Source organism: Dipteris shenzhenensis, chromosome 12, assembly GCF_047967505.1.
Source record: "Dipteris shenzhenensis isolate YYH24624 ecotype China chromosome 12, Dip_SZ_1.0, whole genome shotgun sequence".
Lineage (NCBI taxonomy): Eukaryota > Viridiplantae > Streptophyta > Polypodiopsida > Gleicheniales > Dipteridaceae > Dipteris > Dipteris shenzhenensis.
In genome coordinates this window covers 11,495,404-11,567,492 of record NC_141607.1, presented here as the reverse complement: position 1 = coordinate 11,567,492, position 72,089 = coordinate 11,495,404, and the positions used below count along the sequence as shown (strand labels likewise).

The following is a 72,089-nucleotide window of genomic DNA, read 5'->3' as shown; positions in this document are numbered from 1 at the left end:
AAATAGTGAAAAGTGAAAGTAAAGGGGGAAAGGGATAGGAAGTGTGTGTGTGTGTGTGTGTGTGTGTGTGTGTGTGTGTGTGTGTGTAGTAGACATTTACAACACCCCTTTCCATAGTGAAGAGTAAACAAATTTAGAGTAGGAAAGATAAATCTTTAATAGATAAACTTTGCAATAAACATCATAAAAAATGAAGTAGCATCATTAAAGGATGAACAATATTTTTCCCAAAAGAGAAAATGAGAGCAGTAAAGCTTTGATATTACATCCAGCCATTGTTGAGAGCCTCATCTGAGCAAGAGGGAATTTGTACAACTTTGTTTTTTGCCAGTCTAGCTTGTTGCATTAAAAATTTTTAGGGAGCCAAAGGAGGATACGATGGAGAGGCTGAAGACCATGCACATTGCCAGGACTTAGATTATGGCCCCTCTAGCAAGTCAAGAGTACTCTGCTCTAAAAATATTGAGGCCTTCGTCGACATCTAGGGGGAACCCATACAGCACAGCCATAAAGAGGCCCTCTATGAGCATGTTATCTAAGGTGATGACATTCAGATGTGTGGGGAGTCGCCTGTGGGAACGAAGGGTCTCCACTAGTGCTAGCATTTCTACTCCACGTGAGTGCAACGCAATCACCTTATATGAGAAGGGAGATATTATTGGGATCACAGAGCATCGAGGGGGGAACCAACTAGGCATGTTGAAGATGAGTGGGTGAGTAAAAGATGAGTGGGTGAGCAGAAGATGAGCAGGGGAGCAGATGCAGGACGAGAATTGGAGGAGGGAGCGTGGAGCAAAGTAGAGTAGGGGCGAAAAAGAGCTAGAGGAGGGGTGTGGAGCAAAGTAGCAGAGCATGAGCGGATCAGAGCAACGTAGTAACATGCCAAATGCCATGGATCTTATATATTTTTTAAAGTTTAAACCACCGCGGTGGTTGGAACCTTGGGTTCCATCCATAATAATTGCAAGCCATCGAGGTGGAATCCCCCAGACGGGTTGGTAATCATGAATAAGATGCCATGTGGTGCCACTTCAGTGGCTGGTAATTAACTTAGCCACGACAGACGTGGCTAATGAGAGCCACCACCACCGAGAAGTAATTCTCATTACCATGTCTAATCACTCATTACCATGCACTCTAGTCCTCTACTGAGCATGCGAGCCCGATGACTGGTAATTTTTACTGCACTCATAGTGATCATGCATGCTAAAGCACGGTGGTGGGTGAGCGGTGGCATGGTGGAATCGTAGCCACGATAGACGCTGATGATAAACAACCACGACCATCGGGCAGTAATTCTCACAAAAGTAAATCATGAAGCCTAATCACCTCTAATCCCTCATTACCATAATTTACTGCACTCGTAGTAATCATGCATGCAAGCCCGATGGTGGTAATTGGAAGTTGAGTAATTGTGAACCACAACGGTGGCTGGTAATTAACTGATAGCCCGGTGGATCTTAGCCGCCACCACAGACATGGCTGGGAAACTTAGATTCCACCACCTCATATCATTCATTACCATGCAAGTCAGTATTGCCGCCTTGAATTATTCAAAATTCGGGCCAACCACCGTGGTGGCTCTCACCTTGACAGTAGTCAAGCTACAACCACCACAGTGGCTCTCACCTTGATAGTGTAGTCAGGCTACAACCTAATATTCCATTCCCTTAATTGTTTCCTCTTATATCCCTCTCGAATGTTTCATTCTCCCTTGCAATCTCAAGCCTCCACTATTCCATTTCCTTCACTACTTCATCTTCTATCCCTCTCGACCATTTCTTTCTTCCTTGCACTCTTCCTGCAACTTCTATCCCCTCTCGTAATGGACCCTGCACAGTCTAGGAGCTCCTCACACAATATTTCCTCCCCCTCTATAGCACAGTGCGAGAGCCCCTCCTCCCCTGATCTTGAAATCGTGACATATGGGAGCTCCTCTCTTGCTATTCAAAAGCCCAATTTGGATGCTCTCCAAAATTTCACCAAGATGGTGCAGGAGGTGAACATGAAGGAGGGGCAACTAGTCTGTCAAGGTCAGAAGATTACCATCAATGAAAGCGTGATTGAAAATGGAGGCAGTACGCAAGCACACTTTTTTGAGAAGCACTGGAAGAGACATGATATTTTAGATCTATAACCCAATGCTCAGATTAGTAAAGATGCTGGAGTCAATATTTCGAGCTTGCCAACAGACCTCCAAGATGTACTGAAGAAGACAATTCACTTCTTTCCTGATACGAGGGGAACCTGCAAGTTCTGGCACGTTCAAGCTAGCAGTAGAGCTACCAAAAGGACGTGATATATCTTTCTCAAGGGCGATCTCCAAGAGCGTGTTAACCAACCTGAAGAATTGCATGGATGGCAAATCCTAATTGTCATCTCAGTCCGCTGGAGTTTCAATGCACCGTCGGATGGCATCTACCCTCAAAGGGATTTTTGAGCAATACCAGAAGCAGATGTCTCAGAAAGTGACTTTTCTACCAGAGAAAGCCACCAATGCAGCAAAGGCAGCACAACTTGAGAAAAGTCTCAGGGAAGGTGCAGAAGCCAAGGTAGAGGAGGCACAAGCGAGGGCCTTGCAGGCACAAGAGCAAGCTGAGGCTACTACAAATTTGGTCGACATGGAAAGCATAGAAGAGAAGAAGTCGAGAAGCACATGAAGGAGCTTCGAGATAGGCTCGAAGAAGTGATGACAGGGACATGGCGGACAAGGAGCTAGAAAAGATGCCAAAGGACCTTGAAGATCAGAGAGCCGAAAAGGAGGGTCTTTACAAACGGCTCTGCAACATGCAATATGCATTGAACATTGAAAAAGACCAGATGATGGAGGAGCTAAAAAGGGAGAATACAGAAACCAAAAAGGTGATGCAGGAACTGCGAGAGAGCTTCAAGGCTAGGAAGGATGGGGCAGAGAGCAGCTGGGGTGGAGAAGACAATGAGGCAGCTCCCCAAGCCAGGAAGGATACAGAGAGCAGCCACGATGGAGCAAGTTCCGGCCACCATGGTGGAGCAAGTTGCAGCAACCACGGTGAGGGTTGTTTTTTTGAAACATTGTTGGAAGTCCAAAGAGCAAGCTACAATACCCTACAAGAAGGTCACGATAAATGTTTGCACAAGCTTGCCGTGGCTTTCGACAGTTATGAAAAGCATTCCGTCATCCTGCAAGATTCCAAACTAGAGTGGAAGTCTTGGAAACTGCCCATGAAGATGTTTTTCAGGAATTTATGAAAGTTCAACAGATGCTGAGGGATTTAGATGAAGCTGTTGCACAGAGTGAGCAAAAAGTGGAGGAGATGAAGGAGAACATCCGTAGCCTTAGGATGAGGGAGGAAGGAATCAAGAAGCAACTTCATCATGTACACAGCAAGACTGTGGTATTGATGGTAAATCGGATGCCTATCCTGCTATGCAACAGGGTCCCAAATGCATGGTCTGCCATACCCCCATCATAGATGATTGTTGTATCCGATGGCCTACATGCTACCACCCTGTGCATGTTTTTGCTTTGGAGTCCATTGTCCATGTCATGGATAGATCAAATGTGCCTGCCTGCTATAGGTATCCTACAACGAGAAAGTAGATGCAGCTGAATTTGCCATTTGGGCAAAAGATCTTAAAGACAAGGAGCTCAAATTGAAGAAGGCAAAGACTGAACCTGATTGCAAGGAAAAGGAGCCTGAAGGGAGGAACTAGCCTCCTTTAGGAAGGGAGCAAGAAGGGCCAAGCCTACAACCGAGAAGCTCAAATCAAGGAAAGAGGAAGCGGCATGAAGGGAGGGACCGGGCCAAAATATGAAGGAACCAGCCCCATTCTAGAAAGGAGCAAGGAGGGCCGAGCCTGCAATCAGGGAGCTCAACAAGGAGTCCTTGATATGTAATCTGAAGTAAAGGAGTCTTTGAGATTGTAATCTATGTAATTTGTGTGTAATCTATTGAATTGTTAATCTTCTCCAGAGTTTACTTGGGCAATGTTTTCTCAACTAAGTGACTAGATAGTGTCCTTTGATCCATGCTAGCGCGGTGATAATAATGAGACAAAAGATGTCGATTTGATATGTAATGTGAGACAAAAGATTTCGATTAGATCACTAATGGGAGAGTAAAAAATTTCGATTAGTGAACTATTGTACCACGAAGGATTTCGATTAGACAACTAATGTGAGATGAAAGATTTAGATTAGATAACTAATATGAGACTGAACAATGAAAAGGTCGAGCTCAATGAATTCTCTCCCTATTTAAGTGCAGTGCAAATACAACTAAGAGCCCATTACGAAATCCAGCCCCAAAACTTTGTACACCAGTCCAAACTCTGTACACCGATCCACCTATTGTGAATCTATGGCATACCCAAAAGACTTTGGAATGCTTTTGTTATAGCTGAAAACGATGTTGGATGGCATCCTCACAGAAATAGACCCAGAGAAGGAGGAAAATAGCTGCAAGGAGGACATGCTTCGGTGGTGGGTGTATCACTTGGAGTCGGCATAGACGGTGATTATTAATTTCCCTGGCTTTTTTTTTTCTGCTCCTTTAAGGTACTTATCAAGCTCATGATGTAGGTTTCTTTTGGCAGGACATGAAAGAGGTTCAAAGATGTATAGAGCGCAAAGAGCAAGATGAAAAGGACCCCCAGCAAAAGGAGGAGTTACTATGGGCATATAAGTCGATAGAGTCAAGCAAGCAGTGTGTGATCTGAGTGTGTGAAGAGGTCTACCATAGTGCAGCAGACTGGCCTCCAGAGCTAGGAGATGCTTGCTATAGAGAGGTAAGAAAACATGCATGCGTAGAGATCTATTAAGCGCTCTAAGGTGGATGGAACCTATGTGGAAACATGATGAAGAGAATGCTCATGACATGTACCTCAAGTAAATTAGGTTCCAAGATAGATTAGCTTGGACTCATAAATAGAATCTTGAGTGAATGTGCATTTCTCTCTTGTACTCAACAATACATGATAGGCCTCTTATATAGATAGTACCCTTTGCATAGTCAACATTTGTGGGATCCTCTGATCCACGTCTCTCCTTGTGGATATCCTCAATCCACATCTCCACATCTTGTAGTCCACATCCTAGGGTGGCTACTTTGATTCTTTCCTATACCATACCTTAGCCTCTAATTATGTGCTCATGGCACCACAACTCTCAACACCTCCCCTTGGTGCCATAACCCTTTGGCTACTGCAAGGTGGTCATATGTGAGTTACATTCCATCACTTTCTCTTAGTGCATGCATTGCTACTTAAGGTGGTCAAGTGTGGGTATTACAAGATCAAATCTTCCCTTAGATGCTTACATGGGTATTCTCAGGTGGTCAGGTTTGATTTACAAACATATGGGCTGAAGGTGGCAAGGATGTTGCTTCTCAATACATGTTGTTGATGGTGTTCTCTTCTTTGCTTGATGTATCTTGATGCATGATGCTTTGTTCTTCCATGTGCCTTAATGCTTTATGTGTGGATGCCATGTTTCGGGCTATGGTCATGAACTTGTGCTTTTGGCATGCTTATGACAACGATGTGTGCATTCATCGTTGATTTGTCATGTGTTGCAAAGGTCTTACCAATTGATTTCTTTTAATATTGGTGGTGTCTAATTGCATATAGTGGTTTTGATCTCACAAGCGCATAGAGCTCAGAAAGTGATCACTTTTTCTTTTTGGAGCATGTCCAAATTCCTCCTGGATTGCACGTTATGGCTTGTCGAAGTTTCTATGAAGAAGAGGCCTTTGATGATGTGGCTTGGTTATTCACATGCTGCTTGCAGGACTGTGCTTGGCAGGGGTTATGTGCTTAGGTGGCACTATTGACTGTGCATTTTTAACTAACCCTAAGCCTAACCATGGTTATTTTTTACCTTACCAAAGTCAGGTTTTATCTACCACGTGGCACTCTGCTAACCAAAGACCAATAAACCCAACCTGGAGTTAACCAACCTAAACCACAGTCTAGTTCATCTACCACGTGGCTTTTCCAAGGACTTTACAGAAAATGAAGTTTGCAGCAGGGAGCTCGGGGCGATGCACGATTGCGCAATTTCATTGAAGGCGATCGGAGGAACCACTGCGCTTGTAGCTGTTCATCATATCCTAGTGCAATCGCACTGGCAATAATTTATCCTGCACTACTATTGTGCTATCCCTACACTATTGTCGTGCTATCCTAAAATTTGTTGCACAGTGCTATACTAAAACAGTGCCCTTTAGACTGTTTATCGTTTCGTTAACCATCAAATTTCATCCCATGCTTGCTTTTAGTATATCCCAACAACCACCGCACTGGTTTACAATAACAAATCCATTCATCTTGTAATAATAGAAGCAAACCACCGAGCTGGTGGCTGTTCATATTCTAGTGCAACCAACCATTGCGCTGGCGATAACTTATCTTGCACTACTACCGTGCTATCCCTACACTACTGTTGTGCTATCCTAAAATTTGTTGCAGAGTGCTAGTGCCCTTTAGACTGGGTATAGTTAACTATCATATTTCAACCACCGGGCTACTTAAAACATTTAAGTACTAACATGAAAGCAAGTCGATACAAAATCAGGTATTACAAGCACTATGAGAATATCCACAAGTTCAAGAAATGTCTACAAGATTTTTATTATTTCAAAACAAGACGATAATATTTTTTTGCAAAATCTACGACAAATACAATAGTGTCACAGAGAAAATTGGCAAGGCACATCCTAAACTGCTTATCCTGCCAGCTGGCCGTGAAATTGTGAAGCACATATTTTGGAATGGATTGAACCACGTGACCTACAAGCTCCCTTGGCTAGGTGCTCTTATATGACAGTAGCCATCTCTTTTTATCGGATCCTTCAACATTGACATTTTCAAATCTCCTCCATTTTAGAGCAACATGGTTGTCTTCCCTCATTTCATTTGGGCAGACATTGAATGTCTTCTTCTTTAGCTTCAAACTGCAATGCTTGCATGTGCCGCGAATGCATTCAATCCTGTGCCACTCATGGTCTCCCTTTGGACAAACCACTAGCTCCCACAGAGACCTCAGGCTACAAAACTTGTCCTCCCTTACAACACATGATGAGGATCCAAGTGGCCTATAGACTGTGCATTCATTGGGGAGCCATGGGCATCGATCTCGATGGAGCAATGCTTCAACACGACCAAATCTCAAGTCATTCATAGCTTGCTAGGCCAGGTCAAAGTCTATGTGTGTTTTGCAACAACAAACATTCTTGTCTTTGAGTTTCCTGATGTACTAGGGCTTACAATGCTAAAAGCTCCTCTGCCTAATTGAAATGTCGGGACTCTGATCCACAAACTTGAGATACAACTCCGTCTGCTAACCCAACATGTGGGAACAACAGAACAACGAGCCCCCTTTTTGCCACCACTAAAAGAATACAAAACACAGTCTAATTAACGTATATAATGAAGCAAAACAATTTTCAACCACCGCGCTGGTTTAGGACAGTCACAATTTCAATCATCGGGCTGGTTTAGGACACATTTAGGACACTTGCAATTTCAACCACCGGGATGGTTTAGGACACTGTCATAGTTTCAACCACCACGATGGTTTAGCCCAGTCTCAACTTCTCATATTAGACAATAACAAGTATATTGCTTTTCATTTCTGAATTTCACCATTAGAAAATAATAATATATTGCTTTCAGTTCTGAATTCCACAATTTAATAGTAGTATATGACCTGAATAGCAAGAAATTAAATTTAACGAATTTAAATACTAAGAAACATAATAATCTCAACCACTAGGCTAGTCAATAACTAATGTCTATTCAACCACACTAGTTCAAGACAATCACATAACTGGTGATTGAGCTGAAGCAACCATGGTTGCATGATGTTCCAACCACCAGGCTGGTTTAGTAAAATAACAATATATTGCTATTAATTTTTGCTCAACCATGCCACCGGGCTGGATAACAACTAATGTCTATTCAACCACGTTGGTTTAGGATAATCACATCACTAGCGATTGAGCTGAACTAGCCTACGGTTGCATGATGTTCCAACCACCGGGCTAGTTTAGGACAATCACATTTAGTCCAAGCCTACTTTAAGAAAAGAAATAAGTAAACTATCCCAAAGCTCAATCACAAACAACCACAGGGCTGGTTTAGGCACCACTAGCCTGCGTTGTATCTAGCATGTGTATGATGTGCTCCTCAAACACCTTTTGTCCCGTCCACTTCTTACAGATGTCATTATTTAGAGAAACTCTCGTATTTTTGTGCTGTATTTTTGTGCCAAAACTTTGTCACTATTGTGGGGGTTAAAGGTCACTGTGCCTTAACCCTGGTTATGTACAATACTCAAACACATATATAAATGAATGAAAAAAAGAAGATTAGTGTGGTTCTGCGCCCACCAAACTTGTGTGGCTCTCTGTCTCTCTCTCCTTCTTCCATTCTTGCTTCTGTTGAGAGCACTCGCAACTGGTATCAGAGCCCTTGATTGTATACCTGTGGGAGTACTTGGTTGTACCATTTCTTGCACATTTGGTTTTAGAAGGAGTGAAATTGATCACTGCCTCTACACTAAAAGGGCTAAGGATAATAGCCTGATAATCCTGGCACTATATGTGGATGATATGCTATTGACTAGCAAGAATACTTATGAGCTAGATGCCTTAAAGGCCAAGTTGCATGAGGCCTTTGATATGAAGGATTTGGGATTTGCAGGTCATATTCTTGGTATGCGCATCACGCGTGATCGGAGTAACAAACTCCTTTGGCTTTCACAAAAAGAGTATGTTACAAAAGTATTGCAGCGTTTCAATATGGAGGGGGGGAAGGCAGTGAGTACTCCATTGCCTCCATATGTGAAACTGAGTCATACAGATAGTCCCAAATCAGAAGAGGAGAGGGCCATGATGGCCAAGGTTCCTTATGCATCAGCAGTTGGGAGTCTTATGTATGCTATGATAGCTACTAGACCAGACATTGCATTTGCAGTGGGAGTTGTTAGCCGGTATATGGCTAATCCAGGAAAGAGGCATTGGGAGGCAGTTAAGTGCATCATGAGGTACATGAAGGGTACCAAGGAGATGTGCATTTGCTTTGGTAAAGGAGACATGCGTGTACTTGGGTACACAGATTCAGACTATGCAAGGCATGTGGATAGTAGGAGATCCACTTCTGGTTATGTGTTCACCTTTGCAGGTGGTGTAGTGTCGTGGATGTCTCACGCACAGAAGTGTGTTGCTTTGTCTACCACAGAGGCTGAGTATGTTGCAGCCACAGAGGGTTGCAAGGAGGCTATATGGCTTGATCGGCTAGTGGGAGATTTGGGGATTCATACAGGTGTACCGACATTGCATAGTGATTCCATGAGTGCTATTCAGTTAGCACGGAATCCGGTCTTTCATGCAAAGACCAAACACATTGAGGTCAGGTACCATTTCATCAGGGAGGTACTTGAGGACAAGCGCATAGAGCTTGTCAAGGTTCATACAGATGATAACCCTGCAGATATGCTGACGAAGAGTCTACCTAGTCAGCGGTTTGAGTATTGTCATGTATTGATGGGCATTGGATACTATGCTCACTAGTTATTCTCCCTTAAAGGCACATTGTCCTTTAAGTGGGAGGTTGTGGGGGTTAAAGGTCACTGTGCCTTAACCCCGGTTATGTACAATACTCAAACACATATATAAATGAATGAAAAAAAGAAGATTAGGGTGGTTCTGCACCCACCAAACTTGTGTGGCTCTCTGTCTCTCTCTCCTTCTTCCATTCTTGCTTCCGTTGAGAGCACAGTCAACTATAGCAATGACTTTCACACTTAGGCTGTCTCTCCTTTTCTTGTGTTCTGTTGAAGCCCACAGACTTCTTGGATCGAGATGATTGTGCATTGCTTCTACTCTACGTTCAACCGTTGGAACCACGTTGGTCCTTCTGATTGACAACATCTTTGACATTGTGCACCCAAGCCGTTTCTCCTTTGTTTCAGGGGACACCAACATAGCTAATGTTGCCCTCTTTGCAGCTAGTTGATCTAAGATGTGCACCCCTTTCACTTTCTATAGGCCATTTCTCAAGTTAGAGAGCATCGCCTCTTGGGCGTGCATCTCCCGAGGTGTTGGTAGGGTTGTTACTCTACGAACTTTAAGATGCAGACTAAAGCTTGTGAAGACTCGAGACTAGTAATCATCTGAATGGCCTGATGTTGCTGCCTCGAATGCTCCCACCAATCGTGACACCATAGCTCGTGTTCTTTGCTCCGATGGCAATGATCGAATGCGTGCATCTGCAACCGCTTCTTGCTGCTACTCTATAAGGAGTCTTCTTTATTCTCATTGTTTCTCCCTTCGTAGATGTTGCAAAAGTGTCTTCCATTACTGATTCGATACCATGCCAGTGCTTTCCTTGACCCGCACTCTGTTCCTTGTGCCTTGACTTGGCTTTTCGACTTTCTTATCTCGCAGCCTGTGTCTACTTCTCTTGCAAGCCATGTCGAACTGCATGTCATCATTGACGCCATGGCCACAATCAGTCCAGAGTACACCCAGAGAAGCTAGTTGGTAAGGTAAGCAAAGAATAGAAGACAACTTACCCGAAAGAAGACAATGGCAAACCAAAGTCTGCACAAGGTCACGTCGAGGTGTGTGCAGGTTGTAGGGCATTTGCAGGGTGGGGGTAGGTTGCAGGTACTTAAATCTTCCAAGATTTGATGGGCAGAAGGTGTGAAAATTTGAAATTCGTGGGGGTAGCAAAATTTCAGCCGTCGGTTTTTCCCCCTCCGATGATACACTTCAGCAGAATTGGATATCCCAAACAAGTGCAATGTGGCCTAAAATGCTTCAAAACACAAATAGGCCAAAGGGCATGCTATCGGGTTTGATGCTATGTATTATTAAATGCAATGACCTTTGGCATGCTTATGAGCCATATAGCAAGCAAGTGCATGGAAAAAGAAACAATTCAAAATTGTAAATAGTGTTGGATTTATTAAAATGCACATGCACAAATTGCACTTTTCCAACTTCTTCCATTTTAGGGTGAATCTAGATACCAATACCAATAACTATCAATGTTTTAAGACCACCATGCACTAGTCCCAATAGTTTTGATTCCAAATTTTCAATCCATTTTGGTTTTCAACAAATCAAAATAAAGTTATGGAGCATGCCCTCAAATGGGTATGCATCACTTTAGCACAACATTGGAGGCCCATTAACCCATGCATAATGATCTCATTTAGGTGTGTCCTTGGGTTGAGGAGAAGCTCACATAGTGTACATTAGAATGATTACTTAGGTGCATGTATATATAGAACAAAATTTTGATGCTTTTGAATAAATTGCTAAATCCTATAGTCTTCAGGATGCATGCTTCACATGCAACATAGCACTTATAATGCTTTAACAGTCTCGTTCCAAATCCTTATTCCATAATTTTTTGCTCTCATGTACAATTTGGAATGTGTACTACAACTTGAATACAAAGTTTTCCGAATTCCATTGAGCAATGCATAAGTTATGGGTCATGCAAGATATGAATGTACAGAAAAGTCCCTAAACCTCACCAAAAATGGCTACACCCAAGCAAACAATGACCCGGCCATGATTTGCAAGAACATTTTGTGGTCCTTGTGAGAGGGAGAGGGTGAGGGACCTACCTAGTGTAAGATATCATGTCGTTAGAGGAACTTTAGATGGTGTATCAGTAAAGGATCGTCAAAAGGGGCATTCCAGTGCATTGTAAAACATTGTTATAACTTGTATCATCGCAATGATGCTGTATCGGTTGTTCTGATATGTCAAATGAATAGTCAACCCGATAGTGGGAATGTTGCAAGGAGACCGAAGCCTACTATTACGGAGATTGATTTTTATCTTATTTGTGTGAAACAACTCGGTGCCCAGGGTATTGCATTCCAATAAGTTGAGTCTTACTCGGACACCCATTTATTTGGAAAATCTTCGAATGTCTTCTCTCTCTCAGAAGATAAATGAAATACGAGATTTCCCTTCTCCTATTCATGGGATGATGAAGAGGAAACGGATACTCAATGCCTAATGAGTAAATATGATTCATTGAAGTAACCAAACTTACTTCAGGACTTTGTATTCAATCATATGGAAAGCTGCATTCGATGAAAGTCGCATGTGTAGTTTGGGGGGAGATCCTCGACTAACCAATAGATCCACCCTACAATATGGAGTGAAAAATCCCAAAAAAGATTCTAAGATACAGTCGAGATAGAATCGCAATCCAATATATATGTAAACTCATGTTACACAGAAGCATTGTAGCGAACAAAAAGAAAAATATAGAATTGGATCCAATTTTTTGTAATCGACTAGTAAACATGTTGTCGATCGTATTCTTAAAGATGGCAAGAAATCATTGGCTTATCAGATTCTTTATCAAGCCATGAAGCGAATTAAGGAAAAGACAAACAAAAACCTGTTGTCTGTCCCACAACAAGCAATACATAGTGTAACCCCCGATATAGTAATAGAATCCAAATGTGTAGGTGGATTGACTTATTGAGTCCCTGTTGAAGTAGTACCTGTAAAAGGAAGAGCTTTGGCTATCCAATAGTTATTGATTCACGTGCCAGTATGGCTTTAAGATCGAGTGATGAATTAATGGATGCTGCCAAAAATTCCAGTAGTGTTGTATGAAAGAAGGAGGAGACTCACAAGGTGGTAGAAGCTAATAACGCTTTTTCCCATTTCCATTAGTTCAGGGTTCGTTTCAATCCACAACCTCTTATTGGTGGATTGAAACCTTCTACTTTGGAGCACAGGGTATTAGGAATCAAGATACGACAAAAGCATATGGATAAGCAGAAATTCAATAATGGTAGAAAAAATCTCCTAGTCATAGGGGAAATTTTGTCACTAGTAGAGTACCTCATGAAAAAGAGAAATACTAGTGTCAAATCGTAAAGTCCATGACATCATCGACATGATCAACTTGATCGACGTGACCAAAGTGATCGACACAATCAACATGATTGACATGACTAGAATGATCAACATGATTGGCACTGCCTCCCACCATTCTCAACTATCTCTGCTTTGGGCGGGACTACTCACCTCAGGAGGGGGGAGGGGGGGGCAACGCCAGCAGGTATTTTATCCTATATGTCCCTCACCTCGAATCGATGATTGAGTCGTAGTACATCTAAGGCACAATTGGCATCTCCCATGATGTACTCGAGGAGCCGAACTAACATTGACTTTCCCATGGTTTATGAGTATAAAAGGGAAATGTGTCTAAAAAGAGAGTCAAGGTTTGAAGCAGTATCGTGTGAAAACAAAGGTAAGTCTTCTCATTTCGGATATTCAATCATTATTAGATTAGTTGACACGGGTGGGATTCTGTGATATACTATGGATCAACAGGCTCATCAGCTTGGGTGAAACCGTTGCTGGGGAAGAGAATCAATACATCACATATGTAGCTTATCCTTTGGATCTATTTGAAGGGGGTTCCATCACCAATCTGTTCACTTCCATTGTAGGTAACAAGCACGTAGCATCAACCAAGCAGAGCATCTAGGTAACCCATCTCCAGCCCAAAGGTCAAACGTAGAATTCCTTGATCTTTTGCTTTCTCCACAAGGCTATCAGATGCTCAAGAAAGCACTCTAAGATTACATTGCCTGCTAGCAATTCTCCTCAAAGTCAATCCCTGTTCACCTTTGCCATCACATCTCTTGGATCTTTGCCATCCCCTCTGACTTCCTACGTATCAATTATAAAGCCAAGGAAAAGGCTGCATCAAACCTAAGGATGGTTGTAATGACTTTGACATTAATCTCTTTACTTTTTAGTGTAGAGGCAATGATCAATTTCACTCCTTCTAAAACCCTGGGACCGAATGAAAGCATCAAACTTCTGATACCATTATCTAGGCACTTGCTTAAGACCATAGAGACTCTTCTTCAGCTTGCAAACTAAATGCTCTTTGCCCTTTTCTTCAAAGCCTTCCGGCTGCACCATGTAAATTTCCTCATGCAGATCCCTATGCAAGAAAGCTGTCTTGACATCCATCTACATAAGCTCCATATCCTCTGCTGCCACTAGTCCAAGCATGCATCTAAGTGTGGTCATCTTCACAACCGGAGAGAATATCTCATCAAAGTCCACACCCTTCTCTTGCTTGAACCCTTTAACGACCAAACGGGCCTTGTACCTAGGCACATCATCATCTGTGACCTTCATTTTGTAGACCCATTTACATGGCAATGCTTTCTTTCCATGTGGCAAAGAAACCAAGTCCCAAGTCTTATTCTTCATAAGTGAACTCATCTTTGATTGCATAGCATACTCCCACTTGCGTTGATCCTCGCGCATCATAGCCTCTCTATAGCAAGAAGGCTCCCCGCAATCAGTAAGCATCACATAGTCTACCCCTGGAACAAACCTATCAAGCGGTCTAGACACTCTAGATGATCTTCTCAAGGGCATTTCAGCTTGCTGTCCCATTATCAGCCTTATTTGGCTCATCATTTCCACCAATAGATGATCCATCATCTACCCTTGATTGTATACATGTGGGAGTACTTGGTAGTACCCTTTCTTGCACATTTGGTGCATGGACAGCTTGCTGTCTATCAACATATGTAGGTGGATTTACATCCTCGAAAGTGATTCTCCTCATTTCCACATCCCTCATGGGTGCCTTATGCATCTTCTTCTCATTGAAGACTACATCATGGCTGCGTATGATCTTCTTTGCTTCTGGATCCCAGAGACGATAGCCCATCTCTCCACTTTCACCACAACCCAGAAAGATGCATTTCCTAGTCTTAGGATCTAGCTTCTTTCGAAGCTCTTTTGGCACATGTGCATATGCCTCACACCCAAATATACGCAAATGAGAGTAAGAGGGCTTCTTGCCACTCCATGCCTCTTCAGGAATACCACCATCCAAACTCTTACTAGGTGATCTATTGATCACATGCACTGTAGTCTTCATTGCCTCAGCCCAAAAACCACCAAAAAGACTTGCATTGGAAAGCATGCATTGCAACCTTTCTTGAATGGTACGATTCATCTTTTTTGCAGCTGGATTTTGTTCTGGAGTACGAGGGGATGTGAGCTCCCTCTTAATCCCATGTGTATCACAGAAATGCTGAAAGTCATGAGAGAGATACTCTCCACCATTGTCAGTCCATAGGCATTTAAGCATTCTACCTGACTGCAAGGCCAGCCATTTCTGAAATACCTAGAACACATCACTCTTCCGAGCTATAGCATAAGCCCACACTTTCCTAGTTGCATCATCAATGAATGTCACATAGTATTCAGCCCCGCCTAATGATTATGTAGGCATGGGACCACATACGTCTGAATGCACCAAATCAAGCTTTTCAGACTCTTTCTTTTCCCTTCTTTTATGGGCTGATTTAGTCTGCTTCCCATAGAGACAGTGCTCACAAAATTCAAAATCAGAGAAACTCAAATGCGGTACATAACCCAAACGGCATAAGAGTTTCATTCCATTCTGGCTCATGTGCCCCAACCTGCAATGCCACAAAGAAGTGCTTGGCTGCTCGGTTATTGCAACAACATGATCAAATACCCCTGATACATGTAAGGGATACAAAGTCCCACACTTGGCACCCCTGGCCAAAAGCATAGAGCCCTTTTGAATTTTCCAACTCTGAAAGCCAAAAGTGGTGTGAAAACCAGCATCATCTAGCTGACCACTGAAATAAGACTCTTAGTCAACTTAGGCACATGTCTCACATGTTTCAAAATAAATGCAGACCCATTTGCAAAAGAAAACTTTATGTCACCTGCTCCGACTATGTCACATGCATAGTCATTTCCAAGATGCACACGACCTATCTTTCCACTATCATAAGTGGAGAACCATTCCCTATGGGGAGTAACATGGAATGAAGCTCCAGAATCCAAAATCCAATCCTAGGAATATGCATCATCTGAAGTGGTAAGCAACTCTGCAGATAAACTAGACATGAAGAGAATGTCATTGTCACTATCATGTGTGACTGCATTGATCTCCTCAATCTTCACTTTTCCTTTGTCCTCCCTTGGACTCTCTTCCCTCTGATTTGCACCCCAATTTGCATTCTTTTTCTTATCCTTTTGCTCTCTTTTCAGCTTGTAACAATCATTTTTCATATGGCCCTTCTTGCCACAGTGGTAACACTCAATATTCCATGCCCTTGATTTGCTACGAGACTTTCCTCTTTCTTGGGACTTCCCCCTGAGCTGTGATCTGCCCCTTTGCACATTTAAGGCTGCATCCTGCTTGTTGCCATCCATAGACTTCCGTCTAATCTCCTCGGCCAACAAGCTACCCACAACATCATCAAATTTCAGTACTCCACCAGGTGCAGAGTTACTGACAGCTGTATAGAAGGTATCCCATGAGGATGGCAATGAACATAAGAGAAATATTGTTTTAGTCTCCGCATCAAAATTCATCTTTTGAGCCTGAAGCTGGCTGAAAATAATATTGAATTCATTCAAGTGAGAAGCAATGGAGACCCCTTCCTTCATCTGCAGCTCAAACAACCTCTTCATGAGGTAAACTTTATCAGAGGCAGTTTTCTTTTCATAAGTGGCACACAGTTTCTTCCACAAATCTTCCGTAGTCTGCTCATTTACTAGTGTGAAATAAACTCTCTGCAAGATGAAGTCTAATAGTAGACTTTGCTAATGCATCCAACTCATTCCATTTATCCTCAGACATATTTGCAGGCTTAGCTTCAATCCCTGCCAAGGGTTTAATCTGCTTCTTTTGAATAAGCACATCCCTTATCTATTCTTTCCACAAAAAAAAGTTTGTCCCATCAAACTTTTTAATGTTGAAAAACTCCTTTTCAGACATGGAAGAGGATGCCATAATGCAAATAAAGCAAAATCCCAAATGCTAGTGGCTGTAAGAGAGAATCACACCAAATACCAGGTGCACCCAAAGGTGTATGCCACAATAGAGTGAAATATCACCAAAACTCAAAGCTCAAAGCATCAAAAGATGCAACTGACTCACGTGCATGTACTATGCATCCATATGAGCAAATCTGGCCCAAAAGAAAATGCCAACTGCAATGGCAATCCAAAATGCCAATAAGTGCCAAATGACTCAAGCATAAACACCGTCCACTAGCATATGCATCAATAATATCTCATCCAAGAGAGCATAGCACTATCAGTGCATCACCTGCAATGTGTCAAAGCTGTCCCTCAACATAAAATAGCATCCATGTGCAAAGCGTCCATAAAAATAGCATCCCACAAGGCAATTTGGGCCTATCAGCGATCCAATAAGGATCGCAATACATCCAAATGGCCTATAAATCATCCACTGCAACCCAATGCACACCACGAATGAGCGCACAACACTGCTCAAACTACAACCAGAGTGATCTGCATAAGGTATGCTCAAAAAATCATGGTCCCACGGTAATGACCACTACTGAAAATAGAACCTGAGATGCCTCAAAACATGGGCACCATTGCATAATCAGACTCAACAATAAAATCTGCAACTATCTCTCTTCTGTCGGAACTCCAAAATCCCAACCGATGAGTGAGAAATGGGAGTCAACACTTATCCACTGCCATGTGGCATAAATCTAAGGTTTCAAAACCTTAGAATGAAAAATGCATAACAGAGAGATGAAATCAAATACACAGAGATCTATAACTCTGAAAATACTCCACCGAATCGGGCAAGAACTGATAGGTAGGAGTTTTTGGGCGTCTGGAACGCAATGGGACAGACGGTTTTAGAAACCGTGGTCTCAATCACTGGGTCCAACACACGGACTGAAAAACATTTTTGGAAACAGAGCTGTTTGTAAACTCCACCGGAGTGTGAATGATGAGCAACATAGAAGTTTTAGGACCTCCTGAGTCCACGGGAACTAACAGATCTGCAAATGGTGGCTCCAAACTTGAGTTCCAACACCCGGGCAGAAAAACGCAGAAACTAACACAGTGAGTCAGAAATCCAATGAAATAATCCCAGATTCCAGAATGAAGGTGTTTCCAAGCTCCTGAAGTGAAGTGGACAACAAAAGCAAGCAATAGTTGCCTCTACAAGTCAATACGGAGTCTCTGTCATCGAATGGAACAGGGAAAATCTCAAAAAATGACTTTTTCTTTGAAAACACTTAACAGGCTCTCAAACCACTTCGCAAAGCCAAAGTGACTTTTCCAAAGGTTCCTCCAAGGTCTCTACAGACTCGGATGCAAGTAAAGTCACCCACAAAGCTTCCCATAGAGCTTCTCCTTCCTCCCACAGAGCTGCTGAGCTTCTAAGCATTCACGCACGCTCAGCTAGATCACCAGGGCTCTGATACCAGTTGAGAGTGCTCTCAACGGAAGCAAGAACAGAAGAGGGAGAGAGAGAGAGACAAAGAGCCACACAAGTTTTGGTGGGTGCAGAACCACCCTAATCTTCTTTTTCATTCATTTATATATGTGTTTGAGTATTGTACATAACCGGGGTAAAGGCACAGTGACCTTTAACCCCCACAGAACGAGACCAAAGGGACCTAAGAATAAAGAACAAAGACTGAATGGGTCCCAAATCGGGCCTGGATGGGGACCAAATGAGGGCCAAATGGGGACCGAAGTTGATAGACTAAAGACAGATACACATCCAAGAATTGATCGTTAGGACAGGTGCAAGAAACATAGATGCACACACGCTATCATTGTGAGTTGGTTGAGTGATTAGAGGCATAAATGGGAGAGTAGATTGTGGATCTAAGTTATGGAAGTAGACCTCTTATTCTCTTTCTAGTTTTTGTCTTTCAACTTTCTTTTCTTTTCCCACCATTGCAATGTCCACAAATCCTCCCTCACACCTTGGCTTGTCTTTGATTTTGAAGATGAATTTTTGGAGTACTAGCATCTATATTACAAGCTGTCCCTAATCATGGTCTTGCTAATCAAGTATAATAGTGCTTGGTGATCTACTTGTGGTTGAGTGCCTAATCATGTGGTCCAAATGGTGGTGTCTGGGACCAAGCACTAGTAGTGACTACTATTATAAAGATTTAGGGTAGGTACAATATGTGTTAACACAAATGACTATGTTTGATGGTAGTATTCTTGATTTTTACGATGATAATTAGCACTGGATCATTGACCACTAGAGTTATTACAATTGGCATCGTAGCAAGGCTATCAACAATCTATGTTTCATGAGTTCATATTGAGGGCTCTTTTTATAACTGCTAGTTAAAGGAATACTTCGACTAGGGTGCCATTGCATGAATTGCCCAATACTAAGGGTAGTTAACTACTAGTTGAAAGAATACTTTGAAGTATTCCTTTAAGTAGTTAAAAGAATACCTGAACTAGGGTGCCATTGCATGAATAGGGTAAGGCTAAACTCTTGAGTTTTGTTTTGCCCAACACTAAGGGTAGTTAACTACTAGTTAAAGGAATACTTTCAAGTATTCCTTCTGCTAGTTAAAAGAATACTTGAACTAGGGTGCCATTGCATGAATAGGGTAAGGCTAAACTCCTGAGTTTTGTTTTTTTGGCCTTGGGTTCCTCACCTATGTTAAGTGGTCCTCCAATCTTGGCACTTGTACTAGGTGTTGCTACACTTTTGTATTTTTTCAACCCGTATTACAACTTCCTTGCTCTTGGTCATCATAATTACTTGCATTGGCATTGCTTGGTGTTCAATTCCTCCCAATATATGTGGCTTGGGGCTGCACCTTTACTTTAGCCTTTGAATTACTCCAAGTAGCTTTGACCAAAGAGTTGGGTTTTACTCTTCAAATCCGTGATTACCTTAGCAGCTATTGCAGTTTTTCTTTTTGAATTCTTCATTCCTCTTGACACTCTCGTGGTGTAGGTGATTGTGGTATTTGAGAAAGGGTTACTAAATGAGAGCTTAGGATTATTGCTTCCAGCTTATTAGTACCGACCCCCCTCCAACATGGGGGTCTACTTCTCTTCTTTCATCGTCACTTTGGAGCATTTATGCATGCTCCTACCATAATCTAAATTCTATCTTGCCATTTCCATGTCTGCTAGTACCGATCCCCTTTCAACATGGGGGTCTACTTTCACTATGCTTTGGCTCATTTTTGCATGCTCGTACCACAATCTAGATTCTATCTTGACGTCTCCATCTTCTTCACAAAAGTAGCATCTTACTCTATTTCTACCCCTTTCTAAGGGATTTATTCCACTTAGGCCTTGGCCTTATCTGTCGTGGTTTCCATCTCTTAGGTTGGTTGCTCCCTTCATATTTAGATCTTTTCAACACAAGTATCTACTACACACTATTCTTTGTACCGGCATGCTTTCTAGAATGTTCCAATGTGGCACCCTTGAATCTATCCATGTTAAGTGCATTTACTGCACCATATGTCGATAGCTCCAAGGTTTCCTTAGATTCCTGGTTCTTAAATAGCAATCCATAACTTTGTGGCTAATCTCTTTCATTATGCCACTCCTGTGCTATTTATTGAGCATAGAGCCCACACCACACAATTAAGCCCATAAATAAGCTCTTCATAACTACTTTGGCACCATTGTTATGCCCATTTATTATGCAACTTCTCAACATGCACTACTTACAGCATCTAAAGGCATCCATTACCAACCAAATGTGCCCAGTGGTCACAGACTCATTATGTGCTATCAATTTAGGACTCTTAGGACATAAGGGTAGCATTAGCCACAGTAACTTTTCCAACAAGGCACTACTAGCTCTTAGGGTCACTAAAACCCCTTGCACCTACTCCCCTTTCTGCACATCCTCCTTGTTAATTTCTTAATAGAACCTCTTCAAACATGCCTCCTTGATTTGGTTCCATTTACAAAAATATATGATGGGATACTAATTGAACCAATGCTGAGTTGTCTTGTGCGGTGTATGATGAAACAACCTCACAATGGCCTTTTTTATTACAATTATCAATAGTGCACACTTGACAAAAGCTATGTAAGTGGATATACGGATCATCATCATCCATTCCATGATAGTTCTAGGGTTTCACTTGATCTTAGGAGGTGACAACATCTTGGTCTCTTTTTTGGTTGTTAGGTCAACTGTTGCACCTATATTATCAATAGTGCACACTTGACAAAAGCTATGTAAGTGGATATACGGATCATCATCATCCATTCCATGATAGTTCTAGGGTTTCATTTGATCTTAGGAGGTGACAACATCGTGGTCTCTTTTTTGGTTGTTAGGTCAACTGTTGCACCTATCCACTAGTCGTATAATAGGTTGTTTTTCTCAATTGGTACTCTCGCTAAGAATTCCTTAAGATTTGTGATTTTGCACTAAGTTCTTACCCTTAAGTTAACCCCCCCCATAGCTAGGGTCCACCAAAAGGTCTCCTATTTTTCTTGGCTTTGATTTGGCTCATGAGACTCCATGGGAGTCTTTTTCATGTCTCCCTAAGACCCTTCATATCCAATTTAGCTTGTAATCCTTGACCTCTACTTCTTACCATAATCACCTCTTCATGCTTTGCTTTGCCTCGTTCTTGGGTTCTTGGGCTTGTACCCTTGCCCATTATTTCCCCCTAAGGTCTCTATTGCTCTTCTATAATTGGTTCATCGTTAAGAGCATCTAGTGCACAAGTCCCTTTGTGCTTGACCAGACCTTCTTAGGCATGCTCCAAGAATTGAGAACGAAGCTATGTATTACTAATATCAATCTTCTTGCATTGCTCATTAACCAATGCTCTCAAACTCACGAGTGCATTGTCATGTTTTGAGGTCAACTTGGTCGCTTTATATGGAAAAATGGGTACCAAAATGCACCCACTTTTCCATATAAAGCAGCCATCCTATAAGTGCACATAGATCTTATTTGGACCAGACCATTCATTATTTGTGATTCGTCAACGCCTTGGTCGCCTTGGTGATAGTAATAATTCTGTGCACATCCACTTTTCCATATAAAGCAACCATCCAATAAGTGCTCATAGTTCTTAGGCCATTCATTAGTTGGAATTTGTCAACACCTTGGTGACAGCAATAATTCCATGCACCCATGTTTCCATATAAGCGACCATCCAATACGTGCACATAATTCTTATTCAAAATAGATCATTTGACCACTTGCTTTTTTTTTTGTCACACCACAGATCACCAAATGATGGTGATGGTTTTCCCTCCTCTATTCTCTCACTACTCAAATGCTACTCTCATGCACCTCGGTTGCTTTCTCACGACTGAGAGATTAAAGGGAGTGAAAATTCACACAACATGGTTCAAAGTGAGTTCTCCTCATAACAGTAAGAAAGACGAGGCAATTTCGACAATTTCCTCAAGGTTGCTTCAACCCATTTCCCAAGAGAGTCCCAAGGTGCATACTCGAAAGTTCTAGTTTCTTACTCCTATTGTGCAATGTGGGTTCCTTATTCGCATGGACCTCCATAAGTGCTCATTTTTTTAACAAAACATATTAACCCATTGAAGTATACATCCATAAGACATGGGTATCCTACTCTTATTGTGCAATGCAAAATCCTATTCTCACGAAGGACCTCCATAAGTGCTCATTTTTTAAAAGAACATATTACTCATGCAAGTATACATCCATGGGACATGGGTATCCACCAATGGCTGCATGCAACCAAGATAGTCTTCTAAAGAGAACACTTCCATAGGACATGGGTATCCCCTTGTAGGCACATGCAACCACGGTAGCCTTTTACACAAAACTTTCATCCACCTCAATGAGGACGGCGTTGTTAAGGCACCAAGATACCTATAAGTCCCTCTCCCATGCAATATGGATCACCATGGGCCAACTCAAGACCTCATCTGCTTGATTCAAAATCAAGGCAGGATGCGAGATTGAAACCACACGACACCATAGAGATCTAAGGATTTACACTATTTGTGACACAGGAGATGGAGACCAAGGAGCTTCTTCACGAGGTGCCCTGAATACTATGAGATCCGCGGGAAGTAGCATTAGCTTTTTCCCGTGGATACACAGCTATGCATGGAGTAGTCGATTATCAAGACCAAAGATATATCGTACTCTTCATACATAAGGTCACCCACTTTAGGTATAGACTCTTGAGACCCACCATGGGTCACGGCCCCAAATAGTGGGAGATCACAGACTTCTTCACACCTGGATGGGAAGCATTGGTACCAAGACCTTGACTATCATGCATGCTAGGCCAGCAAGAGACTAGACGTAGCTCCGCCCCATCCAAAGTACTGTCATTGCAGCATTGTGGTGCTAGGTTGCCTCACATTACCCATGAGTACACCCTACAGGATGCTAGCTACGATTTAGGTATAGACTCATGAGACCCGCCAATGGGTCATAGCCCCAAACAGTGGGAGATCACAAACTTCTTCACACCTGGATGGGAAGCATTGGGACTAAGACCTTGACTATCATGCATGCTAGGCTAACAAGAGACTAGACGTAGCTCCATCCCATCCAATGTACCGTCATTGCAACGTTGTGGTGCTAGGTTGCCTCACATTGCCCATGGATACAACCTACAAGATGCTAGCGACGAATGTCAAACATGTTTCAGAGAGACTAGGATTCTCGGTGGGACCCCAGTGTCAGGCCCATGTGAAACTCAGACTTCTCATGATTGCTACTGGACACAATAAGACACCATAAGGAGCTACTCCCAACACTAAGAGATTCTTGTCACTCAAATTGTTCCTAGTTTCATTTCATTTCATCATTACCTTTTTAGAGGTGAGATCTACACCCCCAATTGCCCCATGATGGACTCCATGTTGACTTCTTTAGTCTTACAAGCTTTTTTTAGCCGTCCACGAATGCTAATAAATCTAGCTCTCTCTCTCTCTCTCTCTCTCTCTCTCTCTCAGTTTCACAACTTGGTGGTCAAACGATATATAAGCACATTAGAACAACCTAGTCAAAAGCCCTTTTGTCTTTCAACAATGGAAATTCATTCATACAAAAATTAAGCCCTTTTGTCTTGCAACACTCTTCTTCTACAAGTGAAGGATTCAAGATAAAGTTAAGACTAGAAAGATTGAGATGATCAGGTGATAAGCCAAAAATCTTGATTCCCTCTTATGGTTCACATTCCTAGCAAGCACATGGCTGCTAACAGCACAATTAATTGTGTTGATGTACAGGAATCACAGCCATGTCAACCCATGTGACCATAGTTTTCAGTAGCTGGTCAGTCAAGTACAAGAGGAGTGTAGGGGTGTGTTTTGCTGTTGTTGAGGGGGGGGACCCAAGGTTTTACGAGGACAGTGTCTCTTGTGAAAGGGTGTGCCTTTTCATGAAAGGATGAGAGTTTGGACCTTGTGCATATAACTTAAAAGGGTGTCCCCATTTGAAGCATCCTTTTGGCACACGTGTCAATTCACAAACCGTCTGACCCTTGCGTGAATGAATATTCCCCTTCGTGTTGGCATCTTTAAATTGAAGATGTGTCCCTTACAAAGTAGTGTGTCCCCTCACGATGGGGTGCCCTGAAGTAATAAGGTAGCTTCTCTTCACAATAAGGTGTGCCTGTTAGGTGAATAGGTGTGCCCCATTGTGTCCAAGCACATGAACGAGCACAAGTGTAATTGCCGTCATCTAGTGACATAAGGGATGAACAGGGCACTAGGATGTCATGTGGTGAAAGGCCTTGCAAAATTACATCCTTCTCTCCATCTCTACATTCGTAGCAGCATGGAGTGCTTTTAGCATCTGAAGGTCAACCTTGGCAAGACCAAGGTAATGATCTTTTACACATCTCGAGCCGTCATGCGCAGTGAGGAGTTCACATTTGATGGATCACCGGTTCAGATTGTCTCCTCATATACCTACCTGGGTGTCGTCTTCTTTGGCCCAATTTTTCACAATGAGACTAGTGATGCAGGCCCGTTTGAGTTAGTGCAATTATAGGGGAGAACAAGAATCTGTATTAATCAGAATGTCTGGGAATGAGTATCCATACAATGTGGCCTCTTATATAGAGACTGAAAAGCCATACCTGAAAGGGTCTATGCCCAAAGGGTATGTGTAAAAAGAGTGTATACCCCTTGTGAAGGGGTAACCCTTAATGAGAGGGTGTATATTACAACACTATAAATAGAACTATCCTCCCTCGGGATGTGTCCCATCAAAAGGGCATTAACTTTCACAGGTGTCCATCCCAACCAACCACAAGTCTAGTGCTGAAGGAGGAATACATCATGGATCGTGACAAGAAGATCAGCTCTTCATCTGACCCATACTTGTGTTTCCTTACACTAGAGATCTCTAGCGTTGCAAACACGTCCTTGCACTGATTGTCACGCATGAGAAAATCACATCCCTTTCCCCTCTGGGTCTTCTATTCTGTAAGCCTCATCCCATCTGCCAGCACTCGCGTAGATGTTTGCCATAAGCACATACGAAGCAGAAGAGTCTGGATTGATTTGGACAAGCTTCTGAAAGCATCTCAGTCCTAGTTCTGCTTCACCATAAGTTTTGCAGGCACTGAGCAAAGCGGTCCAGGTTTCCTCAGATGGAGGACACAGCATAGTTTCATGATGTTTGTCGGCCTCATACAAATGTCCTGATCGAGCAAGAAGGTCAACCATGCAGGTATGGTGATCTAATGTCGGTGCAATGCCATGTTTTTCACTCATTGCCTTGAAATACTCCTGGCCCTTGAACACCATGTTGGTATGGCTACATGCAGTGAGAAGACATGTAAATGTAATAGCATTCGGCTTCACACCCTGTTCTTGCATGTCCTCAAAACATTGTATAGCCATATTACCCTCATGATTCATGCCATATCCTTTAATCATAGCACTCCATGACACCACATCTTGATAAGGCAACTTATATAAAACTTCCCATGCCTCTGACATCAAGCCACATTTAATGTACATGTCGACCAAAGTGCTTCCAACAAGACGATCTCTTCCTAATCCCTTCTGTCTGACCTCAGTATGTATTTCTCGGCCCTTGTCTATGGCTCCTATGCTGCCACAAGCTTTCAAGGCACAAGCAAATGTGACAACATCTGGAGGAACACCCTCTAGTTGCATCCGCTCAAAACAATTCAGTGCTTCCTGACGAGGTCCATGTTCAGCATATCCTGCAATTAGTGCAGCCCATGACACAATATCCCGAACTGGCAGCTTGTCAAATACTGCCTGTGCTTTTGAAACTAAACCACATTTGGCATACATGTCGACCAAAGTACTTCCAACAAAAAGATCTCTCTCGAATCCTTCTTGTGTGATCTCTGTGTGTATTTCTTGCCCCTTGTCTATTGCTCCCATGCTGCTGCAAGCTTTCAAGATGCAAACAAACGTGACATCACTTGGAGAGATGCCCTCCAGTTGCATCTCTTCAAAACACTCCAGCGCTTCCTGACCAGGTCCATGCTCAGCATACCCCGCAATCAGTGCATTCCAAGATACCACATCTCGACTTGGCAGCTTGTCTAAGACATCCCGTGCCTCAGAAAGTGAGCCACATTTTGCAAACATGTCAACCAAAGTGTTGCCGACAGAAAGTTCTCTTTCAAACCCCTGTTGTCTTATCTCTTTGTGTATTTCTCGCCCCTTGTCTATGGCTCCTATGCTGCCACAAGCTTTCAAGATACAAATAAACGTGACAACATCTGGAGAGATGCCCTCCAGTTGCATCTTTTCAAAACATTTGAGTGCTTCCTCACCAGGCCCATGTTCAGCATATCCTGCAATTAGTGTGGTCCACGATACAATATCACGAACTGGCAGCTTGTCAAAGACCTCCTGTGCCTCCGGAAGTGAGCCACATTTAGCATACATATCAACAAGAATGTTGCCAATAACATGATCTCTTTCAAATCCCTTTTTAGAGATTTCAGCATGCACTTCTCGACCCTTGCCTATGGCTCCTATGGTGCCACAAGCTTTCAAGACACAAACAAAGGTAACAGCATTCGGAGTGACACCCTCCAGTTGCATCTGTTCAAAGTATATCAGAGCTTCTTCAGCATGGCCATGTTCAGCATGTCCACTAATTAGTGCCGTCCATGACACAACATCTCGAACTGACAGCTTGTCAAATACGTCCTGTGCCTCAAAAAGTAGGCCACATTTGGCATACATGTCAACCAAAGTGCTGCTGACAAAAACATCTCTTTCAATTCCCTGTCGTGTAACCTCCATGTGTATTTCTTGGCCCTTGTCTATAGCTCCTATGCTGCCACAAGCTTTCAAAATGCAAGCAAATGTGACAGCATCCGGATGAACACCTTCCAATTGCATCTGTTCACAACATTTCAAAGCTTCATGACCAGGTCCATGTTCAGCATATCCTGCAATCAGTGCATTCCATGATACAACATCTCGAACCGGCAGCTTATCTAAGATTTCCCATGCCTCTCCAAGTGAGCCACACTTGGCATACATGTGGACCAAAGTGTTGCCAACTGAAAGATCTCTTTCGAGTCCTTTTTGTGTGATCTCCTTATGTATTTCCCGACCCTTGTCTATGGCTTGTATGCTGCCACAAGCTTTCAACATGCAAACAAATGTGACAGCATCCGGAGAGATGCACACTAGTTGCATCTGTTGAAAACAAATCAGAGCTTGCTGACCAGGTCCATGTTCGGCATATCCTGCAATAAGTGCGGTCCAAGACACAAGATTTTGCACTGGCAGCTTGTCAAAGACTTCCCGCGCCTCTGCCATCGAGCCACATTTAGAATACATGTTGACCAGTGTGTTTCCAACAAGAAGATCTCTTTCAAATCCCTTTTGTGTGATCTCAGCATGAATCTCTCGGCCTCTTTCCACGTCCTTCAGCCTTGCAGAGGCTTTCAATAAAGCCATGAGTGTATACCTGCTAGGACGTACACTATCCTTTTGCATTTTTTGGTACACGTTGAGAGCATGCTGTGTTTGCCCACACTGGATATAGCCTAGTATGAGAGAAGTCCATGACTGTTCATCCCGATGAATCAATCTGTTAAAAACCTGCTGAGCATTGGACACACTTCCACATTCCACAAACATGGGCACGACACAGTTTCCAACAGCTCTGTTAGCCTCCAGTCCATTAAGGGATATCTGTGCATGCACGTGCTTGGCATACTCCAGATTCTTCTTTTTCCTGCATTTCTGCAGAATCCATATGAAGTTCTCAACAGAAGGGGGCTCATCCTTTTGGTCCAAAATATTGAGTGTCTCCTCTAATCTTAACACCTCCCAACCAATGCTCTCTTGCAGTTGTGCAGTCACCTCTACTCCAGACCTAAAGCAGTTTTTGCAACCGCTTACTAGTTCCACCCCCAAGCCAGGGTTTCCAGAATTAGAGCAGCTTTGTTCATGCTTTGCATACTGACCGAATCCTTTGCTCCCATTTTTTCCCTGGTTCCCCCACTTCTGAGCCTCTTTTTCCTCAAGCATTGCCTTAAGCCAACCTGGGTTGTACCAGCCGTCTATCCACACAAACTTTCGAGTATCCTCATGCCTAAAATCTGGAGCCTTAGGGATTGTCTATTAAAACTCACACCAGACTCGTCACACCAACAACTCAAGTTCTCGTTTCAGACGACGATCATAAAATAGTTGTAGAACTATTTTACGATCTCCTCGTCACACCAACAACTCAAGTTCTCGTTTCAGACGACGATCATAAAATAGTTGTAGAACTATTTTATGATCGTCGTCTGAAACGAGAACTTGAGTTGTTGGTGTGAGAGTCTGGTGTGAGTTTTAACAGACAATCCCTAAGGCTCCAGATTTTACTTCGAGATCGTAAAATAGTTCTACAACTATTTTATGATCGTCGTCTGAAACGAGAACTTGAGTTGTTGGTGTGACGAGTCTGGTGTGAGTTTTAATAGACAATCCCTAAGGCTCCAGATTTTAGGCATGAGGATACTCGAAAGTTTGTGTGGATAGACGGTTGGTACAACCCAGGTTGGCTATCATAAAATACTTCTACAACTACCGCAATACAATACAAAAAAAAAAACTTCTACAACTACAAAAATCTGCCTAAACTATTGCTTTGCTTACTTTTTTTTGTCCGTGGTGCCACTGCTGACAGGGATCCGTTAAGTACTCCTGCCATGAGGGTTCTGTATGCAACCTTGGAAGTCTATCTACAAGCAGGAACGCAATATCAAGATAATGGAATTTATGACACAGATTTATAACTTATGCGTCCAGCAGCAGCAAAGAAGCAAACCTGAATTCGAACAGTCTTCGCTCTTTTCCGGCTGACCGTCGGTTCGAAGATCCAAAAGCTCGCATCCAGGCGGACTAATGCTCATTGCAACCAGATTGAGCTGCGCAGGAGAAGAAGGTGCAGGTTCGGCAACGACGAGCCGGCATACAAGGGGCCGCACCAGGGTGATGACAGGGGCCTCTGGTGCAGTGTTGCGCCTGCTGGCGAGAAGGCAAGGGCCTCTAAAAGGGTGTGAAGGTTTGAAGTCTTGAGCATAGGATGAAAAAACCTCTGCTAAAGTGAACGTAGAGGCAGCTGTATTGAACATCATGGCCACCATCTCATACAACACGAGAATGCACGACGAGGGGACTAGGGGCCTTTAGGACACCATTTCAAACTGAAATTGAAATTTGGTATGCTGCCAAATGTAGCAATGGATCCTTTAGGGTGTTTGCCCTTCCTTGCCCACCACCCTTGGTGTAGCTCGGTTGTGAACACCACTTGGGTGGGCAATCTTTCCCGTCCATGATCCGCATGTGGAGTGCCCAGAGCACGCTAGTCTCTATACACCCTTAGCCAACATTGGAGAAAGAAGTTCCCACTGAAAACGCTTTTCTCAACAAATCATAAGACTTTTAAAATTTTGAAGGTCTTTTTGAGAATTTGGAGGTTTTTAAGCTAAAATTGCCTAAAATATTGCCGATTTTATGAAATTGAGAGAATATTTTTTACAAGGTGAAAAATGAAAATCTTGCAGATCCATTGTTTATAGTTTGCATGTTTCTAGCAAACACTGACACTAGTCCCCATGAAGGCTTGCGTGATTCCAAAGAAGGACTGACGACGATTTTCCATATTGTTTTAGGACCTTTACGAAACGCCCAATTGCACCCAATGTGTACCCATGGTCTGGGCATAAGTTGGTAGTCTTCAATGGGTAGGGGATTTACACATCACCTAAGCAAGAATCTTTCAAAAGGCTAGTATGCAGTGCATTGTTGAGAGAAGATAAATGTACTTGATTGTTGAATTTGATTGGTGGGATGAGTGGGTGCCCAAGTTTGGGCAACCGACGTTGGCTGCCTATGAAATTTCTTATCATGGGCACCACTCACCTCACCTTTTGATGTCCGCCCAATTTTGGCTATGTGTAAATGGAGTGCACCCATCTAGCTCCCAATCTAAGCATCCAATTGGCCCTTAGCAATAACGATGGGTGGGTAGACCTTAGTGTGTAACCACCCTTTGCCAATCGTATGAAGGATCGATGTCTATGGGCTAATCACAATGCATGGGCATTACAACATTGCGCTAGCAAGCCTTCCCAACATAGCTGTTGGGTTAACATTACACAGCTCAGAAAAGGGAGGGTACAACAATGCAACTGCCATGGGGCACTTTAGACTAGCACTTGTGGGGCTAAGAGGTGGCATGCATGGGGAGCCTCTTATGGCACTCACTTTTGTTAATTGGGGTCACCTAATGACCTAGTGTCCATGCCCATGTCATGTTCTATCGACAATCAGCATGCACAGTGTGCATATCTCACTCCACACCTTGTCAAGGTCAAGGTGGCCTTACAACCTAGAAAAGCAACCATCCAGCCTAAGATAGCATGTTAAAAAGTGTTTATGACCTAGAAAAAATTTAGTAAGGTCACCATCATAAGGGGATAGAGCTTTCCTAAATATTCTCAAAGTTAGCTCTCTGCTATTGTAGGTCACCATTATTTTTTAAATGCTCTCTCTTAGTCATTTCCCCTATATGTTGATAGCGGTCATCTTCCCCATCCAAATCATGTCCTCAATCTACAACATAAGGAACCGAGCACCAAACCCAAGGGGTGAACCTTCAATAAACAAGATGCCTTGCTTGCACTATCAGCACTATGCGATTGCCTTCTCTCAGATCAAGCACATTTGTTAGTTTCTTGATTGACGGTTTAAGGATGGGATACACCCTTGCTCTTGCAAATTGTCCACCTCATTGCTTCTCGAATGGACAAATACCCTCATTCCACATCAAAGTAAACACAAAAATAAAGTGAAAGTGTGTGCTTGTATCAAGTTTATCTTAGGGCTTTATTTCTTCAAAAAGGTTGTGGGATATTGTTTACTTAGTCAACCTTCATAGAATGCAAATTGGTGTCACTTTAAAAGTCCAAACTCTCCAATTCTATCCAACCATTTGCAATAGATGGAAATAGAAATGTCCAACCTCTCATGCCACAGAATTTCCTTCATGCAAGGTAGCAAACAAAAAATGTGCAACTACGCCCATTTGCTATAATACCACAGTTTTTAATTCCCTAAGTTTCTTGCTTGCAAAGTGAAGGATTTTGTAGATTGTTGATCTCCCATAAACCCATGTGTCTTGGGGATTGTGGATCTGCATATAATCCACTTGCAAGTTGGCAATTTTTGTTTTATGTGAGAGAAGTTGTAGAAAGCAAATGGGAAGCCTTAAGCTCAAATGTGCAAACTTTGTTTGTACTGTGAAGTTTTATCGCATAAGGCATGAGTCCTAAATGACTAAGTTTGTTCCTGCTTCTACTTCTCAAGTATCTTCCCGTAAAAGAGATGGTGTTCAAGGTTCTTTGTACCTTGGCAGCGTGCTAAGGTAGGCAAGGTTATGAAGGCTCAATTGAGATATTCAAAGTTGCAAAACATGGTTCAAATCTCTCTCTCTCTCTCTCTCTCTCTCTCTCTCTTTACCATACGTACATTCATACATACATACATACATACATATATGTATGTATGTATGTATGTATGTATGTATGTATACATACATACATACATATATACATATATATATACATATATTCATATATGTATATATATATGTATATATGTATGTATGTATACATACATATATACATACATACACACACACATACATACATACACACACATACATATATATATGTATATATACATACATACATACATATACATACACACACACACACACACACACACACACACACACACACATAATTCTACCTTCAAGCTCGAGATATTACATGAATAACTTTGCTGCTACACTACTCACACAATGATCTCATATTGGTTGCATTGGACTATGCTTTTGATGATTTTTGCCATAGGGTTGACAACTCTCCTAGACTGATTTTATTACCCATCCTCGTGCTTTGAGAGGGAAGATTTTGCAATGTGTTCTTGCCATGGAGTTATGTGGTTGTTGAGGTTGATTGTTCGAGAGTTAAAAAAAATTCCTTTGATGTGATTGTAGCTATCAAAGTAGTCCTTGCCTTTGTTGTCGAATGCTTCCAGAGTTTCTCTTTGCTTGTGGATTGGACAAAAGCTGGTCGAATGATTCCAGAGTTTCTCTTTTCTTGTGGATTGGACAAAAATTAGTTGAAGGTCACCGATGTGGCACAATGTTGGGACTTGATGTTGATGGTATTGAATACATATGTACCCGTTTTTTCATTTGATACTGATTGCATTTTTCTTCTGTGTCTTATACCCAACCTATAAATTTGCACGTTGATATGTTGATCATCTTGTTTGGTGTCAATTATGGCTCATAAAAACATACCCTTGGATTTGTATAGAATGTATGCCTCCTTGGATCTTGCCATTAGTTCCATTGTTTGTCATTAGTTATGATTGTTTGTATAGAATGTATGCCTCCTTGGATCTTGCCATTAGCTTCATTGTTTGTTAACAAGAATGTTTGTAAGATAGGATAGGATTAGGTTGTCAATGATGAGGCTTAGGACTTGCATAAATAAGGTTGGATCCCATTGGTGAATTTGTGTTATTGACAATATCAATAACTTTGTTGTGTGTATCTTCTTCTTCTATTGATTTATATTGATGTTATACATTGAGCTCATAATATCTTCCAATTTTCACCTAGATATTTGAAGCTCAAGAGCTATGCCTTGATTTAGAGGTTGTGTGCTTGCTCTTCCCCATGTAGTGGGACTTTATTAATGCATGTATAGTGTCTAAATTGGAAAAACTTGTGCATGTGTTTATGGACCTATCCTATGTGCCTAGGTGGGCAGAACTACAAATTTGCAAGGTTCAAGAGAATATTATCTACAATTTTTATTCACTAGTATGCCATGATTATGAAAGCATGTTGTTATTTGTGGTTTGGTCCCCAAATGGAGTTTTACCAAATGCCACTTCTTCATTTGTTTTAATCCTTCTTTCAAATTCCAAGATCATCATTGGGAACATGTTTCATGGAGAAACTTCTTTCTTGTTGGCCTTTGGATTTTGTTCAATCTTTTCTAGTCTTATACTTGAGTAGATAGGAGTGTTGGCAAGCTAGACTAGTATAAAGAGTTGACACTTGAGTTCATGTGTAGATATGCATTCATTGAAAGTGCAATCCCATCATTTCCTACGATGGATGATTGGATTGTGTTCTATCCTTTGACTGTGCACACCTCTATTGATTTGTGTGTCTTTGTTGATACATGTGTCTTTATATCTTTGGTATTTTTTGTACCTTAGATCCATGGGATTTGATTGTTGTTGCCAGTTGAAACTATTCCATTTGTGTGACTGAGATGGGATTTAGCCCTTTTTGTTGAGGAACATTTGTAAATTCATGACTTCATACATTGTGAGTGTTCCAATTTTGCAGACAGAGACATATTGTCGACGTGGTGCCTATATTTCTTTAAGTATATTGCATGGTCTATTAAAGAATGCACGTTTTTTTTGCACAAGGGCTCTTAGCTTTCTTCATGCATCTTTTGTTGATCCATGCCCAACTTAGTCTTATATCCCAAAAAGCAGTACACATCTTTCTTTTGTATCCAAATAGATTTTATCCTTGGTTGATTGGTATGCATCCGATTGCATGGAGTGGAACATTCATTGTTGATGAAGGACCAGTGTCTTTTTTGGTGATAGGTCCATGTTGATATTTTTTTGGGTTGCGATTTGACTAACGGTTTCTCTTTGGGGGCATCTTTGCCCTTTTTTGTTGAGTGGCTTTGGACTTGAGAGACTTTGTGTCACCTTGATATTACTGACTCTCCCTTTTGAATTTTGACAAATAGTGTAGATCATTAATAGAGACCGGTGTTAATTGCCAGCTTTTGTTTGAGTTTAATGAGCTCCTCTTCTAAGTCTTGCATCTCCTTGTTTTGCTTTGCATGGCACAAAGTATGTTTGTCCTTTTGGTCCCGCTTCTGTTGTAGTTGTTTCCAAAGCCATATCAAACTCTTGTTGCCAATAAATTTGGAATTCATGCATTAGTTGAACTTTCTCTTTGAAAATATTCTTGAGTTGTCACATGGTGGGATTTGTTCCTTTTTTAGCTCCTTTCTTGAATATATTGAGAATTGTCCTTCAAGGATTTTGATTAGAAAGTCCTTCTGGTTTGTTGTATCCTTGTATTTGTCATTGGGGAATCCTCTAGTGTATGGCCAAGATGTAATTTCTCTTCCATGTTTGGCCTCGATATTTGAGACTTATCAGAGAGGATACCTTTTACATCATCTTCATGAAAAAGTGGTGTACTTTGAAGAGCCCAAGTGACAGATATGTTCTTTTGCATCAATGGTTAGGTGTGTGAGAGACTTCCTGGTGCTATCTTGTGGACATATATGTTCTTTTGCATCATTGGTGCTATCTTGTGGACTGCATCCCCCTTTGTGCTATTTTTTGTTGGGACTATTTTAGGGTTTTAAATTAACTATGCCTTCAATGTGCCTCTTTTAACTCATTTCTATTTGTTGTTCTTTTTGCATGCCGGTTGACTTTCCATTGAGCACATGTTAGTGATAGGTGATTCTTTTGAACACATTGATAGATTATCCTCATTATTTTTAATTCATTTGATGATTCTATAGGCTTTGCCCTATGTGTATCAGTGGATTTAAAGCCTATTTAAAGATGGCTTCACTTATGTCACCACATGATTTGGAAACCCGCCTTTCTAGGTTTCATAATCATGTGGTGACACAAGCAAAGCCTTTCTAATTTTGCTTCAATCATTTCTGGATCATTCTCAATCGATTCTCCAATCATCATTGTTGGATCATATACCTTTATTATAGTTTTGCAACATAGTGATCCATTTGCTCTTTAATTTCTTCATGCAATCCTTTGACAAAACTTTTGAGTACCTAGTGCTCTATTAATGATAGATTTCCCTTTGTGATAGCACTTTTCAACTTGTTGAAATAATTTGTCACTCCTAGCTCTTTTGAACTACCCTTGGCAATGTTAGTTTTTGAATTCCTTTGTCTAATCTCTCATGATTGGAATTTGGGGATGGCACATTCCAATTGAGATCCAATATTGCTTGCTTAGTTATTGTAAATTGTAGTATAAAATATTGCCATAGCATGGGCCATGAGTTTTGTATTTCCACGTCCTTCTTGAGTACCAATCAAATGGTTCTCTTATGAGAGCCTGTGGGAATATGTTTAAGTAATCTTCTGCCTGCCTTGAGGTGCCTCCTAACATTTGCACTCAAACAAAGCAATGAATTTTTTGGGATCACCTCTACCTAGGAACATAAGCATGTATACAAGTGGATCATATTGCATGCCAAGTTCTTGTGGGATTGTTGGCTCTTTTGCACGGCTTCTACAAGAAGAGCAGGGTATTCTTAGTATGCAAGGTTCCAAGGCTTTTTGTCACCTACAAATATATCGGGGTTGTCGTTTGTAGTATACGTGTAGAGCTTAGGACCTCGAGCCGTATTTCGGTGAGAGATGTAGGCTTAAGTGTGGTAAGCAAACATAGTGCATGGATGTGTGAAAGGAACGTGCATCATCATGGTTGAGGTAATGAAGGCTTTCGTCTTCATTGGGGGTTGAAGGGTTTAGGAGGAGTTTAAGGGTTAGAGAGAGGTACCAAGGTTTAGAAAGAGGTTCCAGAGTTTAGAACATTATGGGGTATTTATACAAGTTGGAGAGCTTCTCTCTCTGCATGTAGGAATTGTAAGACATTCTCTCTCTACATGTAGAACTTGCATATAGGAGTTGCATGTAGGAGTTGCAAGTTGCATGTAGGAGTTGCATGTTGCATGTAGGAGTTGCATGTAGAACTTGCATGTTGCATGTTGCATGTAGGAGTTGCATGTAGAACTCGCATGTTGCATGTTGCATGTTGCATGTAGGAGTTGCATGTAGAACTCGCAAGTAGAACATGCATGTAGGAATCGCATGTAGGACTTGCATGTAGGAGTTGTAAGAGAAGTTGCAAGTAGAACATGCATGTAGGAATCACATGTACGACTTGCATGTAGGAGTTGCATGTAGAAGGCGCATATAGGAATCGCAAGTAGAACTTGCACGTTGAGGATTCCTAAGAGAGATTATTCATAGCCTTATGCAAGTACAAGCGGAGCTTTACTCTACATGCACATTCTGTACTACCTACGTCCATGTGGGCATAGAGACAACATACTCCTCCGGATCCATTTTATTACCCGTCCTCGGGTTATGGCTTATTGTGAGGACGTAGCTGGGTTACCATGTGTGTGTCCAGTGGCTGTGGAACTTGTGTCATGCCATTCGATCCTACTGTAAAGCCTTGGCACCATACAATTTTTGCTTAGTTTCCATGTAGCATGTATCCACCATTTATTCAAACAGAGATATGTGGCATGCTTCTAAGAAGATGACTCTTTGATAGAGTTGGCTTGTAAGCATCGATCCGTTCATTGGGATTGAAACTGAGTGGAGGCAAATGGCTATCGAGGTAACATGGGACCTCCAGAATGTATTCAAATGTTTTGTAGAAGATAGCACTTAGGTAAAGGAAGCGATCAATGTTGCCACACATTATTTGCTCATGCTGCTGAAGGGCTCGGATCATTGTGCCTTGGATATTCCATTCTACACCAGAATATGGTTTGATCATTGGCCAATTAATGGTGTGATCTTCATCCAAAGTGTGCATGTTGGCTTCCCATTTTTTACGTCGTGGAACTGCATAGAACTTGGGATGGGTTCTGAGACATGGAGGTGCATGTAGGTACTCTTTCAACAATATTACATCAAATAGCTTGGGATGGTGCCAATCAAGTTGTAGATCCAACTTGCTTATCCAATCTTCACTAATTTGACGCTGACAAATGTTGGTAGGGAAGTTGTCCAGGGTCCATCCACCTTGAGTTGTCATATCAGGGTATTTGCTCCAAAATTCCTTGATGGAGTTACTGGGAAGTGGTATCTCATCAAAATCATACCCATCATTGGAACTTGGCATGGGAGTATGAATTGGATTATTCGGATCCTGATATTCAAAATCAAATATTGTGTCATTTTCTGCTGATGGCAGCATAAGTAGTGTCAGAGGTGATGATGCAGGGAGAGAATCTGGGGACATGGGGGAGAAATATGGAAGAGTATTAGTTGTGGAAGGGGAAGCAGAGGGGAGGGGGGGAAGAACTGGGCAAATGGTTTGAGCAGCTTGGTAATCCTCGAGGGTAGGATTAGCAAGGGAAGGGAAGAAGCTAGGTGTGAGGGGCTCGTAAGTTTGTGTGTTGGGTTAGTTGAAAGTGGTGAGAGGCATGAGCAAAGAGACAATGGAGGGAATAGATGTTAGGATGGAGCTCGGGGAAGGTTAAGAGGGTGGTAGCAGCAAGGGTAAGTGAGGTTATGAGGTTGGCAGAAAGAGTGGTTAGATATGGGAAGTTAGATGTGAGATAGGCCATGTCATCTTCTGACACTTCTTTTTGCTGGTGCGATGGGATCATCAATTGCATGGGTGGGATGTCAGTTATGTCATGTCTTGCAAATAATAGTGATGGCCTTTGTAGCAATGGCAACAAACCAGCAATAACCCTGAGGGGAGGACTACCCATGAGGCATACATATGCAATGAAAGCATCCGTCCTGAGTGCTATAAACCCGGCATGTGTAGACAAGCAAGAGATATTTTTCTCATCTTCGGACAAGTCTTGGCAAATTATACATAGAGTTTTGGTCCCTATGGAATGTTCCCATTTGATTATTGGATGTGCGGATATGATCCTGATTTGGAGTTGCTTCCATTGGATAACTACTCGTGCGTTGAGGTGATCTTTCGCTTGTAGAGCAACCACAAGCTCTGGTACACCAGCGTTGTGCATTGTGTGGGGCTTCATTGGTGTTGTCTTCCATTGCCTCATTGTTGTGCACTAGAAATTGGAGTTCAAGCTTGGATATGATTATCTTTTGGGATTGCATCTCATCCATTTTTTCTTTGTATTTATGGTAGATGGATGTATATGCCTCCTTAAGCTTTCTCATTTGCAATGTGACCTTCGCCTGTGAAGGAATATCTTCAACGGTATTGGACCATTGGTCCAAGACTTGTGCTTGTGAAGTGCTGGCCTCTTTAGTGGTAGCAAGTTGGTCCTTTAAGATTTTACATTCCCTTGTAAGCTCGTCAATGCTGAAGGCAAGTCCTGCCAAAGACGGTTTCATGTCTTCAAGCTTGTCTTTGCAATCCTGGAGTTGCTTGTACTACTGTTGTCAACTGTGTTTGGCTTTGGCAGAAATTGGAGGTCACATCCCTCACTGCATTCTCTTGAGCTTGAAGAGCTTGGTTTATGCGCACTTCTTCTACCTCCTTCTCATCTATTTGCACCCGAAGTTCCTTGACCTCTATGGCCATTGCCTAGAATTGGTCTTCGATTTTTGTTGCAATCTGTCTGTCCAATTCTCTTGCATATTCTTCCTTGGCCAAGCTAGTGAATAGTTCGGACATTTGGATCATTTGGCTAGCTTGATGTTGGAGAATGATAGACGGTGATGAGGACTAGCAATACTGCTGATACAAGTGGTGCCCATGTAGCCATCCTAATGATTCTGTAGTACTTGTGGGAGGTTGTTCTAATGGTATTTTAGTCACTTGTGTACTATAGTCATACTGTTGATCTGGCACTATCTCCCCTTGTGGCTCATGGACTAGCATGGCGTCGATGGGCGGTTTTGGTGCTGATGTAGCCTCAGGCTCTGGTGCCAATCTTTCCTCAGGCTCTGGTGCCGATCTTACCTCAAGCTCTGGTTGATGCTGCTGTTAGAGATATATTGGTGTTGTTGTGTACCAAGCTGTAGCATTTCGTGGGGCAATTCCTCAATTCTGACCTCCAGAATAGGCATTTCTTCTGAGGTATCTGCATTTGCCAATGTGATAGTAGTAGAAGTTGGTGATGACTCCCATACTGGTGAGAAGGGAATGTTTAACTCCTCAATTGGTTTTGGTGATTGGGGCAGAGTCATTTCTCGTTCCTATAGCTATTTTTTTATGATTATAGCCAATAATTGTGGACTTTTACATTTTTGGCCCCATCTAGTAGGATCGTTGTAATGAGCATTTTTCCAAGCTTTCGGTTTCTAGTTCTCTCTCAAACATTCAACCTTTTAACACCCCTTTATTTCCTTTATTTTGGTAGCTTATTTAAGATTACAAGTCCTATCTTGCAACCATTGTGAGCTCTTGGTTGAGTTCTAGCATGAGCTTCTCAGGCAGCTCCATATCTTGGTCTTCTCCCTATACAAGTTGCCGATACTAGGATTTCCTAAAACTTTAGAGAAATCCTGGCTTCCATAAATCTCAGTTGAAGATTTTCCGTTCAATTTTTCTAGAACACTTCTCTTTCCCAAAGGTTTTATATGGTGAAGGCTGGCTTTGGATCGCTTTCTCTAAAAGAACCATGGTTTTCGAAAAAACATTTATCATAATAGGGAAACTATAGTGGAAGCATCTATCCCTTACCTAATTGAGAACTGTTGCTAATTATTGATGCTATTCCCTTGATTTACAGTGTATTGGAGATTGACTAAAGTACATGGGTTTTTCAAAATGGATCAGAAATAACTTGTAAAATGGATTGATCCCCCTAATGTATGATAGACTACATTTTCAAGGAATCATGTTGCATAAATTCACCATCAGTTTTGATGGATAGTCTTGTTACAAAAGGACTTCCTCTTGATGAATAATCTTACACTTTATCTTCTTGTGGACAAAAAATGGGGGTCACATTAATAGTGCTATTTACTTGCATTTTCCATGCAATATTAAACTTGGATGGGGTTGGTTTAGACCACAAAAAATGGCAGAGATACACAAAATGACACTGTGAGTAACCTTATAATCTGTAATATAGAACTATTGACAATCTCATAATGGAATCATAACACTTTGTTTGAACTCCTTTTTTTGAAATGTTGGGATTGACAGGGATAACAACCATAGCTGAATTGTGAAGCCTAGAGTTACAAGTGCAAAGCAATGGTCCTAACTCTTGTTTTGCCTTGATTGACGCAGGTGAGTCTAGCTACTTATCCCAACTTTTTGGTTAAATGGATGGAGGATAATGAGACACCTACTGGCAACTCAGATCACTATGCATTGTTCCTCTGTTCGGGAATGTCTGCTACAAGAAAACCATTTATGTAACCCCCAAGAGGCTTTTGACATCTTTTGACATCTTTTGGGAGGCTCCAAATATGCAGTACCTGATCGGATAGTAGATTATTTACTGTAATGTGGTTATTAAGCAAGCAAAGCATAAATATCCACACACACATGCACACACACACACACACACACACACACACCCTTGGGGACCCTTATAGTCCTTGGGGTGTATCAATACTTTAATTGTAATGACAGTAACATTTGATAATGATGACAATTACTGACACACACACTCATCCCCTTGGGGAGCATTGTGTTTTTGAGATTTTGCTAAGACTCTAAGAATTTAAACTTTAGTATCCCTCCCCATTGCGGACTTGTGATCTCTAGGGGTGTATCTCATTTTGGTAAATGTTTTGATACAATGGAGTTTATATCTATCCCAGAATTTCTTCTCCTTCACATGACATTGTGGGCATTTGCCAAGAATGCATTGAATCTGGTGCCACTATGAGTCTCCCTTTGGAAAATCACTATATTCCACATAAAAAGGAGGTTGACAAACTTTGCTTGCCCTTGCAACAAATGATGGGCATCTAAGTGGCCAATACATGGGACATTCACTTGGAGACTGAGCATCTATCTCCATGTGGCGATGTTCCAAGATGCGCACACTTCAAGTCATTTTCACACATACTAATTTAGGTCAAAGTCTATGTGCATTTTGCAATGGCACACTTTCCTATCTTTGAGTCTCTTGATGCATTCCATTATTTGAGTCTTACTAGGGATTGCAATGCTCAATGCACTTTTGCCTAATCTTTTCATTGGGGTTCTCATATATAAGTCTTAGGTATAGCTCTCTTTGCACATTGAGGAAATCATGGAGCCATAGGAGGAGCAAAGGGAGGGGGAAAGAAGGTTGGATTCCCTTTTAGCACCACCTTTTCCCATTAATTACATTGGATTGAAGTATGATAGCTAGTCATCAAAGCTTTCAACAGTCACAGCTAAAGATTGGTTGATGATAGAATATCTACCAGTGCATTTTGCATTCTCTAGGTTTTGCAAATATCTCAAGGAAAGCTAAGAAGCAACCCACTATGACCTTGTCTTCCACAAGAATTGAGCACCATGCAAACAAACACAGCTTGTGGGCTATATGGCTTCAAAGTCTCTTATCAAAATTGGGCTTACTTATGGGAATCCGATTCCCATATATCCTAAGATTATAAGCAACATGCACATGGCTAGGAACCCTATTTTCCATGCATGCATTATCATGTACTTTTCAAAGAAATTGATTTGATCTACCAATGAGCAAGCATAGACATTTTCACAACAACATTGAGCTTTGATAAGTTCTTATCCTTTAAAGTTTGACTTGGAGACTACTAAAACCTTTTTCAACTTAAGAAGGGTTAAGGCACCTTTAACTTTGGCCATATTGATGTTTTTTGTATTATATAGCACAGAGTTATAAAAAAGTAAAATAAAAGGACAAGTATATTGAACTACCAATGAGCAAGCATAGACATTTCACAATAAAATTGAGCTTTGATAAGCTCTTATTCTTTAGAAGTTTGACTTGGAGACTACCAAAACCTCTTTCAACCTAAGAAGGGATAAGACACCTTTAAGTTTGGCCATATTGATATTTTTTGTATTATATAGCACAAAACTATTAAAAATAATAATAAAAGGACAAGTATATTGTTAACCCTATGGCATCAAGGGTCAAAATTATAGTCTAGTGTAGCCAATATGAGATCATTGTGTGGGTAACATAGCGGCAAAGGTTGTCTTGTAGTATCTCGATCTTGAAGGTAGATTTGGTGGACATGCAGCCATTGATGCACCCCTGTATTCAACCTCTGTGCTTGACAAGGCAATTGTAGGTTGTTTCTTGCTGCTCCAAGTCAGCACTCCCAAAAGAAAACACATATCCACTGGTAGATCGTCTATCAGAAATACTACCAACCCAATATCTCCATATCTAAGCATGCACTATTAACCCAATTATGTCTTTTCCAGCAAATCTCCATTGCACCAGTGTATTCCTTTATAATGCTGGCTACCACAATAAAGATATCATTGGTGGATGGCTAATGGTGAAGGACGTGATACCTTTCAATTATCCTTGTCCTTCTTGTTTCAATTTCTTGGTCCCATCCTTGGTCTCCTATTATAGTTCCTGACCCCAGGATTTTACCTTTGCATATATCTCCAAATCCCTTTTGTTGATATATATGATGTGCTTATTGGTTCCCGGAGGCCAATTAGTGCAGTTACGGTTACATATAAGAGGGCTATTTAGGGGGTTCGTAATTGTCTCTAAGTCCATAGCCAAATATCCTCATTAAGTAGGAAGATGCATATTTGTAGGTGATCATATACATAGAGATGTATTGCCTCATCATTTGTGGCTCAAAGGGAAGCCAACGTGTAATTTTTGAAGTGGAAGCAAGTGTGTGGACATCTACTTGAGCTAGGGGTTGTCCATGATTTGATCATTTACAATGGTCTATAAAGATGGCCATCATCTGGTGGTCTCACTTGTTTCCCACATGGCGGAGGGACAAGCACAGTGGACTACCTATTGGGTCCCTTTGCCTTTACCTCACAGATATACAAATTTATTGTGCCCCTCCCCCACTCGGTGCTGATCACTCGTACTTAGCCTTTTATATCTCTACCACTATGCTAGTCACAAGGAGGGCCCCCCCATGCCCACTCGTGTATAGCAGGTACGCTTTGATTGTGCCCTGGACCCCATCTATGTGAGCAACTTGGCACAGGGACTTCCAGCCCTACTACTTGGAGATGTTATAGACCTCGCCCATGCCTCAAACACCCTTGCCACAATAGTCATGGATGCAGCCATTAGGTCTTTCCCTATGACTCGATCTGCACGTGCCTCACTAGGGAAGATGCCACAGAATCCTTGGTATGATGATGAGTGCCTTTGGCACGTGAGCGAGCCTTGTGCCACTTGACATCACCCAAGGCATATCAGATCTCACGGCGACTAAAACATTATAAGCAGCGGGCCTTCCTCACCCACAGAATGGACGAGGTGATCAGTTCTTTTCGAGGGGGGGATCCCACCATTGGTTGGGGGCTTCTATTGGAGGGGAAGCCACCTATACCCATCATAGGCCCAGGTGTTTGGCACACTTATGCATGCTCTCTTTATGATGTCCTGATGCAGGCACCACCTGATATGACTACTATGCCCAAGCCCACCATTTGCCACTTGTTCACTGCATGAAATGTGTGGGCTACACTCAATTGGCTTCATAACCGGAGAGCATGGGACCATGAGGGGCTACTGACTGAGCATTTCAATTATGGATAGGAGGTTTTGGCTTCGGTACTAGCACATATGTTCAACCATGCCATATGTCATGGCTTCCCACCCTCATGGAGTACCACCACCATAGTACCGATACACAAGGTAGGTGACCCCATGGATACTGAGAGCTATCACACTCTCATGATTGGCCACACACTAGCCAAGATCTATGGATCGATACTGGAGAGGGAGATCAATAGCCATATAGAGGCACATGGGCAGTGTGCTCTAGGGAAGGTAGGTTTTCGGAGATAGCACTCCATTCTAGACCACACATCTTCACCTTGAGGACTATCATTGAGGAGGCGAGGTCGAGACACCAGAAAGTCTACACTTGTTTTGTAGACTTTTGGAAGGCCTTCGACACTGTCCCACGATCCCGCATGATCAAGAGACTACAGGATATGTAGATTTGAGAGGTTCTGATCTGGGGAGTGGTGAGCCTATATGAGTTCATCGGAGGGAGAGTTCATGTCCCAAGAGGCCTATCAGACTGGGTTGAGAGCACGATCGGAGTAAAGCAGGGATGCCCTCTCTCACCGACTCTCTTCGGGCTCTACACTGATGAGATTACATCTTTAATAGACCATCGAGGTGAGGGAGCACCACTAGCAAACTTGATGATACAAATTCTACTATATGCGGATGACATAGTCCTCCTGTCATCTTTGGCAGAGGGGCTACAGAGACATCTAGATGCCCTAGAGGTGTTTTGCATAGAGAGACACCTGATGGTTAACCTTGGGAAGACCAAGGTCATGATCTTCAACACCTCTTACATAGTGCTTCACCGACATAGCTTTACATACCAGAGTCAGCAAGTGGAGATTGTGTAGTCCTACACATACTTGGGTGTAGTTTTCACACAGCCAGTTTTCATGATGACCCACGCAGCCAGAGCATGACTCACACAAGGGCATGGTGCTTTGGCTCGACTAGAGCGACAATGCTTCCAGGCTGCTTCCAGGCTCACTTCCACCGACGAAGTGTTGGCTAGTGAGGCCGATTGCCATGTATGCGGCACCTTTTTGGGGGTGCGATATTTAGCAATAGAATGGAGGAGATTTGAATGGCTACAAGTGATTATGGGCTCTAGGATGATTCGGAGTAAAAGCAGGGTTTGCCATGACCCATCTCCAGGTTGATGCCATTTTTTGGACAGTGACTTTCCTCCACAGAGTTTGGGACCTACCTCGTGAGAGACTTCTGAGGCTGGAACTAGAGTCCTCCATACAACTAGCAGAGAGTGGGGTAGGTACAGCATGGTTTGCATGCATCACCGCATGGTTTGCCAGTTACAGCAATCAGATGGATCGGCTTCCCCCATTTCAGTATAGCATGGATGCACCGCCCGAGTTGATCCCAGGGATGAGATTAACCGCATCATATGGTCAGATCTCCTCCAACTCCACACATCTCGCACTTGGGGGGGGACCATCAATTCCCCACCAAGACCCAACTCTACTATGACCAATTTCTTAGAGTATCGAAGGATGGGCTCATCATCAAACCTCAGTATCTTGAGGACAGAGGAGTTTCACATGCATTGAGGATTGCCATCGGATAGATGCGGGTCTCGTCCCATCAGTTGAGGATCGAGGTAGGGAGAGCTACACGCATACCTAGAGAGTAGTGGACTTGTAGGTTGTGCAAGATGGGGGTGGTTGAGACAGAGGAGCACTTTCTATGTGTCTGTCGAGCCTACTATGAGATTTGAGGGTGCTACCACTGCCTTTTTTAGGAGGGGCACAACTTTGGCCCACTCTCATTACTAATCCACTTCCAAGACCAGGTTTGTTTTGGGCTCTACCTGATGGAGATGCGACAACACAAGGAGACACTATTATGACATATCAGAGAGCAACAGGATGGGACCATCGCACCACAGGGTACTGAGGGACCGAGTGCAAAGACAAGTCACGGATTTCTTTGCATTTGACTCAGCTCCAGGGCACTCTAGGATAGAGTAGGAGGAGCTAGCCGACAAGAGAGATATATGGATCAGTGGAGAGAGTCAACACAACACTGCTAGGTGAGGGACAAAGAGATCGTACATGGCACGAGAAGTGACTAGAGATCGAGGTTCGACCTGTTTCAGCTCTCCTTGGGGGAGATCGACTCAGGCAAGGTTTCACCCTTCAAGGAGACCACACCCTCTACCACCACGGGAGATAGCCCAACAAATGCAGATACATGATCTCTTTGCATCTCATGAGAGAGCCACTATGGAGCCTAGATACGTGGAGCTGGTTCATGCACTTGGGTCTGTAGCTCTAAGTACTTGATATTTTCATGCCACCCTCATGCTATTTTGTACTAGTATAGTATTTTAGTACTCGGCAAGGGTCTTAGTGAGCCCTTTGCCCTAGCCCACAGTGGTCTATATGAGTTACTTGATTCCATACTTTGTCCCATAGGCCCGCAAGGCCTCCTACGAATGTTAATATATCTTTCTTTGTCTCTTCCCCTTGGGCCCCTTCTAAATAAGGAGTGTACCCTTGGTGAACCTTGTCATAATTGGGTTTGTTGACACTTTAGTGAGCTGCACCTACAAATAAGACCACCAAGTATTTCATTGCCACAAGGCACTCTAGCTGAAGGTACCCAAGAGATAAGAATTCAGTTATAACTTGTGGGTACGAGAGACTACCTCTATGCATTATTTATGCTTATTTAGTGGGTACATGAGAGTATTATTGTGGATTATCATTGCTTTGCAGTGCTCATATTCAAAGAAATTTCCAACCTCATAATCATAGCCCTCCAAAAATGGGCATTTAATTTTCTATTCTAATCACTAACAATACCGCCTGGTAGTCCATACAACTTATTAATATGCTTCATGAATAGCTTATCTAATTCTAGAGTTTTAACCTCTTCATTAGTTGGAATAAAGTGAGCCACTTTGGTCAATCAATCCACACTTACCCACACACATTCATGCACCCTCTATGTCCTAGGTAATCCAACAATAAAATCAATGGCTACTTTACAGAAGATAGCCAACCAAGCAAATCTAATATCAATCTCCTTTTCTCATAGTTAGACTATTGTTGGATCTTCGATGATATCTTAAAAGTTGGATTTTAAAATTTAGGACTTTAATTCTTAATGCAAAATGGTTTAGAACTATCTACAATGGTCCTAATGCTACTATCGGGAAAGATGGTAGTGGTTTTTTTGCCATAGATTCCACCAAACTCTACACCAATGAAAGTGATACTCTTATTATTCTTGAACAATGCGAATAGGTACATACCAATGAATGAAGCTAATGCCTTTTTAAAACATTTGTAACATGTTCATACTTAAGTGTGCCTTTATATATTTAATGACATTTTCATCTTGAATAAAGGTCCTACATTATGAATGTATTAGGGCCCTGTAGTGGGAAAATCCAAAAGGTACCTATGGTATACATGTTGTGGAATTGGCCCACCATGGAAAGCACCAAATTCTCCCATGTACTGTAATGTTATATTCTTTCATGTATAGCAAACATATGCCCCAATTTGTGTTGGGATCTCAAGTCATATAAAGGAGTGACACTTGAAATCCCTTGGTCTTTACAACATAGAAGCCATGTTTGACAAAGATTCACCCATGGATGAAAAGCAAGAAATAGAGGATATGGGGAAAGGAAGCCTATTGAGATTGTATCAATAAATAATAGTGGTGTGAAACAATATAAAATTTTGTTGGTGAGGAGCTCCAATGAAATTGGATTCCACGAGTATCTAGTTAAGTAGTTAAGTACTGATAGGCTCATTCCTAATTGCAAAAAAGGATGCTCATAAATGAGCTGTGACTCATAAGTACACGGATTGTATTCCCTCATTAAGAGGCTTAACTCAAAAGTACATGGAGGAAGGTGAAGGCATTGGAAAGTGCTCCCTTTACTTAGCCCATTCCAACACTACAACTAGATCCCTCCATCACTCCTCCCATGGAGTGAGGAGTTCACCTCCCACAAATCAAGGAGTTTCAAGAAGCCAAAGCTCCAAAGAAGCCCTCTCAACTCTCGATTATGGAGGTTATCAACTCTTGGATTGCTGATGCTCTTCTTCTGCCAGGTATGCTCACTTGTTTTTTCTATCCTTCTTGGTCTCTCCATGACACTAGGTATCTATGAGTTGTCTGAAACCATGATTCCTACCACAGTTTTGACCATTGGCTCATCTATGAAAGCATGAAAAAAGTTGGAGCACGTTGCTCCACTATCTTAGAACCTTGTTATGAGGTTTTTTTTGCTATTCTGCACTCGTAATGGCCCTCCACAATGACTTTGCATGCATCCGTTCACTGGGATATTGTCACAATGCATTGCAGTCACACTTCTCATGGAGTTCTGAGTGTCACTCAGAATATTTTCCTCCAACCTGTCTCAATTGGTGATTTCTTTTTCTAAAATGGTTACGAAATCTCTCTATACTTTGGAGGCCATCATTTTTCATATATTTGTCATGAGTTGTTAACTTGAAATGTAATGTAAATTTCCATGGGAAATATTTACCCTTAGGATGATCTTGGGGTATTTGACAATTAAATTGTTTTATATCGCAGATTTCTTCGCATTGCTGATAAGGGTCTTATTTATGGTTCCTTGATGGCATATAATGGTTAGGGAAGGAACCATTATATCCTCTTAGGGGTTGACATGGATAATGATCAAGACACATGGTTAGGGATTGTCTTGGATATGAGCTGAATCAAGATATATTTTACCCTCTGATCTATATGAGGGTTTCTCTGCATCATTTATTGGGCTCTTGTTTGTAGGCCTAACATGATTCAACATCATGACTAGTTGAGAATTGCAAAGAACAACTGGGCCTTTGATTATTACATATACTCCCTTGGGATTTTCTGTAACATTCTATAAGCATGTTATTTAACTGTCTAAATGCAAACCTTTGATTATTTTTGAATAATAGAATGCCAAGATTTGATTATGCTAATGTAGATAGAGTGACATGGATAACAACTGTGCGCTAGCATTGAAGCCTCGCTACCACAGCTTGAATGAATTGTTCTAACTTTCATTTGGTTGTGTTGGTGTCAGGTGAGTCGGCATACCTCTCCATCGAATTGGCACTATAAAGTCTTTGGCATTTGATGGACATAAAATATGGCATTGGCAACTTCGAGTAGAACTTTGTGGTGGATTATCTCATCTATTGTAATATGGGAATGAATTATTTGTTGGAGATTAATTTTGACTCTTTTTGTACTTTAGACATTTTTTATGAATGTGAGTATTTATGATGACTCCCACTTCGATACTTTGTTTGAAGGGGTTGAATATTAATGGATTAATCTCACTAGCTATTTGAAAAGGGCAATGGCATTTGTTTGCATTTGGTTTACTCTAACACAGAAGACTGGTCCGCACACACACACACACACATTTCCTTTTTTCCTCTTGACCACACTAATTATTCTTTCGAGCTGTAAGAGCAACCAAAGGAGCTGGTGGAGGGGCGACGGAGTTATATTCTTTCCCTAAATTCTTATGCAGTGAGTGCTTCTTGACAAACCTTGTATGAAACGCTAGAAGGATCTACGTGTGAGATTGGTCTCTTGAAGGGACGCATAGGATGAGAATTGATCCGATCAACTAATGCAGTAGCGACTTTTGGGCCAGTAGAAGGAGGAGCTGACGCAGGAGGAACTGAGGAGGGGGGGGAGGAGTCAGCAAGACAGAGGGGGCTGGGGCACCACTATTCTGCAGGAAATCTTCTTTTTCGACTTCCACCATTTCACAGCCTGCGGCTTGGCTTGGTCCAGCAGCGTGAATTCCTCATTTGCAAGTTTCTCTTCAACCTTGAAGCAGTCTTGGGCTTGAGTGTGCAGAAGGCCGAGCTTCTTGACGTTAGCTCTTCATCCTGTGGTCATGCATTTGCTTATTTTTAATGTTTCATAGATATCTTGAGTTAGAACTTGATCTCCTTCAAAATAAAAATTTTCAACGGACTTCTTGCACCCTTTTCTAGCAAGTTGTGTGTGTGTGTGTGTGTGTGTGTGTGTGTGTGTGTGTGAGAGAGAGAGAGAGAGAGAGAGAGAGAGAGAGAGAGAGAGGGAGGGAGGGAGGGAGGGAGAAAGAGAGAGAGAGAGAGAGAAAGAGAGAGAGAGAGAGAGAAGAGAGAGAGAGACAGAGACAGAGAGAGAGAGATGATATGATATGATTTTATTGTATTAAAGTATGTGTGGGACCCTTCAAGATCTATGGGGCTAGCGGTTACTATCAACTGATAGTGATCCCTTACATCCAGTGAAAGAAAACATTACAGACTTGCTGTGTATTGAGTACTTGTCGGGTTAACTTGTGTCCCAATACCTTGTTGTGATGTTCCAAAACCTTGTGGCTCCCAAGCTTCTGGGTTGGCTCTTCTAGCTAATTTTTCAAGTTATCTATGCTGACCTCATAGCCTTCTCTTATGCGTGCATAAGCTCTACATCTTAGGAGTGCATGTTGCTCATTTTCCACCCAAGTCCTTTCCTCTCTTGGAATCCTAACTCTCGCCCCCTACCCTTTTCCACCTCTTGAAATCATCTGAACTACTTCTGATTTTGCAGATTATATGCCTTTTAAATAATGATATGTCTTCCCCAAGTTATTTTTGCATTCCATAGCTGCCACTCGAGTTGATTTCCTTTTGAGAGAAAGAGAGAGAGAGTGGGGGGGGGGGGGGGGGGGATGATAGGAGAATGGATGGGGTGTGTGTGTGCAAGTGCACGTGCGCATGCATGCGTGTGTGTGTGCATGTGTGTGTGTGCGTGTGCGTGTGTGCATGTGTGTGCGTGTATCAAAGAGGCCCATCATATCCTACAGGCTGAACTGGCACGTAAAGCTAAGCAGGTGGCTAACAAGAAGTGGTTCGAGAGCAAGCGTAAGCACATAGTGGTCTACGAGCTGCAGATGGAAGATGTCATCCGAGCTCACCGAGCTAGCAAAAGGAGTAGTCTATCTCTTTTTTATAGGTCGGGTCCCATCATTCGAAAAACTTGCACGTTTCATGGTTTATGAGTGCGATATTCCCCCTAGTTGCTACTCAGCAAGATTCTTGGGGAGAGGGTTCTTCCTGGTGCAGTGTGTGTTGGAGACAATTCGAAATGAACTAGTGGGGCACGCCTTCTTCGCTAGAGTGTCAGTGCTAGTACTCCCATGGAGCCCATCCTTCTCCATCGATGAGTTTCTGTTCTGACTGCCCGGTCTGGGTCGAGTTCCCCAGTCTTCCATCCTGGATGGTGGAGAAGATGGAAAGGGTGGCCACCTTGCTGGGGAAGGTTCTGCTGGTTCCACAATCCTCGAAGTCGCCCACAGGTAAAAGACGGGTGTGGATTCTCTGGGATTGTAGCCAGGAGATCCCAGAGTTTGTGAAAATTGCATTTTCGAATGGTGGCACTGCATGTCAAATTTGGACCGTTTTTGGAGCATGTTTCATTTGCAAGAAGCTGGGCCATTATGCAAAGAACTGCCCGGAGAAGGGTGATAATGCTGCAACGCCACGCGAAGTACCAGGAGCGATAGCGAAATCCTCGGAAGGAGGGACGATAAGAAATGACATGGAAATTTTGCAAGTGGGAGCGACACACCCACATGCAGGCTCAGCCGAGAAGACGAAGCACATGCACGAAGATTTCGCAGGAGGCCGCCCCAATATGGAACCATGGAAGACGGTGGGCAGAAAGGGGAAGGCCACAATTGAAGTCGAAGTCAGTTAGGTCGACGAGACACATATGCCAATAAGAATCAAGGCTCCACTTTAGAATAGACTGGACACGATGGCTACAGACGACATGCAAGATGACGAGACGACGGAGGTTGGCGGCATGCAACAAAATCTGTTGCCCACTGGAGAAACAATGCGAGACGCAAGTCACAGGAAAATATTGCATGATGAAAAAAAGCCTGAGGCTTCAAAAAATTTCGATGGTGGGAAAGGTAAGACTCCCCCCCGTAGTCTCTCAAAACATCTCAAAGAAGTGGCGAGGGGCGTCAATGTAGAAAGGGAGAATAGGTTCAATTTCCTTAAGGATGTATACAAGGCTATCGCACATAGGAGATTGTGGGGAGGGTCCCTGAGAGGCAGGGAGGAGATTTGTGTTTTGTCGTGGAATGTTCGAGGGTGCTATGATAGGATTAAGCAGAGAGCTTGTTTAGAAGTATTTCGTAAATTAAGGCCCCATGTTATTCTGTTGGAAGAGCTTAAGTGTGATTCCCAGGATAAATGGTGGTTTGCATGTGATCGGCTAGGGTATGATGTGTTCAGCCATTGTCTTGTTAGGGGAAAAGGGGGCTCAGCGATCTTGGTTGCTAGGCGTTTAGCTGCTAGGGAAGTGCTAAAAGTAGGGGAAGGTTGAGCAATTGGAGTTGCATTCTCATTAGGGGAGTTTGATTGCAATGTAGTGAGCATGTATGCACCTAACAATTCCCAGGATTGGGCTAAGTTCTGGAGAGAGTTGAATACCTCAATCCTCAATAGCCACTGGATCTTGGGTGGCGACTAGAACTTCACCACCCACAGAAGGAGGAGATAGATCTCATAATACCTCGGCTATGACGGGGGCTGAGAGGGAGGAGTGGGACAGTTTTTGTGCTTGAACCATGGGTTTGTGGTCTGCGCCTCCTTAGATCCCGTAGGCCTTTCTAGTTTCACTTGGTCGAATAGGAGAATTGGCAAGGACTTCAAAGCGGGGAGGCTGGACTAGATGTATGTCTCTGAGGAAGGGTGATGGGATTGGTGAATGCTATGGATCGCTGGGACTCGGCAGTCAGAAGAGTACACTTGCTGGCAAGGGTGGAGCAGAAGCTAAATAGAGCTGGTAGAAAGGAATTCAAAGACGCCATGACGGCGAGAATTAAAGGCATGCGCAATGCATTGGCTGAGACACCTAAAGATGAAATCTTGGCTGCGGTTCTCGTCGTAGAAGCAAAAGTTAACCAGGCAGCGTGGGAGTGGGAGCGTGGGAGTGGGAGGAAGCCAACCATGCAAGACTGATCAACAGGCAAACATGGCTCGTTGTTGGAGATTGCCCTTCAAAGGCCTTCTTTCAATTAGCAAAATGCAAGCACATGAGGGAAAAGATCGACCGGGTTGTTGACCAGCAAGGTAATATCATAACTAAGTTTTGGCACATTGCAAATTTCTTTAAGACTGAGCTGAGCATGATAGTTGGAGAGCCGGCAGAACAGGACCAAGGATGGAGGGACGACATGCAGAGAATCCTGGAAGGTATCGGAGATAGAGTACTTCAATATCACAAACGGTAGCTAGCTAGACCATTCTCCGTGGACGAACTGGGTGATGCCCTAAAGTGCCTTAAAGATGACAAATCTCCCAGCCCAGACGGCCTAACGGTGGAGTTCTACAGAGACTTTTGGGACATCCTGGGTCATGACCTTACCTGCATGGCCAACGAGGCAGTAAGAAAAGGGTCATTGTCAGAAGACGTGAATGTAGGGCTCATGAAGCTATTCCCTAAGAAACCTAGTAGGACAAAAGTTGGGGATTGGTGCCCAGTTACAATGCTAAACACTTCCTACAAGCTTATTGCCAAACCGACTACTTCCAAAATCAAGGAGATTCGTATGACGGTGGTGGACACTGAGCAGAAAGGATTTGTGAAAGGCAGATATATCTTCGAGAATATCCTCAATGTGGCCACTGCGGTGGACTACGCTCTAGCTTCGAAGCAAAAGGTGGTGGCTTTCGGCCTAGACCTAGACAAAGCTATAGGTAGCCTTCAGGGCATTCGCCTTCCCTCAAGTGAGCAGATCAGTATACAAATGTTCGCCGATGACACCCTGGCCTTCTCCCAGGAAGATAGTGATAGTGTGGCAACGCTCCTGAGAGAAGTGGAGCTATTCTGCTTAGCATCAGGCTCCAAGTGTAGTTGGCAGAAATCCTTCATTCTCCGCACAAGCATGGACAGCCCTCCCAAGTGGCTAAAAGACCTGTAGGTCTCTAAGAGGTCCCAAGAGGCCGAATTGTAAGATATTTGGGTGCACCAATTGGGGTGGACGTCTCGATGAAACAAAGCTTCGACTGGTTCCTAGACAAGCTGAAAGCCAAGCTGGGAACGTGGTGTGGTATTGCCGTGGGATGGAATGCTCACATTCTAATTATTCAGCATATTCTGGCCGCCTCTCGACTTACACGCGACCTTATGGGGGTTCAGCAAGGGTGGGTGGCTGGAGGTGGGAAAATTTCTCAGATCCTTCCTATGGGCCGAAGAACCAGGGAAAAGGAGGTTTCACAGTGTTCCGTGGGAGGCAATGAAGACACCCAAGCTGCAAGGGGGTCTCGGCCTGCCAGACGTGGGTAAGAAAAACACAGCTTTGATCTGCAAATGGCTCCCCCAGCTCTTCTTAAGCGAAGCTCCGTGGGTGGAGATAGTTCACTCCTTTCTGACAAAGGGTAAGGGTGGTAAGAGGCTGGGATGTGGCCGGACCTGTCATGGTATGACAAACTTCTGTCACACTTTTCGGTAAATTTCAGCGGGTCGCCACTAATAGTAGGTTTAGTAGGCGCTTGGAAGGTCAGGACTAAGAGGAGATGCCAGTCTCCAAGAAGGAATTTGGTGGAGCCATACCTCGGGATGCTGCAGAACTCCATTCGCCGAACACAATCTTCGCAGAGCCCGCAGTTGTAGCAAGAAAGGAATAAGGAGATGGATAGATGTGTGGAATAATGCCAAAGCGGACTGGTTGGCGGTGGAGGAGATTCAACTCAAGTATCGGCTCAATGTGGGTGAAACGGACCTGATGAGGGCTGTAATGGAAAGGATTCCCCAAAACTGGCCTACAAACACCTCAAATTCCCTAACCAACAGGATGATCCAGAGGAGGGTGGGTAAGACACAGCTAAAGAAAATTACGGCTAGAACGGTGTACAGAAAGTTGACCCTCAATGCCTTTGCAAAATCCGATCTCAACAAAAAATGGATGCTAAGACGACGTCCCGCGTGGTGGAAAACCAGATTAGAGGAATCTGGAAGGAGTGCAAAATTGGGAAAGCAAGTTTCATGTTCTGGAAGGTTATCCGCCAGTGGTTGTGCCCATGAGGGGGCAAAAGAATTCAAGTTGACCCCAAATGCCCGATCTACGAGATGGTGACAAAGACATGCATCTTCTCTTCTGGAATTGCTCGGTGACCTCCGAAGTTTGGCGCAGCCTCGAACAGGCCGTCAAAGAATAGGGACTGATGTCCAAGCTAAACATCAAAAGATGGAAGATCCCCCTGGTAGGCGACTCCTCTAATATGCCCTCGACGTTAGCGGTTGGGTGGTCGTACGTAAGTGCCGCGATCCTACTAGCCGTGTGGGAGTTCAGAAGTACCCAGATATTCAAGAAAAAGGTGGGCTTCGAAGGGCGAGCTCAAGCAATCGAGCGCCTAGCCGGAGCCAATCTCAGAGACTTCAGCTTGATCATGCACCTGAAGGAGCCAGTGCTCAGTAGAGCCCTCCTGGAAATCCGTGGTACTTCACCAAGTGAATTGCTGCTTGCAGCACAGGACCCTGACATGTGTCCACGTTGGGCCAACTTTTGTAGATGGTCTTCTTTTTTGGGCCGACCACCCCGTTAATATATCCGGCATTTATTTTTATTTTTTTTAAATTAAAAAAAATGTGATGCGTAAAAGTAGTTTGTTGATTCGATGCGCCATGAAAAAATTACGGATTTTAGGAATTTTCGGTACCCAGTACACACACAAGGCTATGTGTACTGCATTGTGGTTTGCGAGCTTGTCATGAAGAAGATGTGGAGGATTGCAGCATTTGCCTCCCTCCCCCTCCTGCTCATCTTGATATTCCTTTCCCATCAGGTACCTCCCTTCGACTTCTACCTATACAGTACGCTTTGCTTCGAAGAGTTTCTTGAATTGTTGCTCTCCAACGACTCTGATTCATACAATATGAACGAGCGCAGGCTACTCGAGAAAGGGCCAACAGAGAGGAAATCACTCACAGGGTCTTCTTTGATATTGAAATCGACGGCCAACGGTGGGGTAAGCTTTCTTTCCCCATAGTGGGATTCTTCACCTTACATGAGCTTGCTCTTTAAGAAGCGGACGCAGAGACCTTTGGTAGATCTTTTCTCTCAGTAGCCACACTTGTAGACTTTGCCCGCACACTATCGCAGCCCCAAATTAAACGACTCGGTCTTTCCTACCAACCTCAGTCAGCTGCTACTTCTGATTGACGTGTCGTGGAATGTCCGATTGCCACCTGACATCTTAATATCACAACAATGTTTGGCCACACACTCCCATCTTTCTGATCAATCCTCTTCAAATTACTTGTTCCTCTTGCTTAAGTTTAAGTTCGAATGTGCTCTGTCCAGGAATTCAGCAGCTGGTTATGGAAGATATCCCTGTGCCATTATGTCATTTGAGAAATGCTTTATCTGATGGGTCCATGAGCTAATAAACCAAGACAGAACACATCATGTAGAGCATGAAATTCTGGTGGTTCCACAAAGTTCAAGTCTAAACAAATAAAAACTAGATAAAAATGCCACGTCGAGCCTGTGATGGTGCCAGGAGAGAAACGATAGCTTCTCCTCTCTCTCAGAAAAACCATCCGCCTGGTCGAAGCTGACTTAGAAGAACCTTGCTCGACCAAATAGCCATCAGACTGCGTACAGTATCTCCCCAAATGCAGGCCAAGGTCTGAGTTGGGTGGCCCTGGGTGCCATCAATAGCATGTGTACATCTAGATCTCCAAACGTGCCAGACAGTGTTGCTCGCTACAATTTCCTAGCAATTGTTCACTGAAGCAGGGACAGTCTGAAGTCTGCAAAAGATCACATAGTGGGTGGCACCGAGATAGTCCAAGAGGAGTCTTGACTAAAGGAGAGCCAGGCCACAGCATTCCAAATTACTTAGCTCTGCCTTGAGTGCCTCTATGCCTTCAGTTAGCAAATCTATGTGAAAGTACAATGAGCTAACGAATAGCCTCAAGTAATGTTGTGTGGCAATCATCTCCACGATGACGCATTCCAAGATTTTGCAGAATTTTGCAAGAGAAACAGCAAACATGTCGTCAATTTCTGTGTTTTTGCAGAAAATACGAAGAAATCCATGCCAGAATATTAATTATGATTATCTGTCTGTGAACGGCATTGTTAACTCTATTTACAATACCATGATGGATGGGTGCCATGCTTTGTCATGTTTGCCCTGTGTTATGCATGTGACAAAGCCAGTATTTGTTTCCTGAAGCTAGGATGCTGCACTTTTAAAGGAGAGACACATGCTTACGTTGATATACAATATTTGTTGCTCTTACCTAAAAGTAATCTGGTTCAGGACATGAATCTAACGGCCCTTTTTTCTTGGTCTCAGGGAGGGTGGTCATGGGTCTCTTTGGGAAGGCAGTACCCAAGACGGTGGGTATGGCTCTAGTCTCTCTTTCTTAATCTCTGATTGGGAACAATAGAAAACAATTACGGCAATGGTAATTGCCAATTAGTCAATATTGCCATTAATGTTTCCTTATTGTCAGTTCGTTGATTTCCATGCTTGAGCTTTTTTTTTCTTTAGGGGTGTCTTTGATTATATTTGTTTCTGGGATTTGCAGAAAATTTTCGAGCCTTGTGTACAGGTGATGTTGCCAGCTCCGACATCTGTTTGGCTATGTAGACCAACAAAGCTAATCCTAGATCTTTGGTACTATAATATTAACTTATCTAGAGACTTCTTACTTATTTTCTGCTAACAATCTGCGCTATCTGCAGGCGAGAAGGGGAAAGGAGCAAGTGCAAAACACTTGCATTACAAGGGAACACCATTTCATCGAATTATTCCTGGTTTTATGATTCAAGGAGGTGATGTTACTTATGGCAATGGAAAAGGTGGCGAGTCTATATATGGACTATCATTCCCTGATGAGAATTTCAAGTTAAAGCACTCCAGTGCAGGTAAGGTCTCGACTTCAATTGCTATGCATTGTGTGAAACTCATGGATAGGGGAATTACAGCGTGCGCAGGGGTGCTGAGGTGTATGGTTGAGCAGATTTGTCTCAAGGGCTCAAGCTTAAAGTTTTGGCATTCCACTTACTTTTGTTGCTCTAACTCGTAGAAGCTATATGTTGCAGTATGGTGAAAAGAAGCATATATGTTGTGTTGGGCGGGTTTGCAATGTTGCTGAAACATTAACTTAGCTAGGCTAGTGGAAAATACTGAAATCTGTTACTACAGCAAGGTGTCCACGCCATCATTTTTAGGGGACTGCTAAAATTTTGAGACCAAAACATGATCACTGGTTTCTATTTTCAGTTATGTGCGCCTTTTGAATTCATTGTAGGATAAAAAGACGTCATCCCATGAATTTTTTTGAGTGCTTATTAAATCGCTCAGTCTTCAATTTTGGAGAAGCTTAATCCATCCTTTGTTAACCTAGCTGGCCAAACCAACCATAGAATAGACTTACATTGAATTCTAATATCAATATCAGGATGGACCATGTTGTCTGATTCCAGAGTCGTTGACTTTGCTGGTGCCATGTCATTTTACAAAGTCAGAAGCTTAACCACATATGTAATTAGGCTCAGTCAATAGTCTCGAATACATGAGAGGAGGTTTTATATCTCTCTCATCACTTTAAAACTTTAATGGGGCTGCCCCAATATGTGATTATTTCATCACCTTACTAGAAAGGGAAGGCATGGGTGAATTGATGTTACGGGATAGCGACAACTTGACAACACTAGGAAAAAGGCTACGTCTTTCTAAGCTTATTTATGTCTTTCATTGAAAGACCATTTCTAGTTTCAGCACATAAGGACAAAGGAATACCTTTCAATTTATATGCTAAGGCTTTGTTCAGCTTAACCAGCCATGAACAAATTGTTTGGTTTCCAAAAATGAAAATAAAGATATTTCTGATGAAAGACCATTAGGATCAAGTAGGGCCAACCAGCCCTAGATCTAGGTTGATCATGTGGCTGAGCAACCGACTTGGAAGTTGGAACAGCTGCTTTTGGCGGACTTCCACATGGGTGATGCCATGTTATCCACGGATTTGACATGACACATGTATGCACTTTCATGTGTGGCTGCTACATCACCTGCCACGTTATGGACAGAAGCAGGTCAAATTGATTGCTCTGTTTCCCATGTGCCACATCATCACTGGGATGACAGGGGGTGGAGCACTGACCTCCAGCTCACCTGTACACAGAGCACTGTCACAATAGCGGACTTGGGACACCAATGGCTCGATGCAGTGCAAGGCCTATATATCCACTCCTCCTCCTGCTACAAGCCAAATCTGGACTTCTGCCTCTCCTACCATAGCTATCAGTGCTATCAGGCCTGCCACGACCTAATTTTGAGATCCTAAGAAGGGCTGTAGGCTAACGGGCACAAATTGCAGCTTCGCAAGCTTATAGAGAAGAAGTGGTAGCGGCTTGAATAAACGTACAATAAATTGAAGAACAAAGCTAGCCCACAGACAAGAACTTGCATAATTATTACCTTGAATAGGGTCAAAGGCAAATTACAATCAATAGCATCTATGGGCAATGTGACGGTGGAGCAAACCCTCAATGACGAATGCCATCGACATCAAAACAAGGACCTGCAACATGACAAATAAAAGAAAAGGTCCATGTGCAGTGATGATCTGTGTGCCATAACCAAAATGGTGAGCAGTGATTAACAAATGGCAGTCACTAGGAATCACCGATGATTTGTTTGACAGTGACTCATAATTGAATCGACAATGTTTCAAATTGAATTGAAACATGTCATTCACAAACACAAGCATTTTGCAATCAACATTTGTAATATCTTAGATAATCTAGATCGTGTCCCTTTATAAGTCAAAAGGTTTGAAGCCCAGCACAAGTAGAGCATGGCAATTTCAAAGCTGACGTTGAAAATGGCAGCAGCAACCTATTCACTCTTAGTCAATGCAAACACAAGCGGAGATCTGTAAACAAGCATAGGGAGCATATCTAGGTCACATACAGATAGTGACCTAGTCATCATATATTTCCTTGTTGGGTCCACTTGGCCCTTCTCACATGGAAGGAATTCGTTGAGCCTCAATGATGTGGATACCTAGGCATGCATACTCGTGCTGATCTGCAAGCCAAGCAGATGCTAGCCATTGCAGTCCTGGTCCCTCCAAGGAAGCTAGGCCTCATGTGAGTGCACCCGCCCTCTTTGCTATCTCCTTATGGTGGCATAGCAAGTACTTGGGACATGTCGAAATGGTCCTTTTTGAGAGCCTCAGCTACCTTAAAGTGTAGGACTCCTGTCATCACCCTCACACATCTACATCTGAGCAAGTGGAGTCTGCTATTTGCTCATTTAGTAAAAAGAGTGTGTGATCCCATCCCGATCTTGCATTGAGGTGGCTACTTGCATAGTTGATCTAATCTGAGCAGTATGGGGACTATGGTTTTTCGTAGCAGTATGTGGTGGAATTCGTGGTACCTTTTCTCTGTATGGCACAATCTCCCACATAGAAACAATTTAGTATCTCCAGAAACCCATCACTCATGCTCTTATGTGGGCACTATTGAACTATGGTCTCGTGTAGTGGTACCCACTAGAATGCCCAAGCAACCTTTTCTTTACATGGCCTTATTTCTTGGTTAGAAAGGATCTTGCCTCTCCATAAGCCCATGAGTCCTGCAATGATCACATTGAGAGGGGGAAGAGAGGAGGAAGGGAGCAAGAGAGTGAGAGTCAGAGAGAGACACACTAGTGTGGGTGTGAAGTGAAGAGTGAGCCACACCACAAACTCACTTATGTTTTATTAGGATTAGGTTTACCCTATGACTGTCTTAAGACAGTCATAGGTGTCCTATCTTTAATTCTTTTAATTAAGGGTAGGCAATGTGCCTTTACCCCAACAACCTCCCACCTAAAGGCCAATGTGCCTAAAGGGGAGAAAAGAATAAAAATTACAGCAATATACAGTTACTGTATACTAGACCATAAAGTAAGAATGGTCTCATCCTAATCCCATGATGTGGCGGCAATGTGCAAACCGCTCTGTAGGCAAGCTCTTAGTGAGCAAATCTGCAGGATTATCATCAGTATGTACTTTCACAAGCTCAAGACGCTTGTCTTCCAGTACCTCCCTGATGAAATGATATTTCACTTCTATGTGCTTGGTCTTCTGATGAAAGACCGGATTCTTTGCCAACATGATAGCACTCTGACTATCACAATGCAAAACTGGCATGTCACCTGTAATGCCCAAATCTCCCACCAGCCGAGTAAGCCATATTGCTTCCTTGCAAGCCTCAGTGGCTGCAACATATTCAGCTTCTGTGGTTGACAGTGCAACGCATTTCTGCAACCGAGACACCCATGATATAGCACCTCCTGCAAATGTGAAAATATAACCGGTAGTAGACTTCCGGTTATCTGCATTCCCTACATAGTCTGAATCTGTAAAACCATGCACCAATGCATCCTTCCTACCATAGCATATGCACAAGTCTTTGGTACCTTTGAGATACCTCAAGACACCTTTCACTGCTTCCCAATGCCGCTTGCCTGGATTTGCCATATACCTGCTGATGACTCCCACCGCAAAAGCAATATCCGGACGAGTGGCAACCATGGCATACATCAAAGATCCAACTGCAGATGCATACGGAACCTTGGCCATTTCGGCCTTATCATCATCTGATCTGGGGCTGTCCTTACTGCTGAGTTTTAAATGTGGAGGCAACGGGGTACTAATGGACTTCCCCCCCTCCATTTTAAACCTCTGCAGTACTTTGTCAATATACTCTTTCTGTGACAGAAACAAAAGTCCCTTGGACCTGTCACGAGTAATACGCATGCCAAGAATATGATTTGCATCACCCAAGTCTTTCATGTCAAAAGACTTATGCAGTTGTTTCTTCAAAGCACTAATCTCATGCTGAGATTTACTGGCAATAAGCATGTCATCCACATATAGAATGAGTAGCATCAAACTGCCATCCTTTGCCCGTTTGGTGTATAAGCAATGATCGGTCTCACACCGATGATACCCTTGGGACTGCATGAAGGCATCAAACTTTTTGTACCATTCTCTTGGTGCCTGCTTGAGTCCATACAAGCTCCTTTTGAGCTTACACACAAGCTGCTCTTTCCCTTTAACAGCATATCCCTTTGGCTGACTCATATAGATCTCATCATGAAGATCTCCGTGAAGAAAAGCTGTCTTCACATCCATCTGACATAAATCCATGTCATCATGAGCAACAAGAGCTAACACTGCTCTCAAAGTAGTCATCTTGACTACAGGGGAAAAAATCTCATCAAAGTCAATGCCCTTCTCCTGCTTAAATCCCTTGGCAACCAATCTGGCCTTATACCGAGGTAAAGCATTTGAATCCACTTTGACTTTGTAAACCCACTTGCATGGCAAAACCTTTCTGCCTGCAGGTAACTGCACCAAGTCCCATGTATCATTCTGAAGTAGGGAGTCCATTTCTGACTGCATGGCTTTCTCCCACTTCTTTTTCTCTGCTCTTCCCATAGCTTCCTTGAAGCTGGAAGGCTCACCACAATCTGTCAGCATGATAAAATCAGCCACATTATTGGCTCCTGGAACAAACCTGGCAGGAGGCCGTTGTGCACGGGAGCTCCTCCTAACAAAATGTTCCGGATTAGGCTGCTGTCCAGCCTGTTCTTCATGCATGACAGGTGGCTGTACCACCATATCTGGCTGTGCTACAGCTCCATCTGCTGACATATCCAGTGGTACATCATTGGCAAAATTATTTGGCTGATTTCCAGCCTGTATACCCTCTTGAACAGGGTGATCTGCAGCAGGCTGCTGCTGCATATAAATGGGCATTCTTTGCTGTCCAACATCATCATAAATAACCCTCCTGTATTCCACAGGTTGCACGGGTTCCTTGTGTACACTATCTTCTTTAAAGATGACATCATTGCTGCGTATAATCTTCCGTTTAACGGGATCCCATAACCTGTACCCCATTTCACCTTCGTCACCATATCCCATAAAGATGCATCTGATAGACTTTGGATCCAGTTTGGTGCGTAGATCTTTGCGTACATGAGCAAAGCACTCGCAGCCAAATACCCGTAAGTGCTTATATGAGGGTGGCTTGCCAGACCACACCTCCTCTGGCACTTTCAACTCCAAAGCCTTATTTGGTGACCTGTTAATAATGTGAACTGCTGTTTGCACGGCTTCTGCCCAAAAGCCATGGGGTAATGCAGCATAAGACAACATACATCGAACCTTCTCCTGAATAGTTCGATTCATCCGCTCACTTGCACCATTTTGAGATGCATTATGAGGGGCTGTGAGTTCCTGTTTGATGCCCTTAGCTTGGCAAAACTGCACAAAAGCATGTGACACATACTCACCCCCATTATCGGATCTGAGGCATTTCAGCCTACGACCTGTCCGATTTTCAACCTGAGCGACAAACCTCTTGAAAGCATCTAGGGCATCTCCCTTATGCTTCAAGAAATAGACCCACACCTTACGTGTGGCATCATCAATGAAAGTAATAAAATATTTGGCACCTCCTAGTGATAACTGTGGCATCTCACACAAATCAGTGTGCACTAGATCAAGTGGTGCTCTATTCTGGGGAGATCTCCTCTTATGAGGAGTCACAGAATGCTTGCCAAAAATACAATGATCACAAGTAGGCAAATCTGAAAAAGAGAGAGGCGGCAGATAACCCAAACGTGACAGTTCTTGCATTCCTTTAACAGACATGTGTCCCAACCGGCTATGCCACAATGAAACCTTTGGCAGCTCGGTTATGGCAACAACATGATTACCCACACTGGAAACATAAAGAGGGTACAAGGTATCACTCTTAAAACCCTCAGCCACTACAGTCTGGCCATCAGTAATCACCCATTTGGAATCCCCAAATGTGGTGTGGTAACCACTGTCATCTAATAAGCCAGTGCTAATCAGATTTTTCTTGATTTGCGGCACATGGCGAGCACCATCAAGCATAAATGACTGTCCATCAGGAAATACTATCTGTATACTGCCAATCCCTGCAATCTGACATGCATAGTTGTTCCCAAGATGAACAACTCCATGAGTACCTGTGTAGGAAGTAAACCACTCCCTATGAGGTGTAACATGAAAAGAAGCACCTGAATCCAAGAGCCAGGTGTGCATGTCATGGCCATCAATAACCAAAGCATGTGCTATTACAGCAGAAGAGCATAAAACATCATGTATGTCACTGTCACTGTCCTCTGCTGCAACATTCACTGCATCCAAGTCATCTGCCTTGGCCTTGCCTTTGCCTTTGCTTGCATTTCCTGCATCCTTTGTTTCAGCCTTCTTGGCTTTCTGATCCCGTATGAACTTGAAGCACTTCGACTTCACATGTCCCTTCTTGCCACAATAAAAGCATTCAATGTCCTTTTTGCCACGGGACTGACTACGGGATTTGGACTTACTAGCAGATCTGCTGAGTCCTGCCTCTGTCCTGTACCTGCAAAGCACTTGAAGACTTGCTGCCCGCATTATTCTTCCTGCTCATCTCCTCCATAAGAAGAGAGCTCTCTACATCAGCATAAATAAGAGTGGCATTTGAGTTTGACAGGGTGGTCTTGAAAGTGTCCCAACTCTCAGGAAGAGTACACAACAAGAAAGTAGCCTTGAACTCCTCATCAAGGTTCAACCCCTGTGCAATCAGCTGTGTAAAGATAGCATTGAACTCACTCAAGTGTGAGGTCATAGCTGTACCTTCCTTCATGCGAAGATCAACCAGCTTCTTCAGCCAATAAACCTTACTGGCTGAGCTCTTTTCCTCTAGTCTTTGCCATAGACCATAAGAGGTCTTTTCAGCCTGTACATTGAACACAAGAGTGTCTGAAATAGTAAGCATGATAGCTGCCCTCACGGACAAATCAAGCTCTTCCCAGTCATCAGCTGCCATATCAGATGGCTTGACACCCTTTACCCTTATGGGCTTAGCAATCTTCTTTAACAGAAGAACATTCAAGCACTGTTCTGCCCATAATGCATAGTTATGTGCTCCTTCCAGTTTCTTTATGTTCAGAATTGAAGAATCACCTCCTCCTGATGCCATATCAGATGAGGAAAGTACCTGAGTCCCTGGAAGTAAAAAAAAAGACTGAATAAAAGTTCTGATTTCTCAGAAAAGCCTGCTCTATTCAAGAGCCAGAAGCACTCTCAAAGGTGCTGTTTTTACTGTCAGTAAAATCTGCAGCAAAACAGTAAATGTCCCTGCAAATACTGTACCTTCTGACAAACTGTTCTGAGCTCAAAGAGGCATAAAAAACAGTAATTTCAGACTGCTGCTGCTGCTCAACAAGAGCTTAACAGTGCATAATTATCTGACAAAACCACCAACACTGCTGTAAACACTGCTGTACTGACTGTACTGATCACTTCTCCCACCTCAGATGAGGTATGTCACTGACTCAAATTGCAGAAACCACTTGACAAACACCCCAAAAACAGGAAATGACCCTTCAGCCTGTCACAAAACCTGCAACAGTAAATGGGATAAATCCCAAGCAATCACCCTTATACCAAGGGGAGAAAATGCATCTGAAGATCTCTGTTGGTAACCCAAGTGCTATCAAACAAAGTCTGGGCAAAAGCCCCTTGATCTGACCCTTGAATCAAGTGGAGAACACCTCAACACTGAGGTAGCATGCAATATGAAATCTCTCTGACACTTGTACCTGACAATGTGTAATGCATAGGCTGCCCCTGTGTACTCAGTAACAACACAACTCACAACGTACAGACACCAAGAAGAAAATCTTTTGAGCACTGTCAACGATGGGCAGTTAGGGACCGAGTAAACTCGATGCGCCCTGACCAAGCGTGGCTCAACTGAGATTTTCAAAGTGCGTACAAAGAATGTGACCTGCAACAAATGTCACCAAATGCACTGCGGAAATAAAGCAAATGTGTGCTCCCTGGCTACACACTGCCTCAAGGCATATACTGCAAACACATCCAGGCAAAAGCCCTTTGATAAGATCACCCAAAACTGAGAATTTCACTCAGTAAATGCATAGAAACTCCTGCTGTACTGCTGTCCTTCTTGCAGCACGCGCTTCCCCCCCAAAAAAAAAACTTTGCAGCAAAAAAGAAATCCTGCTGTTTCTGTACCCTGCTGGTTCGACGCCAACTTAGTGTACCTGCAGACGGACTGTAGTCCGTACCTGGCTGTGAAGGACTATCGTCCGTACCTGTGTACGGCTGTCCGTACGGCTGTACGGACAGTCCGTACAGAGGATGTAGGAGCTGCTGTAAAACACAGCAGCTATGTTGCTGTACTGCAGCAGGCTGGCGAAAACCCACGCCCTCGTCAAGGACCTGCAAAAGGTGCAGTATGCGCCGAAATGCGCCCGCGACCACGCCTTGCTGCTGTTGTCCAAAATCGCCTGCGACAAACTGCGCCGCCTGCGATGCACACACCCGCGACCACCGTATCCTTTTCAAAAACGCCGCCGTACGGCTCTGCGCCCTGGTCCGTACAGTCGTACGGACGACGTACGGCAGTACGGAACTGTCCGTACGTCCGTAAGAGAGGAGGAAGGGAGCAAGAGAGTGAGAGTCAGAGAGAGACACACTAGTGTGGGTGTGAAGTGAAGAGTGAGCCACACCACAAACTCACTTATGTTTTATTAGGATTAGGTTTACCCTATGACTGTCTTAAGACAGTCATAGGTGTCCTATCTTTAATTCTTTTAATTAAGGGTAGGCAATGTGCCTTTACCCCAACACACATGAGATTGAAGGCTCCCTTGGGTCCGGTTCTTACCATGGGTCTTTTGCCTCTTGTGGAGAAGATGAAAGACTCCACCTGGCTCGCTCAACTGCGGAATCTCGGACATTGTTGCTACATCCATGAGTCACATTCAACTTGTCAATCGTATCTAGGAAATGGCCTCACTTCTGCATCCAAGGGCAAGACTCTGGTAAGCCTAGAAATTGCCCTGCCGCTTCAAGGTGATCAAAATACTTCCCCAACTACCTTGATCAAAGATCGACTCAAGATGAGCCCCTTTTGAGTGAGTTATGAGGTGCATTCAACCTCCTTGGCAAGGCCAGTTACCGGCTAAACATCATCTTGTCAAAAAATAGTTCACTCCTTCGAGCCATAGGCAGCAAAGAAAAAAATGATAATTGAAACTTCTTGCTACGTCCCATTCTTCCGCACGTGGCTGGAGAATGAGGATTGTGATGTGGAGTGGCTGAAAGTGTAATCAGTAGAGACCTCCATGGATGGGTGCTCTCTCTAAGGAAGGAGGGAGAGGGGCAAAGCAACAGGACCTTAAGCGGGGTGGGGGGGAGGTAACAGGATTGACCGTTGGAGAGAGCTTGAAGGCACGGATCAGTCCATTGCTGGTTTGTTCTCTTTCACGGGTCTCCTTGACTCTCTATGACGAGAGTCACTGTAGGCATACCTCGCTTCTGTGTACCTTTCACTGCGTCTAGCTGCCAACCTGTGAGCGGTTCCTGTGGTTGTGATCCACAGGGGATGGGATTGGGAGCGTGCTTGGACTATGCGAACTGGACCTTATCCCCACCAGGGAGGAGCTCAGCCCATATCGCATGGGCATAGTCTGACCAAATGACCAAAACCTGTGCATCTTAGGCATTGGTCTCATGGCCCTATCATGGCAGTTTGCTGATGAAGCTATGTGCCGCTCACAACCTCGTATATGTGCTTGCAGGTGGGAGTAGCTATGTGAGCCCCGCCTTATCCCCCTTACAGGGAGGAGCTCAGCCCATATCACATGGGCATGATTTGGCCACGTGACCAGAATCTATGCATCTGATGCATTGGCCTCATGGCCCTATCATGGCAATTCTCTGATAGAGGCTCCGTGCCGCTCAATCCAAACATTCCTATCATGTATTGGTTTGGAAAACGTAGAGGAGCAGCTCCCATGGCCTTAGGAGGAGCCACAGTTGGTATTGGAAACGCCCCAAAGCTTTCAAATTCTTCTATTTGTATTCATCCTGATGTCTGTGGCATTAGATTGATTTCTCGACTTAACCAGCAGAATCCTACTGCAATTAAATATTTTGAAACTATTCCAAGCAGATGCAAGGGAAATTGGTAATCATGTGTCAAGTTATTGCTCTGCCCTGGGATTGAAATCTCACATATGTGCTTGTGGGTGGGAGTAAGCTCGCAAATGCATTGTACCACTGTCCTGTGCTGGAGTTCTAGGATAGCAAACACAAGGAGTTGTTTGTTGTGTGGAGACAGTGGAACTTCGATGGCAGCAGAGAACGTTTGAGCTCCTGTGACTAGACCAAGCAATCAATTTCCAAGGAGCCAATGTCTAAGCTGCTCCTCAGGGAGCCAATAAGAACTGGAGAGCGATCTTCTGGGAGGGCAGGAGGGGCAGGGAAGCGGGAAGAAGAGAAGCAGGCAAGCGAGGAGGGGAAGCACCCCTGAGGGAAGATGGAGGATCAGCAGGGTGGAGGTGGATGTGGTACTAGAGGGAGGTGGACAGGTCAGGAGTAGCGGCGGAGGGGTGGAGGAACCAGCGGGAGGCCCAGGGGGGCGACAGGAGCAGCCCGGTTGAGGTGGAGAGGGAGGATCTGGGAGGATGGCCTGTGGCTCAGGAGTGGAGAGAGGGAAAAAAAAATGAATTTCACTGGTCAAGGATAGCCCGGGGGGAAGGGGAAGGGCACACCATGCTTGAGGGCACATATTGTCTGAGATGAACAAGGTTGGGGCAAGAGAGCACCAAGGAGCAGAGGGGGCAAAGTGGAGGAGCAAGAGGCGAGCACAAGGGGAGAGAATGGAGGGGCAATGAGGGTAGAGGGAGAGGGAGCTAGGATCAGGTCACAAGAGACGAGTCACATTTTGGCAACAAGGTTTTCTTTGTGATCATTTTTTAGTTGTATGTTTTGCACTAATTTTTCAAGGTATTGTTTCACATTTCTATTCAAAATATGAAGTCCAGAAATCAAGTTTTATCATTGACGACTAAAGATTCTCACGATGCTTGTTACCGGCCTGCTTTAAGGAGTGCTTTCCATGGCAAATAATGGGCCAGATACCAATGGATCTCAGTTCTTTATCACAACAGTGAAGGCAAGCTGGTACGACGTGCATTTTCAATTTCTCATTTTCAAGCAAGTAGTTTTGCAGGAAGAATCTTAAGTAGATCAATTTGAAAATATGCTTACAGGTTAGATGGTGAGCATGTGGTCTTTGGCAAAGTCTTGAGTGGGTTGGATGTAGTCTTTGCCATTGAAGGAGGAGCAGGAACATATAGTGGGAAACCACGGAAGAAAGTTCGGATTGTTGATTCAGGAGAGATCCCCCGACATAAGTGGAATGGGGAAAAGACTCGAGACAAACATGATTGAATAATTGCCCTTTTATTGGATTCGTATTTTGTAAACGTGAGTAGCAATTGATTTTTCTTAGATCTTGAAACATATACTAAAGTTATTGCTTTTTGAGACTCATGCTATGGTTATAAATGATCTTAGGTTTAACGAGGTGTTTTTTTTAAATTGAAGGCGATGCAGAAGAAAGGTTCCTCCAACAAATGGAATGCCATTCATACTGGACTTGAAGGCTTCTTTAGTAAATCCCAGGTTTTAATGAAGGTGCTTTCTCTTCATCGCTGGAGGTGCTGTAGAAGAAAAAAAACAGATTTGCACCTTAAAGTTTCATAGAACTTCATTGTATTGGACTTGTCCCTATGTAAGACTGACGAGCCCACACGTCCACTTTCTCTTTAGCTATCCTAGCCAAGACCGTGAGCTTACAAGCCAAACCTTTGATCTACAACCTGCAACAAAACTCATGCCCTTGTGCTCCAAGAAGTGAATTAACTCTTGCTCCTTTTTAATTCAAATCTAAGTGTCTTTAAATCTAATGATTGGCATCACACTATGCTGTACCATTAGTGGTATGAGCTTCTATATGAAATCATATTCTAGTCCACTTGTAATATGAAAAAAAATGTCCATTGGATTTAAAGTTTTTTTGGTTTAAATCTAGTGGACATTTGTTTTGCAAAAATATATGAGGATGTAATTAACATGATAGATCCTAATCCAATGCACATTTGTTTTGCAAGAGTATGTGAGCATGCAATTAACATGATAGATCCAATACTTATTTATTGCATTCTATTCTTACATTTTTACAAGCTACCTGTTCGCCACATTGCAACAGCCAAGTATGCCAACAAGAAGTGGATGAAGAGCAGAGGAGGAGATGGAAGAAGGATGCACAACTCTCATCTGAATTACCATGACACAAAGGATAAAATTCACATGATTACCGCCTTTGTGAAAGTCTACAGTTGTTGTTTGAACTAGCCAACTATCATGCTCAATTAGTGAGATTTATCCATGCACATGCAGCAAATAATCTCACGTGATGCTTGACACTTCACCACCTCATCTAAGCTCCAAATGTCTCCACAACCTTTCACAACAGTAAGTCCTTACATACAATGACAGAGAACCATTCCTAGTGCCTCACTATGACGATCACAAATCCTACCATGCTCTAATAAGATGATTCTCTTGGCTTCTTCCCATCTATTACTTATCCCTTTAAGGATTTCCACTTCTTTTTAAAAATTATTTTTCTCATCATATCTATCTTGGCTTCTTCCCATCCATGCACCTATCCGTTTCAAGGACATTCCCAACTGTGAACTTCCTCTTCAAAACTATTTTTTTCATCGTATCTACCTTAGCTTCTTCTTGCCCATGCACCTATTCGTTTCAAGGGAATTTCGTAACTAAATCCTCCTACAAAAATTAATTGCACAAGTCAACAAAGAGATTAACACCCTAGGAATACTTGAAGGCTACTTTGGCGATAGAATGGATGGAGAATAAATGAATGGAGATCTATAAGTATAGATTATGGATGCAAGGGTTAAACATGAAGACATCACCACTCACTATCAATCAATCTAAACCCTCCTACAAAAAAAATAATCATACAAGTCAACAACGAGATCAACACCCTAGGAATAATCAAAGGCTATATTTATTGAGAGACCATGCTCAACATCATGTGATTACATTTGCATAGCACTAACACATATAGAGTGCTATAAAGGAAAGGTTTAGATGCCTTAACCTTAACCCTAAATGGGTTTGTATATATTCTACATTTTCAACTAAATCTAGTATACAGTTAGTCATTTTTTGTGTGATCTCTAGCTGTGCCCTCTCTCCTCATCTCCACTCTTCTCCGCTCCCCTCTTCATATTTTTCATGGTATCAGAGCTCACATGTCTTCTGCTCAACATCATGTGATTACATTTGCATAGCACCAACACATATATAGAGTGCTATAAAGGAAAGGTTAGATGCCCTAATCTAACTCTAAATGGGTTTGTATATATTCTACATTTTCAACTAAATCTAGTGTGCAGTTAGTCATTTTTGGTGTGCTCTCTAGCTGTGCCCTCTCTCGTCATCTTCACTCTTCTCCTCTCCCCTCTTTATATTTTTCATGGTATCAGAGCTCATATGTCTTCCGCTGAGACATGGTGATCCTTGTGTGAGTGTGAGAAATTGGTGATTGAGAGATTGAGCAATCGAGTGTTTCTATCCTTTCATTCCATTGATGAAAGAAGATTTCTGTCATACAATTCCATCCATTGGTGAGAGAATTCCTTCCATTTCCTTTGATTGAGACCTTTCAGGATTTCTGTTTATCCATTCTTCCATTTCTCCATTGTGAGAGATACTTTCATTAGTTTGAGAAGTTGCGAGAGACAATCTATTCTATTCTCACTTTACTTTCTGTGAGGAATGTTAGGAGAGAGAAAGAGAAAAGCCATATTTCTTTTCTACTCAGCTATTGCCTATCTAAAGCCCTACCTAAGCTTCTATAGGGGCTATCTATAACCTAAGCAGATGAGATCCTCCAAAGACGTAGCCCAACTTTAGATAAAGCTACCGGTCGAGAGAGCTGCTAAAGCCTCAATGAGCCTTCAATGCTTCTAGTAACATAAGGCTCTTATGACTCTCTGCAATGGCAAGCAGCTGACTCACGAAGGCTTCCAAATAGCGGCTCCCGATGAACCAGTGACTTGCCTCCTACAATGTATTCTAAAGCCAGACTATCTATCAACGAGTGCCAAACTCCATAGATTCAATGGAAGCTTCATCGACCTCGTCTCATCATGGACCAAAGCTCCATCTCATCGGCATAGCAAGCTGCAGTGCCATATCTCCATAGCCAATGCAGCTCGACCACTCAACCGCCTCCCTAGTCTCCAACGACTAGATGACTACCTCCTCGGCCTTTCACAACT

At 43.0% G+C, this 72,089-nt stretch overlaps 2 protein-coding genes across 7 annotated transcripts; one reads left to right on the top strand and one right to left on the bottom strand.

Annotated features, from left to right (window-relative positions):
- Positions 1–24,835: 24,835 nt before the first annotated feature.
- LOC147895820 (pentatricopeptide repeat-containing protein At5g27110-like) lies at positions 24,836–29,473 on the bottom strand. 3 transcript variants are annotated; one of them, XM_087382461.1, is made up of 3 exons: positions 29,116–29,473; positions 28,944–29,029; positions 24,836–28,301 (listed from the first exon to the last, which is right to left on the bottom strand). In XM_087382461.1, the coding sequence occupies exons 1-3, from the start codon at positions 29,432–29,434 to the stop codon at positions 25,242–25,244; spliced, it is 3,465 nt and encodes a 1,154-aa protein (XP_087238587.1). In that variant the 5' UTR covers positions 29,435–29,473; the 3' UTR covers positions 24,836–25,241. The 3 variants fall into 3 exon arrangements, with proteins under 3 accessions (XP_087238587.1, XP_087238588.1, XP_087238589.1); XM_087382462.1 differs by having other exon boundaries at positions 24,836–28,289; XM_087382463.1 differs by having other exon boundaries at positions 28,944–29,025; positions 29,116–29,326.
- Positions 29,474–55,456: 25,983 nt separating this feature from the next.
- LOC147895819 (peptidyl-prolyl cis-trans isomerase CYP20-1-like) lies at positions 55,457–69,700 on the top strand. Of its 4 annotated transcripts, none has more exons than XM_087382162.1 (8): positions 55,457–55,640; positions 55,745–55,823; positions 57,162–57,205; positions 57,397–57,454; positions 57,554–57,736; positions 68,814–68,889; positions 68,979–69,195; positions 69,325–69,700. In XM_087382162.1, exons 1-7 carry the CDS (start codon positions 55,473–55,475, stop codon positions 69,157–69,159), a joined length of 789 nt encoding a protein of 262 aa, XP_087238288.1. In that variant the 5' UTR covers positions 55,457–55,472; the 3' UTR covers positions 69,160–69,195; positions 69,325–69,700. The 4 variants fall into 4 exon arrangements, with proteins under 4 accessions (XP_087238288.1, XP_087238286.1, XP_087238290.1 ...); XM_087382160.1 differs by having other exon boundaries at positions 69,316–69,696; XM_087382164.1 differs by having other exon boundaries at positions 57,162–57,209; positions 57,397–57,425; positions 57,559–57,736; positions 69,316–69,695.
- Positions 69,701–72,089: the final 2,389 nt, after the last annotated feature.

Bases quoted from the DNA above. Each gene is read 5' to 3' on its own strand.
- LOC147895820 (XM_087382461.1), bottom strand. From the start codon at position 29,434: ATGGTGGCCATGATGTTCAATACAGCTGCCTCTACGTTCACTTTAGCA. The intron at 29,030-29,115 runs GTTTGCTTCTTT...TCCTGCTTGTAG, and splicing joins CGAAGACTGTTCGAATTCAG to ATAGACTTCCAAGGTTGCAT. The intron at 28,302-28,943 runs GTAAGCAAAGCA...GAGGCTCAGAAG, and splicing joins GGCACCACGGACAAAAAAAA to TGGGGGAACCAGGGAAAAAA.
- LOC147895819 (XM_087382162.1), top strand. From the start codon at position 55,473: ATGCGCCATGAAAAAATTACGGATTTTAGGAATTTTCGGTACCCAGTA. The intron at 55,641-55,744 runs GTACCTCCCTTC...GAACGAGCGCAG, and splicing joins TGATATTCCTTTCCCATCAG to GCTACTCGAGAAAGGGCCAA. The intron at 57,737-68,813 runs GTAAGGTCTCGA...GCCTGCTTTAAG, and splicing joins GTTAAAGCACTCCAGTGCAG to GAGTGCTTTCCATGGCAAAT.